This window comes from Sorex araneus, chromosome X (assembly GCF_027595985.1).
Source record: "Sorex araneus isolate mSorAra2 chromosome X, mSorAra2.pri, whole genome shotgun sequence".
NCBI lineage: Eukaryota > Metazoa > Chordata > Mammalia > Eulipotyphla > Soricidae > Sorex > Sorex araneus.
The window spans coordinates 61,130,083-61,202,171 of NC_073313.1; the positions used below are offsets into that span (position 1 = coordinate 61,130,083).

Consider the following 72,089-nt stretch of genomic DNA (forward strand, 5'->3'; position numbering starts at 1 on the left):
CTTCATGTGAATTTAAAATGTGCTATATTAATTATATCTATGAAATATTTTTAAAGAACTGCTGATAGAGTTAACAACATAAATACCTCTCAAAAGTATTTTGCCAAAATTAGCCATATTCCATAAACAAGGATATGTGTCATTCCTCATAATGAAATCCAAAGCCCCTAGAAATTAACATCGTATTGTGAACCAATGATAAATTAATTTTTTAAATAGGCAAAACTGAACTGTGAAAATAGAAGATAAGTTAGTGACTAATTTTGAAGAAGAGATTGTGTGAGTCAAGATATCAAAAAGTTCTATGGGGTCCAAGAAATGGTCTACAGCTTAATCTGGAGAGTAGTGATATGTAAATATGCATGTATGTGGTTATAAAAATATACATAATTGGAGCCTGAGAGATAGTACAGTAAGTTTGTACTTGCCTTGCACACATACACACAAAAAAACAGTTTGATCCCTGGAACTCCTTATGGTGCACAAAACCCACCGGAAGTGATCCCAGAGCATAGAGCCAAAAGTAAGCTCTGAGCTCTACTGGGGTGCAGTCATCAAATAATAAATACATACATATATATAATATCACTGTAACACTGTCATCCCATTGTTCATTGATTTGCTTGAGTGAGCACCAGTAACATCTCCACTCATCCTAACCCTGAGATTTTAGCAGCCTCTCTTTACTCGTCCTTCCCAATGGTGCCGCATTAAAGGCTCTTTCACGGTCAGGGGAATGAGACTCATCATTGTTACTGTTTTTGGCATATCAAATACACCACAGGGAGCTTGCCAGGCTCTACTGTGGAGGCAGGATACTCTCAGTAGCTTGCCAGATTCTCCAAGAGGGAGAATTATACAATAAAAGGTCATGTGGCCACAAATGCGGCCTTGTGCTTCCAGGAGCTTTGTTTTATAGTCTCTGGATCTTGGCCATTGATGGGATTACACAGTGCCAGGGACAGTTTGTGGGTGTGTGGTGGGGGCAGTTTGTGGGTGTTACTGCCTAGCTACTGGTAAAAGGGGTTCTGGGCAGAGGAAGCCCAGTCCCAATCCAAGAAGAATTGGAGATCTCAGCCACGGGTCTTGCACACCTGGGTTCCTCTGCCAGTACCTTCATGTGTGAGGCTCGTCCAAGCATGTGGAGTGGTCTTGAATATGGCTGTGGCTGGGTTCTGGAGGTCTTTGGCTACCGGGGCTCTGCTCAGGGAGGGTAGAAAAACTCAACCCTCCCCCCTCCGAGGGGCCCCAGTAAAGAAAGCCAGGCACAGGGACAGGAGATTCTGCGTCACTCTCTTCCGGGAGGTATATAACATATATAATTAAAATCTATCTTTACGTGTAGTATTTGTGCATATCATATACAAATTTAAGTCCAATGAAAACAGTTAAAGTTAAAAATAATATGCATGCGAAACCGTTAATAGCACTGTAAACCACAAAATCTCAGTTTAAAAATTTAATTAAGGGGCTGGAGAGATAGCACAGCGGGTAGGGCGTTTGCCTTGCACGTGGTTGACCCGGGTTCAAATCCCAGCATCCCATATGGTCCCCTGAGCACAGCCAGGGCTAATTCCTGAGTGCAGAGCCAGGAGTAACCCCTGTGCATCGCCGGGTGTGACCCAAAAAGCAAAAAAAAAAATTAATTAAGGAGCTGGAGCAATAGCACAGCAGATAGGATGTTTGCCTTGCACGCAGCCAAACCAGGTTCAAATCCCAGCATCCTATATGGTCCCCTGAGCTTCACCAGGAGTAATTCCTGAGTGCTGAGCCAGGAGTAACCTCTGTGCATCGCCAGGTGTGACACAAAAAACAAAAAACAAAAACAAAAATTGAATTAAAATTTTAAACTTTAGGGGCTGGAGTGATAGCATAGCGGGTAGGGCGTTTGCCTTGCACGCGGCCGACCCGGGTTCGAATCCCAGCATCCCATATGGTCCCCTGAGCACCGCCAGGAGTAATTCCTGAGTGCAGAGCCAGGAGTAACCCCTGTGCATCGCCAGGTGTGACCCAAAAACCAAAAAAAAAAAAAATTTTAAACTTTAAGACAGCGCCCGGCTGTCTTCACCGCGGACTCTTGGAGGCAATGTGTTTCAGTTTTCCTCCTCACTCTGAGCAGAGCCCCCCGCAGCCTAAGACCTCCAGAGCCCAGCCACAGCCATGCTCAAGGCCCCTCTCCACACGATCAGAGAAGCCTCACACATAAAGGAACCGGCAGAGGAACCCAGGTGTGTGGAACTTGGGGCCAAGATCTCTAATCCTGCTCAGATCGGGACTGGGCCTCTTCCACCCAGATCCCTCTTTTTCCATATGCTAGGCGGTCACACAGAGGGACTTCCCCTGGCACCGTGTAATCCCACCAACGGCCAACATCCAGAGACTGTAAAACCAAGCTCCTGGAAATCTTATAGCCTAGTTCTCCCTCTGGGAGAACCTGGCAAGCTACCAAGAGTTTCCTGCCCACATGGGAGAGCCTGGCAAGCTCCCCGTGGTCTATTCATATGCCAAAATCAGTAACAATGATGGGTCTCATTCCCCTGACCCTGAAAGAGCCTCCAATGTGGCACCATTGGAAAGGACGAGTAAAGAGAGGCTTCTAACATCTCAGGGCTAGGATGAATGGAGAAGTTACTGAGACCGCTTGAGAAAATTGACCATGAATGGGATGATGATGATGATGATGATGATGATGATGATGATGATGATGATGATGATGATGATGATGAAGATGAAATTTTATTAAAACATCATGATTTACAAAGTTGTTCATAGTTGAGCTTTTTATTGAATTACCATGAAATAGAGTATAACTGTTCATGATTGGGTTTCAGTCATACAATGTTCCATCCCTCCACCCAGTGTAATTTTCCAACACCAGTGTCCCTAGTTTCCTTCCCATCCCTCCAAGTCACTCCCCACCCCCACCTGTCTCTATGGCAGGCACCTCTCTTCTCTCTTTCTCTTTCTCTCTCATTTAAACATTAGAGTTTGCAATACAGATGCTGAACGGTTACCATGTATATCCCTTTGCCTACTTTCAACACTCAGTTCTTGTCATAGTTGAGTTTTAGACATACAATATTACAGCACTGATCCCACCACAGGTGTCAACGTCTATCCACCGATCTTCCCAGGTTCCGTCCCATAATTTTTTAAAAATTCTAGACAAATGACAAGAAAATAATGTGGTTTTGGTGCAAAGTTGTACAAATAGAATAATAGAACAGAGTAGACATTCCAAAAAGAAAGGTTCATAGAAAAAATATAGATATTAAATAGAAGATAATTTTGTCGACTAATTTATAACAAATCATCCACTGTAATTCATTGGAGCAATGAAGAACTGAACCTTGTCTGTCACTGTCACTGCCACTGTCACCCCGTTGTTCATCAATTTGCTTGAGCGGGCGCCAGTAACATCTCCATTCATCCCTGTCATGTGCTAGTGTAGCCCGGTGACGTATTGGGAGTTCTTTCAGGATCAGGGGAATGAGGACTGTCATTGTTACTGTTTTTAGCATATTGAGTATGCCACGGGTAGCTTGCCACGCTCTGCCATGTGGGCAGGATACTCTCAGTAGCTTGCCGGGCTCTCCAAGAGGGATGGAGGCTTTTGGGGAGGCCTCAAATCTCTTTTACATGTCTTCCTAGTCTACCGAATGTATGCTTTTGGTTGACTAGCATGTTGTAAGGAGCTTCAAACTGACAAACACACACCTACCTCCATCTTTGGGCAGCACCCGAGATATCTGCAGCCTCAGGTTGATCTCCTTGATGAGATTGATGGAGTGTGCCCAGAGGTTGTTGAGCAGCTGATAGAGCAGGACCCTATCACAGAGGGTCTGTGCCAGGTCGAACACCTGCGCTGCTTTCAGGTCACCTGGTGGTTGGCTGACAGCACCCCACAATGGATGAGCCACTACGCACACTGCTGCCCTGGCTCTATGTCTGATGACACTGCGACTCGGCCTAGCCAGGGCAGGCGGCGATGCTGCAGCCGTGGTTTCTCTGTTCTGACCTCCGTCGACGGTCAAAAATCAGGGATGCTATCTTGTTTGCCAAGGCCTCAAAAATCAGATGGGCCGGTCATGTAATGCGATTCAGAGACAACCACTGGACTAGAGCTATTACCAACTGGATTCCATGGGACGTCAGACCTCGTGGCCGCCCATCAACTAGATGGTCAGATTTCTTCGTCAAATCCCTGAATGAACGATTTGAGGCTCTTCCTGTTCCTGGAGCAAGCAGATATCATTGGGCTGCACTAGCACGTGACAGGGACAAATGGAGACGTTACTGGCGCCCGCTCGAACAAATTGAAGATCAACGGGACTACAAGTGATACAAGTGATGAAATTTCACCATGAGATTTAATGTTATCTTAATTTTTAATGGGCCCCAGGCAATGAATTGGTTGAGTTCCTGAAGTTACCTTGAATATTTGAGCATTTGATCATTTGATCATTTGTGTGAAGTCAAATCAAAACAACAACAAAATAAAATGAATACGTTATAATACAATATGTATTGTAATAATACAGTAATAATCAATATAGAATACAGTAATAATCAATATAGTATGTTTTCATTTTTTTCTTTTTTTTTTGCTTTTTGGGTCACACCCAGTGATGTACGGGGTTACTCCTGGCTCTGTGCTCAGGAATACTCCTGGCGGTGCTCAGGGGACCATATAGGATGCTGGAAATCGAACCTGGGTTGGCTGCATGCAAGGCAAATGCCCTACCCGCTGTACTATCGCTCCAGCCCCAGTATGTTTCCATTTCTATGTGGGTCCAGAATGGTTATTAGAGTGAGGAGTGTGGCAACCTTCGGTTGGGTTACTAACAAGCACGAGGCAGAAGAGCATTCCCTAGATCTTGAGAAGAGGGCAAACACATATCTAAAATATTTGGCACGGGCTCATCTCCAAGTACGTATGTCAGTATGTCCTATTACATAGTACATCATATTTCCATGAAAAGAGAAGATAAAGTAGAAACTAGGAGGATTTCAAAGTCGCATAATTTTATTCCTTGGTTATGAATACTTACACTTTCCCAGAGGCTGTTTCTTTTTGGAGATGTTGGCAAAGGTGGCATAATGTTTTCACTGACCTAAAAACAGCATCCTTGGTTTTTTCTGGGGATAATTACAAAGCACCTTGAATCTCTAGGCATTTATTCTGCATCTGGCCATGATCATTGCTCAGAGCTAGTAAATTTTGTTGATGAGATCTGGTGCTTCAGGACTGGGAGTGTCAAGGGGGCCATAGGGAAAGGGGAGTGTAGAAAGGGTCTTGGTTGTGTATAAGCTGAAAAGGCAGTGGGCTTTGTGGCTGCTTATTGTCCAATGCGAGTTTAGGGGTCAGAGATCAGGGCAGGATTGGTGAAGCCAAATTGTGGGTGTGTGGAAACAGCCATTATTTCGAGACTATGAGACTCTGCATATTAGCACTGTGGCTTCAGGCACTTGAGAGCAATGTGTGGGGGAAAATCGCAAAAGTAAACACCAATTGTTCTCATCTTTCTCATCTCTTCTCAGATCCTTGCCCCTTCGGTGTCCCGGGAGAATTGTGATTTGGGACATAGGGGTTCAGGCACGGGACCGTTGGAGTGAACACTTGCACTGGACCCAAGAGGACCATCTTGGGTGGGTTACAGAGAAAGGAAACAAACAGCACGACACGACACAAGGATGACTGCAGAGCATTTTGCCAGCCCCTGAGAAAGCATCCTTTCTGGTTGTCCGGGAATGCTTGGCAGGTTTTTACAAGGACTGGGCCTGAAGTCTGTATGTCATTCTGCTGGGCCTCAACCTCTGTGATTTGTACATAAGATGTTCCAATGAACATCCAAAAGAGCAACCGGTGCTGGTGCGAATGCAGGCAGAAAGGGACTCTCATTCATTGTTGGTGGGAATGCCATCTGGTCCAGCCATTTTGAAAAACAACATGGGAATTCCTCAGAAAACTAGAAATGGAGCTCCCATTTGACCCAGCAATACCATTTCTGGGAATATACACTAGGGACCCAAAAACACACAGCAGAAATGCCATCTGCACTTCTATGTTCATTGCAGCACTATTCACACTAGCCAGAATCTGGAAACAACCTGTGTGCCTGAGAACAGAGGCTGGATAAAAAATCTATAGTACGTCTACACTATGCAGTTGTTAGAAAAATGAAGTCATGAAATTTGCTTATACATAGATGGACATGAAAAGTATCATGCTGAGTAAAATGAGTCAGAAGGAGAGGGACCGATATAGAATAACTGCATTCATATGTGGGATATAAAAAATAGTATGAGATTAATATCCAAGGCCAGATAAAACAGGGGCAGGAAGTCTTGTCAATGGTTGGAAGCTAGCCATAAGTGTCTGGGGGCAAAGGGAAGTTAGGATAGAGAATGGACTAGTATGACAATCAAGTCAATATAGTATGATAATTATAGTTGGAAAGGATAATTTCAGACAGCAACAGAGTATTGAAAGTAAATAAAGGGACATACCTGATAATGTTTCATTATCTGTATTGTAAACCATAAGGCCCAAAGAGAGAGAGAAAGTGCCTGCCAGAGGCAGGAGGTGGGGAAGGGTCATTGGTGGTGAGAAATGTACACAGGTGAAGAGACGGGGATTGGGAGCATTGTATGACTGAGAACCAATAATGAAGAATTTTATAATTGTGTATATCACTGTGATTCAAAAAATGTTTTTAAAGTTCCAATGACCTCAGTTTAAGCTCCTGCTCTGGCTTTACCTGAACGCACTCCCCCAAAAGACACCTTTTGGTTTGGCTGTGTATGTGTGATGTGTTTCCTGTATGGATTTCCTAAAAAAATTGGTACCCTGCCATGTAGCTTGAGCCCACTTTTATACGCCAGGGGCTGCTTTATCAGAGGCATCTTCCTGGGGTTTGGAGACTGTCTTCTGAGGCCAGGGGTCTTGCACATCGGCCCCCTGACCATGCTTCTCACCTCCCACAACTCCCTCTTGGCTCTGGTCAGAGTCATTTTCCGCCAGGCCAAGGCAAGCAGAAGAACTCATTTTATTCAGGAACCCTTCCCACCCCAGCCCCAACTCCATCACAGAGAGGGAAGTGGCCCCTAAGTCTTCTGACCCCCCCACACCAACATTTTTTTGCCCTCCCACAACCCCCACACCAGCACTTCTGGCGGAGGAAGAAAATTTATCACACATCAAAGCCAGAAAAGCATTTTTTACTATTACAGCAAATACAGAATAAAATTAAGGCAGTATAATACATTTCCAGTCATCTTTCCAAACTTTTGTACAGTAAACTTTGTTGCAAGTGTCAATTTGAATCAAAAACTGAGGTTTTTCTTAAACAATGTTTTTGTAACTTCTTGAGAAACATAATTTATTTCCAGGGCTGTCAAGTTCTGCTGACACAAGATGTCTGTGACTTAACTGAGCCTTAACCAATGGTGTGTGGCTGGATGGTGCATCTCTCCCCACCCCCCAACCTGCCTTCTGAGCTGAGAGGCACAGAGAAGCAGGAAAGACGTTTAGAGCAACCCTAACTCTGGCAGTACAAGGCCTTTTTTTTCTGGTGGCCAGTCATCATCTGGAATCCGCTTTTAAATAATAAAATTGATTTGGTGCAAAGATATGGCCATATTTTTTTTCATTTCTGAGATAAAGAGAGGGTATGTACTGTATTATTAGTGGTATCACTAGAATTGATCCTGGGAACCAAAAGTGTGGATTTTAGAAGAAGGAATTCTCTTGGTGATTGAATTTGCTTCTCTGTAACTAAATTAAAGTCTGGCAAATTCTTTCCAATGTAGGTTGCTGCTAATAAAGTGAATCCATGTCACCACGTGCAATCAGGGTTGACTCTAAGAAAGCAGCACCTGCGTCTGAAATTTCAAAAAATAAAAACAATACCGTGTGTCCATATCTCCCCTTTTGCCGATCTGAGAGGCATACAACTTTATTTTAATTCAAGCTGACCAATTTGCTTTCTTCACATATGGGTCCTATTTTGTCGCTGAAATTGAGAAGAGAATGTGTTTCCAAGTACAAATGTTCAATCACAACTGCCTTTCAGACTGCCCTTAAAAAGTACAACAGAGAAACACACAGTTACAGAAGCACTGCAGGAACAAGCACTTGACAGGAGCCTTCACTATAGCGAGGTCCTCCCCACCCCTAGGGAGAAGAAAGGAGAACTGGGAGGAGAGGAGTGGGGGGGGAATTGAAAGTCCAACAACAGGTTTAGGATCACTGTCAACCACAGGCGAATAAAGAGGCTCAAGATAACAACTGTCAAACAGAAGGGGAGTTGGTTGTCTGCACACTCTGTGGAACTATGTGATGTAGTGATGTAAAGGAGGTGGAGGCCTGGAGTCTGCATAGAGTTAACACCAGGTCTAAGGGTCAGTTATTTACCTGTGTGGGGATGCGGAAAGGTGCCTTATTTCAGATTACAAAGCAGAAGGCAGGTCACTGCCACCCCTCAGAGCGTTTTCACACAGCTACTTCCTCCTCAGTAACTTTTTCCATATCAAGAACTACCGTCCCCTCAGGGTCACTGGCAGACGAGATGACCACAGTGGGGATAGTAAAGGCCACAGGACGCCTGGGGGATTTGGGCCTCGGGCTGCAGGCCGGCTCAGGGAGCTTAGGGACATCATACCCCAGGCGTCCGGTGCGGGCAGGGGCACATCTGAGGGTAGAAGGGCTCCGATAGCCGAAGGTGGGGGGCTCCTGCTCCCTGGCAGCAGGTTTGATGTGAATCCTGGCGGTGGACTTCCTGCGGGCAGCGGCAGAGGTGAAGGCGACCCTGGACTGACTGCCGGCAGGAACCTGGCGGCCAGTGACAATCTTGGGGTGGCTGGAGGCAGACTTAAAACGGACAGAGTCACCCCTGAAGTGGACGGAGGTGGCCTTGGTATAAACCGGGGTGGGTTTAGGGTGAACAGAGACAGACTTGGGATGGCCAGAGACAGACTTACGGAGGACAGAGGCAGGCTGGGATGGCGGCGAGTCTGGCTCAGAGTGGACAGGGCTACCCTCAGCTAGGCCAGATGCAATGTCACCAGGTAGGGGCACATTCCGGACTCTCAGTGGTATTTCCTCCACAGCAGGAGAGACACGGCTACGCTCTTGTTCACGGGCAAGGGCACGGGCACGGGCGCGGGCACGGTCGCGGGCACGGACACGGGCACGGGTCAGGGCACGGGCCTCCCACCTCTCACGGAGATAAGTGATGAGGCCCGAGAAGGACAGGATGGGGTGGCGAATGAAGTAGAAGAAGGCCCAGTACTCTTGTCGGAAGCTCTCATTGAGGATCCCGAAGACCACAGCATTGAGGCAGCTGTTGAAGTAGGCTAGGAAGTATAGTGCGAGATAAAGCCAGTGGGGGATCTTGTTTGCCGAATCCTTTGGAAGCAGAGCCGCCAAGATGGTGAGGAAATTGACGGGGCCCCAGCACGCTACAAAAAGAATGAAAATCACAAACATGGTTACAAAATTGCGAGTCTCAGCAAACTGGTCATCAGGATTCTGTCCAGGGTTTTGATGGGCCGTCATCACTCTGTTCCAGATCTTCGCGTAGCAGCACCCCACGATGGACAGAGGGAGGATGAAGTGCATGAAGACGATGGTCAGCGAGAAGGCAGTGTTGTGCAAATAGTTGAAGAGGCAGGTGTAGGTGCGGGGGTCATAGTAGATGGTGCCGATGTACATGTTGGGCAGGATGGCGAGGACGGCCACGACCCAGGTGATGATCAGGAAGATGACGGTGTTGCGCTTGCTGAAGATCCTCTCATACTGGAGACTCTGGCAGATGTAGCAGTAGCGGTTGATGGCGATCCCCAGGATGTTAAAGACAGAGCCCACCACACTCAGCCCGGTGATGAACCCCATCAGCTGGCACTGGAACTGGCTCAGATTCCAGTCCCCGACGGTCATGGCATGCAGCATCAACGGGTAAGGGTAAATGGCCACCAGCATATCAGCCACTGAGAGGCTAACGACGAAGATGTTTGCTGCAAAACAGAGTGGGGGGAAAGTGGGGGAGAGAGAGAGAGAGAGAGAGAGAGAGAGAGAGAGAGAGGAAAAAGAAAGGGTTATGCAGTTACTGAGAGGTGAACATGGAAGGGGGTGGACTGGTGAGCTGGAGTCTGGTCAGCCCTTTCTGTGGAGTCAGGTTACAGAACTACCTTTTGTGTTTGGACTTTTAGTGACAAGTACTTCCCAGGTGAGGCCGGTGCAGGAGCTGCTTTGCAGCCAGCACCTTTCATTTGTCACCTTATTCCCCCCCCCCCCGCCCCTTCTTCAAACTACCTGTTCTCTGCTTTGGAAAAGAAGTGGAACTGCTTGGACAAATTCCTGCCCCCACTTTGTCTTTCCTTACTCTCTCAAAGAAACAGAAGCAAAAAAAAAAAAAAGACAGAGCTTGATCCTAAGGAGCAGGGATAGGGGGTGGGAGCTGGGAGAAATAACAGGAAACCTAAGACCAGACCCCTCTCTCCAAAAAATAATAATGACCACGCTCCTTTGCCCACACTAGCCTGGCCAGGATAGAAAAGCCAGCGAAAGCTTGTGGCTCGCTGCTGTCAGCCTCTCTCCCGGGAATCGGGGCAGTATTTCAGCCCTTGCAAGGTCAGGAATTATAGTCATCCACCATTTCCTAGGCAACCGAGGAGTGGAAAGCGATGAGATCTAGGTGTGGGGGGAAGGTCTTGTAAAATTTAGTCTGAGACCCAAGAGACAGAGAGCTGAGGGGGGAACATCGCAGCCAGGGTGCGCCCAAGTGCCGTGTCACCGAACTTTCCAGGGGCTGGTGGGCTGCGCTGGGCAGTGAAGGGGGCCTGTCATCTCTCCCTCCAGGCAGATAGCTGTAGGAATCTACCCAGAAGATCTTTCTCAAGGAAGAAAACAGAAGGGAAGAGGTCACACACAGGAGCGGGGCTGTGTTCTGAGAACGCTAAGTGGCTAATTAGCAGTGCTTTGTCAAAATATTCTACTTAGCACTGCTCTGTCAAAATATTCTACTTCGCTGTGGACTGGGAGAAAGCCAGAGCATCTGTAAAAAGCTAGGGACAGCTCCCTCTGCCTCCTCCTACCGCCTGCGCTGCTCCCACCCTAGGGGTCATCCTCCTAGTCATGAATGTGGAGAAGGAAAGGGCAGTAAAAGTGAAGTCAGAGCTTTAGCAAAACACATACGACCACCACGAAAAACACCTTTATTCGGATTCAGGAGGAAAGAGTAGTGAAGAGACGTGGGCAGAGAAGAAGGGAAGGAAGAGCAAGCGGTGGGGTTTGCAGGTGGCGACGGGGCTGCGAGGCGTGGCACCTTTGCCACCAGTGCAGAGGAGAAGATGGTGGTTAACGTGTGCCTGACCCCCGGGAGCACCTCCCCAAGCCCGGGGAGAAACCAGACACACCACCGGTGTTGAGAAGGAAACTTTTCATAAATACATGCTCGTCCGTGAGTTTTCAAACTTTCGTGGCGTCTGCGAGGCCCCGCTGGAGCCTAGCGGAGCCCAGGAAACTGCACTGCAGCTCGTCCGGAGACCTGAGGCTCCCGCTCCCGCTCCGCGCACCTCTCCATCCCCGCCCGGAGCCGCCTTCCCGCGCGCCATCTCCACCTCCCGGGACCCAGTTCGGAATAAGGGACCGGAAGCCCCCCTATCCTCCCCCAGCTGCGCGCTCTCCTGGCCAGACTGGAAAGACAGATCCCCCCAAAGCCCCGCGAAAGTCACGGAGACACCCATATTCGCCTGCGCTGCGACCCCTCCCCTAGCATCCCCTCGTCTCCCCTCCAGAGCGCTCCCTGGCCAGCCTGCAAATGAGGGTCCGTGGCTCTGCCCCAGGTCCGCCGCTTCCCCTCCCGTAGCCTGCGCTGCGACCCCCTCCCCAAACACCCTCTTCTTTTCCCGCCAGAGCGCTCTGGCTAGCCTGCAAATGGGGGTGCGCGGCTGTGCTCAGTGTGCCGCTTCCCGAAGCCCCCCGCAAGTCACGAACACCCCTACATTCTCCTGCGCTGCGATCCCCTCTGCTAAGACCCCCCTCTCTCCCCGCCAGAGCGCTCTCTAGCCATCCTGCAAATGGGGGTGTGCGGCTGCCCACAAAACCCCGCGCAAGTCGCGGAGACCCCTATCCTCTGTGCTGCGACCCGCTCCCCTACATCGCTGCCAGGGCGCTCTCTGGCCAGCCCGCAAAGCGGGGTCCGCGGCTGTGCTTGGCCCGCCGCTTCCCAAAGCCCCGCGCAAGTCTCGGAGACCCCTTCGGTCACCTGCGCTGCCGACCCCCTCCCCTAGCACCCCCTTCTCTTCCCTCCAGAGCGCTGTCTGGCCAGCCTGCGAAAGGGGGTGCGCGGCTGTGAGCCGTCTGCCGTCCCCCAAAGCTCCGCGCAAGCTGCGGAGACCTCTCCAGTCGCCTGCGCTGTAACCCCGTTCCCCGTCACCCCCTTCTCTCGCTGCCAGCCCGCAAAGAGGCCCCCCGAAACCCCGCGCGGGTCGCCGACCCCGCTCCCCGGCTTCCGCGGCTGCGGCCGGGGCGTTTCTCCCGCCGGCCCGCCCGGCCCTTGCGGTGTCCCCGCGCCCCTCCGCGCAGCCCCCCTGCGAGAAGCCCGGCCGGTCTCCCCGCTGTCGCGGCCCCGCGCACCCCGAGTCCCGGCTTACGGACTTTGGGTTTCGCGGTCGCCGCCGCCGCCGCCGCCGCCGCCGCCTTCGCCGCCGCCGCTCGCCTGCAGGTGCCCTGCGCCCCGCGACGGCCGAGCTCAGACCACCCCGCTCGCACTCGGCACGGGGGTCTGCGCTCCGCCGGGAGCCGCGGGGGGCTCCGGGAGACGCCGGGGGCACTGGGCGCGGAGAACCGAGGCCAGGGGCCGGGGCGCGGCTGCAGCGCAGCGCCTGCCGGAGCAAACTTAACTTTCCCGGTCCAGGTCCCCGGCCGCCGTGGCCAGGAGCCGCCACCTCACCAGCGTCGGGATGCGCGTGCTGTCCGCGGTGCTGGCCGCCGTCTCCGCTCCCGCGCCGGCTCCCTCGGCGTCCGGTCCGCGTCCAGGCGCTCCGCCGCGCCCCGCAGGCACCTGGGCTCGGCGCTGGGAGCCGGGAGCCGATGCCCTGCACTCCCGCAGCCTCGAGGGGTTCTACATAGACGGGCAGCCACCAGACCTCCCCTCCCGGGAGCGTGCGGGGATTTGAGGGTGAGGACAGTGAAGCAGAGGGTACTTCCCGGCTTGGGGCGCCCACCCCGGGGCCGGCGAGAGGCTCTCCGCCAGGGAAGGGAAGGGAAGGGCGGCTTACCAGAATTTTGGAGCTTCTTGTTCCTGGACACGGCCCAGATGACCATGGAATTGCCCGTCAGGTCGGCAACAACGGTCACCACCATCACGCAGTACATTAAGACGATGACGGCCGGAGGGTAGTTCGGCATAGGCAGTTGGCAGCCAATACACCCAAACGGGGTAGGCACAGCCATGGTAGGCGCCATCGTGCGCCCGGAGTCCATTAGGATCCCCCAGCTGGCCAAGACAGCGAACACCTGCTCTGCCACCGGGAGCTGCAGAAAAGCGTGGCTTCCCCTACGAGAGCCAGAGAGCAAATGACAGATTCCCGCCCCTTTCCGGTGAGCTTTTAAAGCCGAGGAAAGGGGCTTGCCACGCCCTAAACCCGGCCCCCCGACCAATCAAAGGTCTCCTAACACTCACCCCCACCTCGATGGGCAACCCATCCTGGACAAATCAACAGCCAGAAAAGTGTCATATGGCTTCCACTACCACGTATGTGCCTCCCCGAGCCCCCACCTTCAGGTACTCCAAGTTCTGACGCCTACTCTGAGTCCACATCCCCCCTCCCTTCACCGGCTCTGGCGCATCAGCTTCCAGCCGGCAACTCTGCTCGCTCCTTCTAGGCAAGCGCCTTGGCAAAGCACTGTAGAACTCAGAGAAGCAGAGGAAAGGCGTGCAGTGCTTCTTGGGGGTTCAGTGTCCACCCACACCAGTCTGAAACCACTAGAAGCATCATTTGATGGGCAGCTCGGCCCCTGACACTTTATTCCTTTTTTCCTGGGGGTGTCCTTAAAAAGTTCATCCCTTCTCCCCCCAAGGTGTCTGTTCCAAGCTTTGTGCTCCCCAAGGAGAGCAGGAAACATCTGCAGCAGTGCCCAGCCCGAATTGAAGCCCCAGTCTAGTGAACGGTCCCCAGCTCGGTGCCTGCCAGGAGCCACTTGGGTCCCTTCACGTTAGTGGCAAGAGGTAACATATCCCAGTCCAGGATTGCGCTCTCCGTGAAAAACATGCCCCAACAGGCGGGATCTGAGACGTGGAAGCGAGTCGGCACCACGGGAGCCCTGGAGGTAGCTTGTGGCATCCTTCTAGCAACTTTGGGAAGTCAAGAAGAGTGGGAGCACCCCTCCTCCGCAAAATGCCTGAGCACCTGCCTGGCATTTTCTACAGGAGAACTAACGAGAGAAAGAAATAATAATAATCCCAACTCTGAGATTGCCGCTCCGTGCGAGAGCTTTTCTGCACAAGCGCTTCAGGAGTGTCGCGAACCACCCGGCAGGCTCCGGCACAACTGTGGGAGCCGGCAGAGCATCCAAGAGGGCAACCTGTCACAGGAAGGGTTCTTGGCTTAGGCCCCTTTCCTTGGCCACCCCCACCCCGCCCGGCTTCTCAGAGCAGCGCTTCCCTGGGCTCTATCTGCTCCTCTGTCTTGGCGTTTCCCTCCCAGGCGCCCAGGCTCACCCGCCCGGGGAAACGGGAAAGTGGCCCGCTAACCACAAGGCGGGAAGGGTCTCACACTGGATTCCTCCACGTTCTCGCTCAGAGGAGTGAATTTCTGTCTTCTCAAAGTTAGGGGTCTTGTGGAGAAGCCTCCCAGAGAAATTCAGTGAACACCTTGAAACTTCTCCCTCCCAGACCACCTTCAGGAGGTGGGGCTGCGCTGTCCAGGAGAGCCAACGCCTGGATACTGCCCCCACCCTCCTGCCCCTCGCGGGGAGAGGGGCGGCCGCTGAAGGTGGGGGCTGGGGATGCCTCGAGGGACTTCAATATCCTAGGGCCTTTCATGGGAAGACACAGACGCTCCTGACAAGTAAGTATTGCACGCACTTACTCTAACTGAAAAGACCAAACAGAAATGTGTCCCAGTGTGTGCCGATAGCCGCCCCCAGCCCCCTTACCCCCTCAACAGCACCCTTCCAGCCCTTACTGCACAGAAGGAAATCCAGGCGCATAATAATAGCCCTCCAGAAACCTTTTCACGTTCATTATGTCCCTGATAGCGGCAGGCTGCAGCCGGGTGCGCGTTCTCCTGGCCGCGCTCAGTTTAGATTGATCCCTGAACGCAGCCCTAGAGCCCCCTCTGCTATCTGCCCCCGGCAGTGGAGACCGCCCCACAAGGCAGCAGTTTAGAGCCCCTCTGCCCCCCCACGGAGCAGATCCCGCACATCAGGGTGGACACTTCGTCTTGGGGTTTCTCCCTAATTCCCTGACGGTTGGGGGACCACTCATTGCGCCAAGGAATGGTTTGGAAGTCAATTAGGAACAAATTTGAAGAAGAAAAGGAAATAAGAATTTTTGCAAACACTGGGTCTCTCTCCCCTGCCCGTCCCCTAATAATCCTGTCTCGTGAGAATGCTCATGCTCCACCTGTCCTCTGAGATGAGGTGGCCCGCTGAGTTGGGCTGAAGAGTGAGCAGGAGAGAAGACTTGCTGAACCCCCAGAGTGTGACCTGGTGACCTGGTGAGCCTTGGATTTTTCGATACTAGACAAGTGAGAGGGGCAGCTATGCTCACCTGTGGTGAGGTTTTGCATCTGGTTAAATTCATTTTCCTACTTTTGAGATCTTAAAGATATTCATCAAGGTCCCATCTAAAACAACTGATGGATATGAAATGAAGTTATTTGGACACCCAGGTGAGTGAAAACCAGTGTGAGTTTTCAAGAGTAGGGCAAACCTTTCACTCAGTAAATTTTAGCTCCTTTGGAATTCTTGGGGGGGGTCTGTACTAGTAGACTTGGCTTCCATCAAATTCCAGGGCTAGAACCTGAAGACCAGCCCCCAGGCAGAGGCGATATCCTGGCCCTTCTGTGCTGAGGGCAAATAAGACAGTACTCTTCCCCTCCTCTTGATATAGAAACCATTGGTCTCAAGCTCGCCATTTCTTTTCAAAAGAAGTTAATACTAGGGTTCTTCGGAATGGCAGGTGGCAACTAGCAATTCAGCCTTTTTCTGAAAGGTGAGAGTTTTTGCTCTGAGACAGGTGGTTTTTTTCTGTACACACAAGGTGAGTGCCCGCATCTTCAGAATTCTGATTATGACAACAATAGTGAAAGGTCAGTTTGCTTTTATCATACCTCACAGATTATCTGTGCCACCTGAAAAAATATTATAATAATCCCAAGTCTGGAATTGGTGCCTTGCTGTTTTAAATAAACATTTAATAGTTTTCCAAATGTCACCTGGGAGATGTTTGCTCACAATTCCCTTTAGTTTTTGTTTTGCTTTTGCTTTTCAGTCACCTTGAACTACAACGTTATTCATGGTTGGGTTTCAAGAGTCCAATATGTTAACACCAATGCCTTCACCGCTGAATGCTTCCCTCCACCAATACCCACAGTTTTCCTCCTGCTACCAGCCTGCCTCTATGACAGGTGCTTTATAAGTTTGAGGTGCTGTGTCTTTCAGTACTGCTATTGCTAGGGATGCATGCTAAACACTCTACCACCTTTCAGCACCTCATCCTCTCCCTGAGCAATGCTCCCTCCACCACTGGCCTAGTGTTCTCCTCCCCACCCTACCGCCCCTCCCCCCTTCTCCCCCATCCCCCCAAGTGACAAGCTTCCTACTGAAGACAAGTTCTCACTTTCTTTGTTTCTATTGCCTTTGGCATTTCTTATTCCCCAGCTATGTTTCCTTATACTCCCCACCCCAAATCCCCCTCCCCCGAGCATATAAGGGAGATCATTCTGCCTCTGACTGCTCCCTAGCTCCACTCAACAGGATACTCTCTAGATCTGTCTGCATAGCAGCAAATTGCATGATTTCATCTTTTCTCATGACTAACTAATATTCCATTGTGTATATGAACTAAAATTTATTTATCTAGCCACCTGTTCTTGGACATTTGGGCTCTTTCTCCATATTTTGGCTATTGTGCATAGTGATACAATGAACATAGGAGTGCAAATGCCTTTTCTACATTGTGGTTTTGGGGCCCTTGGGGAATATCTCAAGAAGTGGAATTGCTGAACCATGGAGTTCAATTTCTAGTTATTTTTGAGGAGTGTCCATACTGTTTTCCATAAAAGCTGGACCAGTCACCAATACTGGCTTTCTTGTTCATTTTGATGTGTATCAATATCTCCGGTATGAGATACTATCTCATTGTTGCTATGATTTGCATTCCCCTGATGATTAATGATACATACCATTTTTATGTTTTCTGGCAACTTGTTTGTCTTCTTGGGGGGGGGGTTCTGTTAATCTCTTCTTCCCATTTTTGATGGGGTTGGGGTTTTCTTGCTTGTAAAGTTCTACTATTACTTTATATTGGATATTTGATCTATATGAGATGAGTGGTGGGCAAATATTTGCTGGCAGTCTGTCAGGTATCTTTGTATTTTGGTCATTATTTCTTTTGAGATACAGAAGCTTCTTGACTTAAAGTAGCCCCATTTATAGATCTTTGCTTGCTCAGCCAATGGATTTGACTCCTTAAAGCTGACTCTAACTTCATGGAGAGTTCTGTCAACATTTTCCTCAATGTAACTTATTGATTCAGGTTTGATATCAAGGTCTTTAACCCATTTTGATTTGACTTATCTGTCTGGTGTTAAAATGGTTCTGTGTTTGTTTATGTTTTGCATGTGGCTGACCAGGTTCCCCAGAACCACTTGTTGAAGAGGCTTTCCTTGCCTCTTTTTGTTCTTTTATCAAAGAGTAACTTTCCATAAAGCTGAGGTTCTATCTCTGGATTTTCAGTTTTATTCCAGTGATCTGAGAGTCTATCATTTTTGAAGTACAATGCTGTTTTTTAAATTCATATATTGTTGATTTTTTATTATGATTCTGTGGTTTACAATGCTATTGATAATGGTTACTCTTGCACATAATTTCAGCATTACATCGATCACTAGTGTACCTGTTCCCTCTCCCGAGGAACCCAACACCACTCCCTACTAGTACCAAAGTGCACAACTACAGATGAATGAATCAAGAATGTGGAGTCATCTTCCATTGGAATAATATGCAACTGTATAAAAGGAAAACCAATGCCGTTTGCCAGGAAATTGATAAGACTAGTGAGTACCATTTTGAGAGCAAACACAAGTTAGTGCATAGATTCATAATGATTTCTATCATTTGTAAGATTCAAAGATGTATATTGGAGTAGCAACAAGTGTTCAATGACAAAAGAATTGAAAAGTTGTTCCACAGAAATGAGTTAGCAGGAAAGGTGTTTGAATGGGTGGGAACTTTGGGATCCTGGTGGAAGCAAATGCATAGTTTGGTGGTGGGTATGGTATTGCAACTATGCAAACGTCAACCCAGCATTCACAGTGTGGTAAATCACAACACCTCAATAAATACTTGTTTTATATACTTTTAAATTTTTCTACCTCCTATTTTAAAATATTTTATTAAGGAGTGACTATTTACAAAGTTACTGCTAGCTGTGTTTTAGTCATACAACAATGCAATACAAATACTTCCACCAATGTAAATTCCCCTTTACCTGTGTTACCAGATTCCCTACTCATCCTAAATCCCATTCCTCCTTCTATGTTCACTTAACAGGAAAATTACAAAATTTTGGTGGTTGCCACTTAGATCTCATGTTTTCAATTCTGTTGAATCTGTTCTACAAATATGGATACACCCTTCACTCCTATCACTGGTATAACTGAAGCCCTGATGCCTGGTAACACATTATTTCTCATTCTCTCTCCCCCTTGATATCTTTCCATCTATGTCTCTGTGAAGATATTTCTAAACACTAGCAAGAATGCCCTGTGTAAAAAATTATCAAAACATGAGTGCTACCAGCGATATGATGAAGAAGGACATTCCCCCTTGCGGTACTGGTAGAACTGTTACTTGCTTCAGCCTCTTTTTGAAGAAATTGTTGGCAGAATTATGAAAGGCTGAAAAATTGAGCATCAGAGACCGAAGTCATAGGGCAGTGCCTAGGGTTTGTCTTGCACGAGGTCGACACAGGTTTGATCCTCAGCATCCCTTATGAAACCCCCAAACTTCCAGGAGTAATTCCTGACTTCAGAGCCAAGAGTAAACACTGAGTATAGGCTGGTTTGATACAAAAAATTGAAAGCTTCCACAACAGCACTGTTAATTAGGGACATGCACATCAACACAATAATGAGATATCATCTTAGGCCAATGAGAATTCATTGGATATATCAAGAAATCTCAAAAAGAAAAAAACAGTGATTGTGGGCTGTGTTGACAAATGAACTCTACTGCATTCTTGTTGGCTATGCCTTTCGCTACAAAACCTGTGGTGAGAAAAATGAGGTTCTAAAAGAGATTAGTAATGAAACGTCATTCAGTCTAGTGATAAAATTTCTTGATGGTTACTTCCAAAAACAAAGCATCAGTATGAACCTATATTTGAACATATATGTTTATTGCAACACCTACCACAATAAAAAAGATATGGAAAAAAGAAAAGTGCCCAAATATCGATAAATGGATCCAAAAATTGTGGTCATTTCCATGATGGAATACTATGCAACTGTACAAAAGGAAAACTAATGAAGTATTCCAGGACATGGATAAAACTAGGGAGTATCCTTTTGAGAGGAAACACAAGTTAAGGGTTAGATTCATAATGATCTCTCTCATGTGTGGGACTCAAAGATGTACGTTGGGGTGGCAACAGTGGTCAAGGACAGAAGAAATGGAAAGTTGCTCCCCAGAAATGATCTAGCAGGGAAGGTGGTTGAATGGATGGAAATTTTGGGATCTTCGTGGAAAAAAGATGATACTATGGTGGTAGTTGTAATTTTACAATTATGGAAATACCGACTGAGCATTCATAGTGTTTTAAATCACAATGCTTCAGTAAATACTTGTTTCATGTTTTTCTAAAATTTTTCTGTCTTTGGTTTTTAATTTTGTTATAAAGAACCCATTATTTAAAAGTTACTGATTATTGTGTCTTAGGCATACAATGCAATACTAATCCCTCCACCAGTGTCAACTTCCCTCAACCCGTGTTTTGGGATTCCGTCCTCATCCCAAACCCAATCCACCTCCTTCTGCCAATTTAACAGGCAAATTACAAAGTTTAAGTGGTTGTTACTTACATCTCATGTTTTCAGCTCTGTTGAAACTGTGCTTTGCAAGTATGGCTACACCCTTCACTCCTATCACTGGTATCACTGAAACCCTGATGACTGTTAACCCATTCCTTCTAATTTTCTTTACCCTGTCCCTTGATATCTTTCTTTCTATATCTGTGTGAGATATTACTGCACACTGGCAAGAATGTCCTGTATAAAAAGTCACCAAATTATGAGAGTTGTTGTAGATGCTAAGAAAAAGCACATCCCAATTAGTGATGGTAGAAGTGTTACTTGTTTCAGCCTCTTTAAAAAAAATGTTGGCATACTTCTAAAAGGCTGGTAAATAGAGCATCAGGGACTGGAGTCATAGGACAGTACCTAGTAAAATAGCCTTGCACGCAGCTGACCTGGGTTCTATCCCCAACATCCCATCTGGTCCCCCAGGAACTGCCAGGGATAATTCCTGACTTCAGACCCTGGAGTAAACCCTGATTACCCCCCAGTGTGATAAAAAAAAATCCAAAAATAAGGAATACAACGAGCTTCCATATCAGCACCAGTGATTATGGACATGCAAATCAAAACAAGAATGAGATATCATCTTACACCAATGAGAAATCATTGGATATATAAAAAATCTCAAAAGTAAAGAGTGCTGGTGTGGTTTGGTGAGAAATGAGCCCTGTTTCAATATGGGTGATACCTTTCATTGCAAAACCTGAGGTAAAAAAATGAAAGTATAAGACAGAGAGGAATGAACCTCAATTCAATCCTGTGATATAACTTCTTGAAGGTTACTTCTGAAAACTAAGCATCAGTAAGAGCAGATATATGCACACATATGTGTCAGCAGTGTTTATCACAATAAAATATATAGAAAAACCAAAAGTGACCAACTATAAATGAATGGATCAAGAAAGGTTGTCATTTTCCATTGGAAAATTATGCAACTGTATAAAAGGGAAGTCTGTGAGGTCTGCCAGGACATGGATAAAACTAAGGAATATGATTTTGAGAGCAAACACAAATTACTGGATAGATTCATAATGATCTCACTCAATTGTGCAGGGAAAGTGCTTGGATGGGTAGAAACTTTGGGATCCTGGTAGAGGCAAGAGGATACTAAGGTTGTGGGTGTGGTATTGCAATTACAGAAACATGAATCCAGCATTCACATTGTGGTAAATGTGAATGTGAATGCCTCGATAAACACTTGTTGTATGTATTTTTTTATTTTTCCTACCTTCCATTTTTAATTTTTTATTAAGAACTCACTATTTACAAAATTACTGGTACCTGATTTTAAAAATACCGTGGACTACCAATCCCTCCACCAATGTCAACAACGCTATACCAGTGTCCTGAAATTTCTCCTCCTCCAACACCAACTTCACCCAATCTTGTCCCAATCTTGTCCAATAATCAGGAAAATTACAAAGATTTAGAGGTTGCCATTTACATCTTATGTTTTCATGTCTGTTGAATCTGAGTTTTATGAATATGGCTACAACCTTCACTCCTATCACTGGTCTAACGGAATCCCTGATGCTTTTTAGCACAATAGATCTTATTCTCTTTGCCTCCCCTCAATATCTTACGTTCTGTGTCCGTGAGGATATTACTGTACTCTAGCAAGAATGCCCTTTGTAAAAATTACTGAAACATGAGTACTACTGGAGATAAGATGGAAAAGGAAGTCACATTCAGTATTGGTAGGACTGTTACTTGCTTCAGACTCTTTTTTGAAGGAATTGTTGGTTTAATTTTAAATGGTTAAAAAATAGAGCGTTAGAGATCAAAGTCATAAGACAGTGCCTAGGGGTTGCCTTGCACACAACCGATGCAAGTTTGATTCCCGGCATACAATATGGTCCCCAAGGCATTGCCAGGGGTAATTACTGATTTAAGAGCCAGGAGTATACCCTTATTATCCCCTAGTGTGACCAAAAATTTCAGAAATAAAGAATAGAGAGAGCTTCAGCATCAGCACTGGTTATTAGGGACATGCAAATCAAAACAAGAATAAGATATCACCTTATACCAATGAGAATACATTGGATATATCAAAAACATCTAGAAAAAAGTGTCGGTGGTATTTTGATAAGAAATGAGCCCTCTTTCAATTTTGGTGGGAATAACTTTTGGTGCAAAACTGTGGTGAAAAAAAAATGAAAGTATAAAAGAGTGGAATGAAACTCCATTCAATCCAGTGATATAACTTCTTGAAAGGAAGCATCAGAATGAATGGATATATACACACATGTATGTTTACAAAGCATTTGTCACAGTAAAATGGATAACAAAAAAACAAAGTGCCCAACTATAGATCAAGAATGCTGCCATTTTCCAATGGAATACTATACAACTGTATAAATGTAAAACTAATGACGTTTGCAAGAGTTTGCTTTGCACGCAGCCTCTTGGATTTGATCCCCGGCATCCCATATAATCGCCCAACATTGCAGAGTGTTTCCTGACTGCAAAGCTAGGAGTAAATCCTGAGTATCACCTGGTGTGACCCCCCCTCCCAAATCAAAACAAAACAGAACTTCCACAACAGTACTGGTGATTAGGGACATGCAAATCAAAACAAGAATGAGATATCATCTTACATCAATAAGAATTCATAGGATATATTAAGAAATCACAAAAAAACTGCTGATGGGATTGTGGTGAGACATGAACCCTCTTTCAATTTTATTGGGTTGCCTTTCAGTGCAAAACTGTGACAAAAATAAAAGAAGGTCTAAAAATATTTGGAACAAACCTCCATTTATCCACTGATATAACTTCTTTTTTTTTTCTTTTTGGGTCACACCTGGCAATGCACATGTGTTACTCCTGGATCTGCACTCAGGAATTACTCCTGGCAGTGCTTAGGGGACCATATGGGATGCTGGGAATCGAACCTGGGTCAGCCACGTGCAAGGCAAATGCCCTACCTGCTGTGCTATCGCTCCAGCCCTGATGTAACTTCTTAATGCTTACTTCCAAAATCAAAGCATCTAATGAATGAACATGTGGACACATATGTTTATTACAGCAATTTGTTCAAGCGGTCACTGTCACTGTCATCCCGTTGTTCATCGATTTGTCCAAGCGGGCACCAGTATTTATCTAAAAAAATAATATGGAAAAAAACCAAAGCACACAACTACAGATAAATGAATCAAGAAGGTGTGGTCATTTTCCAATTGAATACTATGCAACTGTGTAAAAGGAAAAATAAATGCTATTTGCCAGCACATGGATAAAACTAGGGATATCATTTTAAAACAAACACAAGTTACTCGATAGATTATATGATCTTTCTTGTTTGAGATTTAAAGGAGCATTTTGCAGTAGCAACAAGTGTTCAATGACAGAAAATTTTAAAAAGTTGCTCCCCAAAAATGAGTTAGTAGGGAATGTGCTTGAATAGGTGGGAAATTTGGGATCCTAGTGGAGGCAAGTTGATACTATAGTATTGGGTGTATAATGCAGTTATGGAGACATCAACTCAGCATTCACAGTGTTGTAAATCCAATGCGTTAATAAATACTTGTTTTATATATATTTTTTATTTTTTTACTTTTTAAAAAGTACTCACTACTAACAAAATTACTGCTAGCTTCGTTTTAGGCATACAAGAATGGAATACCAATCCCTCCACCAATGTCAACTCCCCTCCACAAATGTTCCTGGAGTCTCTGCTCATCCAACTCCTACTCAACCCACTCTGTCCAATAAACAGGCAAATTACAGAGGTTGAGATGTTAGCACTACATCTCAGGTTTTTAGGTCCATTGATCCTGTGTTTTATGAATACAGCTACTCCCTTCACTCCTAAAACTGGTATAAATGAAGCCCTGATGACTTTTCACTCATTGGTTCTTATTCTCTTTCCTCCCCCATTTATATCATTCATTGCATGTCTGTGTGAAGATATTACTGCATACCAGCAAGAATACCCTGTGTAAATAATTATCAAAACATGAGTGCTACCGGAGATAAGATGGAAAAGAAACCCACATTCAGTACTGATAGAACTGTTACTTGCTTCAGCCTTTTTTTTTAAAGAAATTGTTGGCAGACTTCTAAAAGGCTAAATATTAGTCTGTCAGAGACTGAAGTCATAGGACAGTGGCTAGGATGTGTCTCGATCTCAGTCGACCCAGGTTCAATCCCCAGTATCCCATATTGTCCGCCAGCGCTGCCAGGAGTAATTCCTGAATGTAGAGCCAGGAGTCAACCCTGAATATAGCCTTATGTGACCAAAAAATTCCATAAAAAAGAGCTTCTGCATCAGCACCAGTGATTCGGGACATGCAAATCAAAACAAGAACGAGAATTCATTGGGTATATCAAGAAATATATTTAAAAAAAAACATTGCTGTTGGAACTTTGGTGGGAAATTAACTCTCCTGCATTCTTGTTGGGAATGCTTTTCGGTATAAAAACTGTGGTGAAGAAAAATGAAAATCTAAAAGAGATTAGGAATGAAGATCTATTCAGTCCAGCAATACAAATTCTTATTAGATTCCTCCGTCCCTCTCGGAGAGCCCGAAAAGCTACCGAGAGTATGCCACCTGCACAGCAGAGCCTGGCAAGGTCCCCATGGCATATTTGATATGCCAAAAACAGTAACAACAAGTCTTACAATGGAGACGTTACTGGTGCCCATTCGAGCAAATCGATGAGCAATGGGATGACAGTGACAGTGATACAGTGATACTTCCAGAAAATAAAGCATCAGTATGAACTGATATACTCACATATTAGTTTGTTGTAGCACTTATCACAAATAAAAGATATGGAAAAAACAAGTGCCTAACTACGGATGAATGGATCAAGAAACTGTGGTCATTTTCACAATGGAATACTATGCAACTGTATAAAATGAAAACTAATGAAGATTGTCAGAACATGGATAAAACTACGGAGTCTAATTTTGACAGTACACTCAGGTTACTGGATATATACATAATGATCTCTCTCATGTTTTATTTTTTCATTTTTTTCTTTTGGGGTCACACCTGACAATGCACAGGGGTTACTCCTGGCTCTGCACTCAGCAATAACTCCTGGCGGTACTCAGGGGACCATATTAGATGCTGGTATTCGAACTCGGGTTGGCCGGGTGCAAGGCAAACGCCTTACCCGCTTGCTATCGCTCCATCCCCTCATGTTTTAGATTCAAATATGTATATTGGGGTAGCAACAGTGTTCAAGTATTGAAAAACATGAAAAGATCCTCCACAGAAATGAGTTAGCAGGAAAGGCACTTGAATGGATGCGAATTTTGGGATCCTGGTGGAGAGTGGATACTATCATGGTGGGTGTGGTATTACAATTATGGAGACAGCAACCCAGCATTCATAGTGAAGCAATCACATTGCCTCAATTAGTATTTGTTACTAAGGGTTTGTTTTAAATTTTTCTATCTTCTATTTTTAAATTTTTTAGTACTCTTTTTTTACAAAGTTACCTATAATTGCATTTTAGGCATGCAACAATGCAATACTAATCCCTCCACCAGTGTCAATTCCCCTCCACCTGTGTTCCCGGATTCCATCCTAATCCTAACTCCCATTCCACTCCCTCCAGTCCACATAACACTCAAATTACAAAGTTTCAATGGTCACTACTTACATCTCTTGCTTTCAGCTCTGTTAAATCTCTGCTATGCCTATTAGGTTGTACACTTCTATCCTATCACTGGTAAAACTGAGGCACTGATGCCTGTTGATGCATTGCTTCTTATTCTCCCCCCCTTGATATCTTTCCTTCTATGTCTGTGTGAGGATATAACTGCACACTAGCAAGCATGCCTTGTATAAAAAATTACCAAAATATGAGTGCTCCATAGAAGTTATGAAAAAGGACCCCCCATTCAGTACTCGGAGGACTGATACAAGCTTCATAATCTTTATGCAGAAGTTGTTTCCAGATTTTTGAAGTCTTAAAAATACAGCATCCAGGACTGTAGTCATAGGACAGTCACTAGGATTTTCTTTGCACGCCATTGAGACAAGTTCAATTTCAGCATATCATATAGTCTCCTGAGCACTACCATGAGTTATTTCTAAATGCAGAGCTAACAGTAAACCCCTTGATATCCCCTGTTATAAAGTATTTTGTAACCAAAAATACCCAAAAAAGAGTAGGGCTTCCACAACAGCACTGGTGATTAGTGACATGTAAATCAAAAATTGAATGAGATATCACCTTACAGCAGTGTGAATTCATTGGGTATGTAAAGAATATCGAAAAAACAGTGCCGGTGGGATTGTAGTGAGAAATGAACCCTCCTTTAATCTTGGTGGGAATGCTTTTCAAAGCAAAAAATATAATGAAATAAATGAATATCTGAAAAAAGAGAAGGCCACAGAGATTGAAATACATCAAAAAGAACAAGGACAACCAGTGCTGGCACGAATGTGGGGAGAAAAGGACTCTCTTACATTGTTGGTGGAAATGCCAACTGGTCCAACTTTTTTGGAAAACAATATAGGCATTTCGTTAAAAAACTAGAAATTGAGCTTCCATATGAAACAGCAAAATCACTTTGGGAATATATCCCATGGGTTCAAAAAAGCACAGTAAAAATGACAAATGACATCAGCTGACTAGTTAAAGAAACTTTGGTATATCTACACAATGGAATATTATGCAGCTGTTAGGAGAGATGAAGTCATGAAATTTGCTTATAAATGGATAGACATGTAGAGTATCATGCTAAGTGAAATGAGTCAGAGAGAGAGGGACAGACATAGAAGAACTGCACTCATTTGTGGAGTATAGAATAACATCACATGAGGCTGACACCCAAGGACAGTAGATACAAGGGCCAGGAGATTGCACCATAGCTGGAAGACTGATTCATGAGTGGAGGAGACAACACAGATGACATAGAGAAGGGATCACTAAGAAAATGATGGCTGGAGGAATGAGTTGGGATGGGAGATGCGTGCTGAAAGTAGATATTGGACCAAACATGATGACCTCTGAGTGTCTGTGTTGCAAGCCATAATGCCCAAAAGTAGAGAGAGTATGAGAATATTGTCTTCCACGGAGGCAGGGGGAGGGTGGGAAAGGGGGGTATATCCAGGATATTGGTGGTGGGGAATGTGCACTGGTGGAGGGATGGGTGTTTGATCATTGTGAGATTGAAACCCAAACATGAAAGCTTGTAACTATCTCATGGTGATTCAATAAAAATTTTTAAAAAATTAAAAAGAAATGACATCTGCACCTGTACATTCATTGCAGCACTGTTCGCAATGGCCAGAATCTTCAAACAACCTGAGTACTCGAGAACAGACGACTGGTTAAAAAAACTCTGGTACATCTACACAATGGAATACTATGCAGCTGTTAGGAGAGATGAAGTCATGAAATTTGCTTATAAGTGAATGGCCATGGAGAGTATCATGCTAATGAAATGAGTCATAAAGAGAGGGACATAGTGCAGACATAGAATGACTGCACTCGTTTGTGGAATATAAAATAACATAATATTAGAATGACACCCAAGGATAGAGACAAGCGTCACGAAGATTGCTCCACAGTTGGAATCCTATGTCATGAGCTGGGGAAGAAGGCAGCTGGGATAGAGAAGGGATCACTAAGTCTATGATAGTTGGATGGATTGCTCTGGATGGGAGATGTTTGCTGAAAGTAGATAAAAGACCAAGCATACAAACCATAATACCCATAAGTAGAGAGAAAGAGGTAAATTGTCTGCCATAGAGGCAGGGGTAGGGGTGGTCAGGGTTAGGGATACTGGAGACGGGAACATTGGTGGTGGAAAATGTGCACTGGTGGAGGGAACTAGTGTTTGATCATTGTATGACTGAAACTCAAACATGAAAGTTTTATAATTGTAGCTCACAGTGATTCAATTTAAAAAAAGAGGAATGAGGGATTGGAGCAATAGCACAGTGGGTAGGGCGTTTGCCTTGCATGCGGCTGACCCAGGTTCGATTCCCAGTATCCCATATGGTCGCCTGAGCACAGCCAGGGGCTATTCCTGAGTGCAGAGGCAGGAGTAAACCCTGTGTATCTCCGGGTGTGACCCAAAAAGCCAAAAAAAGAGGAATTAAACTATTCAATCCAGTGATACAACTTCTTGATGGTTACTTCCAAAAATAAAGCATAAATTTATACAAATATATGCACAATTATGTTCATTGAAACATGTATTGCAATAAGAAACATATGGAAAAAAACAATTCCAAAAACAGATTAATGCATTAAGAAGTTGTGGTCATTTTCACAATGGAATACTATGCAACTCTATAAAAGAATAAAGTTATGAGGTTTACAAAGACATAGATAGAACTAGAGTATTATATTGAGAGTAGACACAAGTTAGTGGAAAGATTCATAATGATCTCTTATTTTGAGATTCAAAGAAGTACATTGGAGTAGCAAAAAGTGGTCAAGTTTAAAAAAAATGGAAAGTTGCTCCCCAGATGCAAGTTAACAGGGATGATGCATGAATGGGTGGGAACTTTGGGATCCTGGTAGAAACAAGTGGATAGTATGGTAGTGGGTGTGGTATTGCAATTATGGAAACTCCAACCCGGAATTCATAGTGTTATAAATCACACTGCTTGATAAATACATTTTATTTTTAAAATTTTTTCTATCTTCTGTTTTAAAATTTTTATTAAGTATGCATTGTTTACAAGGTGATAGCTGCATTATAAGCATACAGAAGTTCAACATTAATCCCCCCAACAGTGTCAACTCTCCTCCACCTAGATCCTTTTACATTCCAACACCAACACATCCACTTCCAGTCCACTTGACAGGCACATTACAAATATTCAGTGGTTGTATTTATATCTCCTTTATTTTCCTCTGTTGAGCCAGTGCTTGCGTATATGGCTATACCCTTCACTCCTATGACTGGTATAACTGAAGCCCTGGTGCCTGTTAATGCATTATTTTTTATTCTCTTTACCCCCCTTTATATCTTACCTTTTATGTCTTCACGAAGTTATTCCTGCACACTAGCAAGATTGCCCTGTATGAAAAAAATATGGAAACATTAGTGCTGCTGGAGATGTTATGAAAAAGGACCTCCCATTAAGTATTGGTAGGACAGTTACTTGCTTCGGGCTATTTTTTCAGAAATTGTTTGGAATCTTCTGAAAGACTTAAAGTGGAGCGTCAGGGACCAGAGTCATAGGACAGTGGCTAGGACTTGCCTTGCATGCAGCTGACCCGGTTTCAACCCCAGTATTTCATATGATCCCTTCAACACAGTCAGAATCTGCTCTTAATTTTAGAACCAGGAGAAAACCCTGAGTATCACCTGGTGTGACAAAAAATACCAAAATAAAGAGAGAACTTCCACATCAGCACTGGTGATTAAGGGCATGGAAAGCAAAAAAGAATAAGATATCATCTTACACTAGTGAAAATTAATTGTGTATATACCAAGAAAAACTCAGAAAAAAACAATGCTGGTTGGATTGTGGTGAGAAATCTGGTTGAGAATGCCTTTTGATGAAAGACTGTGGTGAAAATATGCAGGTCTAAAAAAGATTAGGAATGTACCACCATTCAATCCAGTGATATAGTTTCTTGATGGTTACTTCCCAAAACAAGGCATCAGTATGAACGGATTACACATATGTTCACTGCAGTACTTATCACAATAAGAAAGGTATATAAAAAACCAAAGTGCTCAACTACAGATGAATGGATCAGAAATTGTGTTCATTTTAATAGTGGAAAACTATACAATTGTATAAACAGAAAACTAATGACGTTTGCCAGGACATGGGTAAAACTAGGGAGCATCATTTTGAGAGGAAACACAAGTTAAAGGTTATATTCTTAATAATCTCTCATTTGAGATTCAAAGATGTATATTGGGGTAGCAACAAGCGGTCAAGGACAGAAGTAGGGGCTGGAGCGATAGCACAACGGGTAGGGTGTTTGTCTTGCACGCGGCCGACCCGTGTTCAATTCCCAGCATCCCATATGGTCCCCTGGGCACTGCCAGAGGTAATTCCTGAGTGTATAGCCAGGAGTAACCCCTGTGCATCGCCGGGTGAGACCCAAAAAAGCAAAAAATAAAAGGACAGAAGTAATGGAAAGTTGCTCCCCAGAAGTGAGTTTGCATGAATGAATGGGAACCTTGGGATCCTAGTGGAGGCAAGTATAAACTATGTTGGTGGGTGTGACATTGCAATTATGGAAACATCAACCCAACATTCAGTGTTGTAAATCACAATGCCTCATAAATACTTGTTTTATATATTTTTTTAATTTTTCTGCCTTCTATTTTAAACTTTTTCATTAAGGACTCTATTTATAAAGTTACCGATAGTTGCGTGTTAGACATACAAGAATGCAGTACTAATCTCTTCACCAGTGTCAACTCCCCTCCACCTGTGTTCCCAGACTTCCTCCTCAAAAAAAACCCTACTAACCCTCCCCCTAGCTGTCCACTTAACAGGCAAATTACAGATTTTCAGTGATTGACACTCAAATCTCATCTTTCCTGTTGAAACTGCTTTCCCTATATGACTACACCCTTCACTCCTATCACAGGAATAACTGAAGCCCTGATGCCTGTTAACCCATTCCTTCTTATTCTCTGCCCCCTTGATATCTTTCCTTCTATATATGTCCAAAGATATTACTGCATACTGCCAAGAATGTCTTGTATAAAAAATTACCAAAACATGAGTGCCACCAGAGATTTATGAAAAAGGACCCCCATTCAGTACTGGTACGACTGTTACTTGCTTCAGCCTATTTTTTAAGAAATTGTTGGCAGATTTCTAAAAGACTTACAAATAGAGCATCAGAGACCGGAGTCATAGGACAGCAGCTAGGGTTTACCTTACATTCAACCGAGCCAGGTTCAATCCCCAAGCATCTGATATGGTACCTCCAACACTGCCAGGAGTAATTCCTGACTGCAGAGCCAGGAGTAATCCTCAATTATTGCCTGGTGTTACCCAAAAATACCAATAAAAAGGAATAGAGTTTCTATATCAGCTCTAGTAATTAGGGGCATGCAGATTAAAACTAAAATGATAAATTATCTTACACCAATTAGAATTTATTGGGTATATCAGGAAATCTCGAAAAAAAACAGTGCTGGTGGAACTGTTGTGAGAAAAGAGTCCTTCTTCAATCTTGGTATGAATACCTTTCAGTGCAAAAGCTATGATGAAAACAAATTAAGATCTAAAATGAGTGGAATGCAAGTAAACCTATTCCTGGACCGTGTGGCTGCAAATGTGACTGCGTGACATCTCATACCTCACACCACTTATTTTCCAAGAGTACTGCACCACATTTGATGGGATTTAAAGTAAAAGGCAACCAATATTAGAGACAATAATATTTTTACATATATATGTATAAAAGTACACAAGTCTCAAACTTTAACAACAGATTAGTAATCTCTTATAGAAGGGCTTAATGGCCCCTGGATGAAACACAACAACCTTCGCACACTCTCCTCTAAGAAAAGTTTTTTGGGAGTAGTTTCAGTGGTTTATTCATAACAAACAGTACAAAATAAATTATTTCAGTCTTTTTGGGGCAAGGGTTGGGGTTTGGCATGGAAACATCCAAAATATGGTGGTGGGAAAGTGTACTGATGGTGGGATTGGTGTTTGAATATTAAATGTAATCAAATATTGTGAACTTCTTTATAAAAATAAAATTTTTAAATGAAAAAAAAAATAAAATAAAATGAGTGGAATGAAACTCCATTCATTCCACTCATTCCACTATTTGATGGTTTCTTCGAAAAACAAAGCATCTGTTTGAACGGATATGTGCACACATATGTTTATATCAGCACTTATTACAATGAAAGAGATATGGAAAAAATCAAAATGCCCAACTACAGGTGAATAGATCTAGAAATTTTGGTCATTTTTTACAATGGGATTCTATGAAACTGTATAAAAAAGAAAAATAATGAATTTTGCCAAGACATGAAGAATTTGGGGGGTCCATAATGAGAGAAGACACAAGTAAAGAGATAGATTCATTATGATTTCTCTTATGTGTGAGATGCAAAGATGTATATTAGGTAACAACAAGTAGTCAAGGGAAGAAGAATTCAACATTGCTCCACAGAACTGGGTTAGCAGGGAAGGGCCTTGGATGGATGGAACCTTTGAGATCTTGGTTGAGGGAAGTAGATAGTTTGGTGGCAGGTGTGGTATTGAAATTATGGAAAAATCAACCCAGGTTTCATATTGTTTTAAATCACGATTCCTCAATAAATACTTGTTTTATGCTTTTTAAAATTTGCTTGCCTTCTAATTTTTATACCTTATTAAGGAATCATGATTTACAAAATTATTGATAATTTCTCTTTAAGCATACAACAATGCAATTCCAATCCATCAACCAGAGTCAAGTCCCCTCCACGGGTTTTCTTGATTGCCTCCCTATTCCAAACCCCACTCCAGTCCCTCCTGTTGACTTGACAGGCACATTACAAAGTTTCAGTGATTGCCACTTACATTTCATGTTTTCAGCTCTGTTGAATATGTGCTTTGAGTATATGGTAAAAACTCTTCATTTCTACCACTCATATTACTGAAGCACTGTTCCCTGTTAACCTATCATTTCTTATTCTCCTTTACTCCCATTGATACAGTTCCTTCTATTTCTCTGCGAAGATAGTACGTCCAACTAGAAAGAATGCCCTCTATACTCATATGCTAGAGGAAAAGGCAGCACAGATAGAAAAGAGACCACCAAGAAAAAGATGCTTGGAAGGCTGGTCGGGATGGGAGATGCAAGCCAAAAGTTGACTGTGGACCAAACATGATGGCCACTCAATACCTATTTTGCAAACCACAACACCAAAAGGAGAGAGAGAGAGAGAGAGAGAGAGAGAGAGAGAGAGCGCAAAAGGCAATGCGCTGCCACAAAGGCGGGGTCGGGTGGTGGGATAGGGTGGGGGAGGTGGGAGGGACACTGGCATCTTTGGTGGTGAAGAATGGGCACTGGTGGAGGGACGGGTACCCCATCATTGCATGACTGAAACGTAAGAATTAAAATTTGTGTCTGTAACTACCTCACGGTGATTCGTTTAAAAATATTTATTTTTTTAAAATGTCCTGTATATAAAAATACAGAAGCATGAGTGCTGCCAAAAATTTTATGAAAAATTACTTCCTATTCAGTACTGGTAGGACTGCTACTTGCTTCAGCCTCTTTTTGAAAAACTTGTTTGCAGACTTCTGAAAAACTTAAAAATAGAGCTTTCTGTACCAAAGTTTCTTCAACCAGTCATCTGTTCTCGGGCACTCGGGTTTTTTTCAGATTCTGGCTATTATAAACAGTGCTGTGATGAACATATAAGTGCAGATGTCATTTCGACTATACATTTTTTACTTCTCCGGGGTATATTCCCAGAAGTGGTATTGCTGGGTCAAATGGGAGCTCAATTTCTAATTTTTTGAGAAGTGTCCATATTGTTTTCCAAAGTAGCTGAACCAGTCGGCATTCCCACCAGCAGTGTAGAAGGTTACCTTTCTCCCTACATCTTCGCCAACAGTGGTTGCTTTTGTTCTTTTGGATGTGTGCCAGTCTCTGTGATGTGAGATGGTATCCCATAGTCTTTTTGATCCTCAACTCCCTGATGTTTAGTGATAAAGAGCACTTTTTGTGTGCCTTTGGCCATTCGTATCTCTTTTTTAAATTTTTTTTTGCTTTTGGGGTCACACCCGGTGATGCACAGGGGTTACTCCTGGCTCTGCACTCAGGAATTACTCCTGGCTGTGCTCAGGGGACCATATGGGATGCTAGGAATCAAACCCGGGTCGGCCGCATGCAAGGCAAATGCCCTACCCGCTGTGCTATTGCTCCAGTCCCTCGTATATCTTCTTTGGGAAAGTTTCTGTTCAATTATTTGCCCCATTTTCTGATGGGGTTAGATGTTTTCTTCTTGTCGAGTTCAACCAGTGCCTTATATACCGTTGGTATATACTTACAACTGGTATATACTTATATACCAGTGCTTTATAACCTTATAAGGGTTATACCTTATATAACCCTTTATCAGATGGGTATTGAGTGAATATACTTTCTCATTCTGTACATTGTCTTTGTATTCTGGTCACTGTATCTTTTTCGGTGCAGAGGCTTCTGTAAAATGGAGTACTATGCAGCTGTTAGAAAAGATGAAGTCATGAACTTTGCATATAAGTTTGCATATTTGCATGATACTTTGCGACATGGAAAGTATCATGCTAAGTGAAACGAGTCAGAAAGAGAGAGACAGACATAGAAAAATTGCACTATTCTGTAGAATATAAAATAACAGAATAGGAGACTAACACCCAAGAATAGTAGAAATAGGTACCAGGAGGTTGGTTCCATGGCTTGAAAACCAGCCTCACATGAAGGGGGAAACGGCAACTCAGAGAGAGAAGGGAACACCAAGTAAAATGTGGTTGGAGGACCCACTCAGGAAGGGAGATGCGTGCTGAAAGTAGACTATAGGTTAAACACAATGGCCACCCAATACCCCTACTGCAAACCACAACACCCAAAAGGAGAGAGAGAACAAAAGGGAATGCACTGCCACAGAGGCGGGATGGGGTGGGGGTGGGATTGGGGGGTGAGAGGGATATTGGGTTCATTGGTGGTGGAGAATGGGCACTGGGATATTGGGTTCATTGGTGGTAGAGAATGGGCACTGGTGGAGGGATGGGTTCTCGAACATTGTATGACAGAAACACAAGCACGAAAATATGTAAATCTGTAACTGTACCCTCACAGTGATTAACTAATTTAAAAATAAGAAAAAATAAAAGAAATAAAATCCTTCATAATGGTAGCTAGAATGCTGGTGAAAAAGCCAGTATTCCTGAACTTTGCATATGTGTCTACCTATAAATACTATTTTAAGTATTTACTATGTAAAACACTGTATATAGCACAGTAGAAAGACTGAAAAACATGCTAAAGTATAAGATTAAATATTTACTTTCTATTAAATTAAAATAGACTACAACTTAAAAGGCAAAAAAAATTGGAACTTCCAGGATTGGAGTCCTAGAAGCTCAGCTAAAGTTTGCCTTGCACATAAATGATCCGGGTTCTATCCCCAGCATCCCATAGGAACCCAAGAGCATGGTCAGGAGTAATTCCTGAGTACAAAGCCAAGAGTACACCCTGAATATAGTCTAGTGTGTCCAAAAATTATAAAGTAGATTAGATTTCTGCCTCTTCACAGGTGACTAGCAACAAACAAAACAAAACAAGAATGAGATATCATTTTACAGCAATGAAAATTAATCAGGCATATCAAGAAATATTGAAACAAAAAAACAGTGCTGGTGGGACTATGATTCGTAATGAAGTCTTCTTTAAACTTGCTGGAAATACTTTAGGTGCAAAATCTGTGGGAAAAAATGAAGATCTACAAAGGAGTAGGAATGGAACTTCATTCAATCCAGTGATATCACTTCTTGATAACTATTTCCTAAAACAAAGCATCGGTTTGAAAGAATATATGTACACCTATGTTCATTGTATCACTCATTAAAATAAAAAATATGTAAACAACACAAATTCCCAAGTATAGATGAATGGATCAAGAAGTCATGGTCATTTTCACAATGGAATACTACACAACTGTATAAAATGATAAAATCCTAAATTTGCCAGTTCATTGATAGAACTAGGAAGTATCATAATGGGAAAAGACACAAGTAACAGGATTGATTCATAATTATCTCTCACATGTGTACAATTCAAAGATGTACATTGGGTTAGCAACAAGTGATCAAGGACAGAAGAAATGGAAAGTTGTCCCACAGAAATGAGTTAGCAGGAAAGTGGCTTGAGTAGATGGAACCTTGAGGTTCCAGGTGGAGGCAAGTGGATAATATGGTGGTGGGTGTAGTAATGAAATTATGGAAACATGAACACAGCTTTCTTGATGCTCTAAAATACAATGCCTCGATATATATTTATTTCATGATTTTTAACTTTTTCCTATCTTCTAATTTTTACAATATTTATTAAGGAGTCATAATTTACAAAGTTAGGGACAGTTACCTGTGAGGTATACAATAATGCAACACCAATCACTCCACCAGCATCAACTCACCTCCGTCAGTCTTCCCTAATTCCCTCCCCATGCCAACCCCTGCTCCACTCCCTCTGTCGACTTGATATACACATTACATAGTTTCAGTGGTTGCCACTTACATCTCTGTTGAAACTGTTCTTTGTGTAGCACTGTAGCACTGTCGTTCCGTTGTTCATCGATTTGCTCAAGCGGGCACCAGTAACGTCTCCATTGTGAGACTTGTTACTGTTTCTGGCATATCAAATATGCCACGGGTAGCTTGCCAGGCTCTGCTGTGTGGGCGGGATACTCTCGGTAGCTTGCCAGACTTTCCGGAAGGGACGGAGGAATCGAACCAAGACCGGCTGCATGCAAGGCAAACGCACTACCCGCTGTGCTATTGCTCCAGTCCTATTTTTCGTGTATATGGCTAAACCTTTCCCTCATATCACTGGTATAACTGAACCCCTGATGCCTGCTAGCCCATTATTTCTTATTCCCTTCCCCCCTTTATTTCTTTCCTTCTAATTTTTTTGAAGATACCACTGCACAGTATCTAGCATGCCCTGTATAAAAAAAAATATAATGAAAGATGAGTGCTGCCGGAGATATTATGAAAACAACCTTCCATTCAGTTCTGATAGGACTCTTCTTCTCCACATGTTTCTTTCCTTCACTGTCTGTGCAGATATATCACTACACACTATAAAGTATGGCTTTTATTTTTTAAAAATACCAATACAATGAGTGTTGCTGGAGATGTTATGAAAAAGGAACTCTTATTCAGTATTGGTGGGACTGTTACTTGTTTCAGCCTCTTTCGAAATAGTTTGGAGACTTTTTAAATACTTAAGAAAAAGCTTCTGGGACTAGACTGGTAGTCCAACAACAAGGACATTTTTCTTACACTCAGCTGACCCTGGTTCAATTTGTCTTGCACTCAGCTGACCCAGATAACTGTCATCCCATATAGTCCCCTGAGCACTGCTAGGAGGGTTTTCTGAGTGCAGAGCCAGGACGAACTCCTGAGTTTCACCAGGTGTGATTAAAAAGTAACAAAAGAATAGAATACAGTTTCCACATCTCACTGGTGATTAGGGAATTATAAATCAAAACAACAATGAAATATTATCTTACACCAATGAGAATTAATGGGTATGTCAAGAAATCTCAAGATAACCTGTGCTGGTAGAATTGTGGTGAGAAATGAACCCTCCTTTACTCTTGGTGGGAATGCCATTCATTGCAACCACTGTGGGGATAAATGAAGATCTTAAAAATGTAGGAATGGAACTCCACTTAATCCTTTGATACCACTTCTTGACATCTAGTCCCAACCACAAAAACATCATTTTGAAAGGATATATGCACACCTATGTTCATGAAGCACTTATTACAGTAACCAAGCTAAGGAAACAAGCAGAGTGTATATTGACCAGCATGCTGCACTTATCAGTCATTATCATCATCATCATCATCATCATCATCATCATCATCATCATCATCATCATCATCATCATCATCATCCCGTTGATGGCCAATTTTCTCAAGCGGTCTCAGTAATGTCTCCATTCGTCCTAGCCCTGAGATTTTAGAAGCCTCTCTTTATTCGTCCTTCCCAACAGTGCCGCATTGGAGGCTCTTTCAGGGTCAGGGGAATGAGACCCTTCATTGTTACTGGTTTTGGCATATGAATATGCTACGGGAAGCTTGCCAGACTCTCCCATGTGGGCAGAAAAACTCTCGGTAGCTTGCCAGTTTCTCTGAGAGGGAGAACTAAGGTATAAGACGTCATGTGGCTGCGGATTGGTTTTATAGTCTGATGTTGCCCAGTCCCAATCTGAGCAGGCTTGGAGATCTCAGCCCCGGGTCCCGCACACCTGGGTTCCTCTGCCGGTTTCTTCGTGAGTAAGGCTCTTTCGAACGTGTGGAGAGGGGCCTTGAGCATGGCTATGGCTGGGTTCCAGAGGTCTTCAGCTGCAGTGGCTCTGCTCAGGTGGGGAGAAAAACTCAACCCACTCTCTCTGAGGGGCCCTGGTGAAGATAGCTAGGCATGGGGGCAAGATACTCTGCATTGCTCTCTTCCGAAAGCTTGGTTTTATAGTCTCTGGATGTCAGCCGTTTCTGTGTGTGACCAACTAGCTACTGGAAAATGGGGGATCTGGGTGGAAGAGGCCCAGTCCCAATCCGAGCAAGCTTGCAGATCTCAGCCTCAGGTCCCGCACACTTATCAGTATGACCGAATAATTTTCCTCTTGCTGGTATGGGATTATAAAATGCTTTCCCTAGACCTGGACTGGCTATACAGTTCCAGGATCTCAGGTTTGATCCAGGTCCCAGAAGTCAGGCTGAGTTTCATCTGGTTTTCATTACACAATAATTACAAAATATTAGTATACTGATTTACGATCCTTGACCTCAGAATTAGACCAAGTGATGTACTTGGCATAAATTTCCTTCCTTGTCTTCATTCCCATAAGGCGAATGTTTGATGGAACCTGGAAAATATTTTTCAGCTCTTCCTGACCTTCCCTTAGATGATGAAATTCCTTGGCAATATGTCACTGGGAGTATATCGAACAACTCCTTCTTGTCAAGACAGCAGCTCCTCTCCTTCCAAACTGGCTACCACCAACAGACCTTCTTGGGCTATTTCATGTAAATATGAGTTTTTATTTGTTTTAAGACATTTTCTGCTACTACTCTGATACTACAGAAATATCTCATACTATAGTGTACAATTTTTTATATTTTTTCTTGTGGTATGAGTCTTTAATCTGGAATTAATTTTTTATATATTGTGTCAAGATTTTCAGAAACTAAGTTGCATTATGCCATTTTTGTATGGCTGATCTGCAATGACAGTTCTATTAAATATTGAATGTCATTTGTAATTTTGTGCCCAGAACTATCTAGTTTCATTGAATAGATTTTCTATGCTTATGTCAATACCATATTCTTTTAATTGCTAGAATTTTAAGTTGATATGCAGTAGGAAAATTTCCACTTCTATCTTCTCCTAAGTGTGTGGCTATTCCTGGTTCTTTGCATAACCATTTACATTTAGGAATAATCTTATTAAAAACATTCAACAAAATAGGAGTGGAAGGAACCTCCTTCAAGATAATAATGGCCATCTAAAACAAGCCTACAGCCAGTATCATACTTAATAGTGAAAGACTGAAAGAATTCCCTCTGAGATCAGCTACAAGGCAAGGATGTCAATCTGTCTACACCTATTCGATACAGTATTAGAATTCCCGGCTACAGCAATCAGGTAAAACAAATCCAAGGGATCCAAATTGTAAAAGAAGAATTCAAACCATCACTGTTTGCAGATGACATGATAATATACATAGAAGACGCTAAAGAGTCCACAAAAAAGCTCCAATACAGCAAACAAAAACCAATACAGCAAAGTAGCAGGTACAAAGTCAATACAGAAAAATCAGTCTCATTCTTACATTAAAAAAAAAATCAGAGGAGAAAGCAATCAAGGAGTCTGTCCATTTAAAAATAGTACATAAAAACATCAAGTATCTAGGAGTCAGCCTAACAAAAGATGCAGGAGGACTAAAGCATGATAATTATAATTCACTTGAGAAAGAAATAGAGGAAGATTTCAGGAAGTGGGAAAATATTCTATGATCATGGATCGGAAGAACCAATATTATTAAATTACTATCTTACCTAAGCTATTATATAGATTCAATGCAATCCCCATTCATATTCAGACAACATTATTCTGGCATCTAGAAATATCAATTAATACAGTTTTTATGGAATCAGAAAAGACCTCAAATGTCCAGAACCATACTGAAAAATAAAAATTGGGAGGTATTTCATTACCTAATTTGAACTGCATTATAAGGCAATAGTGATCAAAACTGCATGGTACTGGAATAATTGAATACTCTATAATAAAACCCCATATATATGGGCAGTGGAGTCTCTTGCCCCCCGCACTGGGCTGTCTTCACTGGATCCCCTCAGAGGGGGTGGGTTGAGTTTCCTTCCCCACCCAGAGCAGAGCTCTCAAAGCTGAAGACCTCCGGAACCCAGCCATAGCCATGCTCAAGGCCCCTCTCCACATGTTCGGATGAGCCGGAACCAGTAGAGGAACTCAGGTGTGTGGGACCCAGGGCTGAGATCTCCAAGCCTGCTCAGATCAGGACTGGGCCTCTTCTGTCCAGATCCCCCATTTTCCAGTAGCTAGGTGGTCACATCCGGAAACTTTCCTCAATGCCATGTAATCCCATCAATGGCCAACATCCAGAGACTATAAAAACCAAGCTCCCGGAGATCTTATAGCCTAGTTCTCCCTCTCAGAGAAACTGACAAGCTACAAAGAGTTTCCTGCCCACATGGGAGAGTCTGGCAAACTCCCCATGGCATATTCATATGCTATAACCAGTAACAATGATGGGTCTCATTTCCTTGACCCTGAAAGAGCCTCCAATGAGGCACTGTTAGGAAAGACGAGTAAAGAGAGGCTTCTAAAATCTCAGGGCTAGGACTAATTGAGACGTTACTGAGACCGCTTGAGAAAATTGACCATCAACGGGATGATGATGATGATGATATATGGGCAGTTATTTTTTTAATTATTCTTTATTTTTGATTGAATCACAGTTAGATACACAGTGACAAGTTTCCTCATGATTGGGTTTCAGTCATATAATGTTCCAACACCCATCCATTCACCAGTGTCCCCATACTTTATTTTATATCCCACAACTGAGTACAGTCATTCGAATTTCCATATTGTTTTCTCAAAGGCTGGACCAGTCGGCATTCCCACCAATAGTGAATGAGAGCCTCTTTCTCCCTGCATCCATGCCAGCACTGGTTCTTCTTTTGCATATGTACCAGTATCTTTGGTATGAGATGATAATCCATTGTTGTTTTGATTTGCATCTTCCTGATGGTTAGTCACCCTAATATATATATATATATACATATGTATGTATATATATATATGGTCATTTAACTTTTGATAAAGGAGAAATAAATATGAAATGGTGCAAGGAAAGCATCTTCAACAAGTGTTGCTGGAAAACTGGGCAGCTATATGTAAAAAAATAACTCAGACCTCAGAGAAATCAGATAAAAATGGATTAAAGACCTCAGCATCAGACCTTAATCCATAAGGTACATGCAGGATAATGTAGGCAAAACCCTTCATAACACTGAAGATAAAGGCAACTTCAAAGATGAAACACCACTGAATAAGCAAGAAGCAAAGATAAACAAAAGGGACTGCATTGATCCAAGAAGCTTCTGCACCTCAAAAGAAATGGTGACCAAGATACAAAGACAACCCATGGAATGAGAAAGTTATGTACCCAATACTCAGCTACTGAGGGGTTAATATCTGAGATATATAAGGCAAGGTAGGACTTTACAAGAAAAGAACATCTAACCCCATCAAAAATGGGGAGAAGAAATCAACAGAAATTCCTCGAAGAAGAAATTCAAATTGCCAAACGGGATGTGGGCAGTTATTTTTTTTGATAAAGGAGCTGAGGACATGAAATGGAGCAAAGTTAGCTTCTTCAACAATTTTTGCTAGGAAAACTGGACAACAACATGTAAGAAACTAAAGCGGACCCATTTCTTACAACTCACGCAAAAGTCAATTCAAAGTGGATCAAAGATTTTGAGGTCCGACTGGAAACTATGATGTACATAGTTTTTGAGAAAAATATAGGCAGAACACTTCAAGATTTGAACCTCAAAGTTGCCTTCAATGATCTGATAACACTGGCAAAGGCAACAAAATAAAACATAAACAAATGAGACTACATAAAGCTAAAGGGTTTCTGCATGGCAAAAAAACATGGGCTAAAACTAAAAGACAGCTAACTGAATGGGGGAAAATTGCAGTTAACATATCAGATAAAGATTTGATATTCAGGATATATAAAATACAATGATCAACTAAAAGAAATTCAAAACCCTATCAACAAATGAGGAGAGGAAATGAATAGACATTGCTCAGAGGAAGACAGGCCAGTAGGTATATGAAAAAAATGTTCAGCATCACTTATCATCAGAGTTATCCAAATCAAGAAGACGATGAGATACTATCTCACACCAGAGTGAATGTCACATATCAAAAATAGTAGGAACAATCTGTGATGGCAGGGAAGTGGTAAAAAAGAAACTTATCCACTGCTGGTGGGAATGTTGTCTGGTACAACCCCTGTGGAAAACGTTATGAAGAGCTCTCAGTAAACTTCGAGTTAAACTGCCGTATGACTCAGCAATTCCACTACTGGGCATATATTCCCAGGACATAAAATCACTCTCTAAAGGACATAATGCGATGCATACCCTTATTCATTGCTGAACTCAGTACAATAGCTAAGATATGGAATCAACCTTGGTGTTTAACAACAGATGAGTGGATTTTGAAGTTGTGGCATATATGTATGTATATATATAAACAATGGAATACTATGCAGCTGAAAGGAATGATAAAACCATACAATATGCAGGTTGAAATTGAAAGCTATCATGTTGAGTGAAGTAAGCCAGAAGAAGAAATACAAACATAGGATGATCCAATATGAGACTAACACCCAAAGACAGTAGTGACAAAGGCCAGGAGGATTGCTTCATGGTTTGGATGCCTGTGTCATGTGCTGGGGAGAAGGAACCACTAAGATGGGACCACTAAGTCAATGATGGTTGTAGGGATAGCTAGAGATGGGAGATGTGTGCTGAAAGTAGACTAAGGACCAAACATGATGGCATCTCAGTATCTGTATTGCAAACCATGATGACCAAAAGTAGAGAGAGAGTAAGAAGGAAAGTTCCTGGCACAGAGGTAGGGGGTGGGATAGGGTGAGGGTGGTGGGAGGGATACTGGAGACACTGGTGGTGGAAAATATGGATTAGTGGAACGATGGGTGTTTGATCTTTGTGTGACTGAAACACAATCATGAAGGCTTTGTAACTGTATCTCACGGTGATTAGATTTAAAAATTTTTAAAAAAACGCTTCTCAAAAATTAGAAATTGAGCTCCCATTTGACCCAGCAATACCACTACTGGGAATACACCCTGGAGAAGCAAAAAAAGTATAGTCGAAATGACATCTGCACTTATATGTTCATCGCAGTCCTGTTTACAATAGCCAGAATCTAGAAAAAACCTGAGTGCCCAAGAACAGATGACTGGTTAAAGAAACTCTGGTACAGCTATACAATGGAATACTATGCAGCTGTTAGAAAAAATGAAGTCATAAACTTTGCATATAAGTGGATCAACATGGAAAGTATCATGCTAAGTGAAATGAGTCAGAAAGAGAGAGACATAGAAAGATTGCACTCATTTGTGGAATATAAAGTAACAGAGTAGGAGACTAATATCCAAGAATAGTAGAAATAAGTGCCAGGAGGTTGGCTCCGTGGCTTGGAAGCTGGTCTCACATGCTGGGGGAAAAGGCAGCTCAGATAGAGAAGGGAACACCAAGTAAAATGTGGTTGGAGATCCCGCGCGGGAAGGGAGATGCGTGCTGAAAGTAGACTAGAGACTGAACACAATGGCCACTCAATACCCCTATTGCAAACCACAACACCCAATTGGAGAGAGAGATAAAAAGGGAATACCCTGCCACAGAGGCAGGGTGGGGTAGGGGGTAGGAGGGATACTGGGTTTATTGGTGGTAAAGAATGGCACTGGTGGAGGGATGCGTTTGCGAACATTGTATGAGGAAAAAACAAGCTCGAAAATGTGTAAATCTGTATCTGTACCCTCATGGTGACTCACTAATTAAAGAATAAAAAATAAAATAAAAAATAAAAATTAAAAAGTAATTACAAAATAAAATTAAATTTAAAAGCATAGGATTATCTCGCTTACCTATGGAATATTGACTATTGGATGAGGAAAAATGTATTGTAGTAAAAAGGGGATGCTTAGATCATCTTCAACCTCAGTGCTTGGAGAGGATACAGAGAGAGAAGAAAAGAAATCAAAGGAGGAAAAACAAGAAGTAATGGGTTAACAGGCACCAGAGGTACTGTTTTACCAGTGATAGGAGTGAAGAGTGTAGCCATATACTCAAAGAAAAGATTCAACAGAGCTGAAAACATGATATGTAAGTGACAACCACTGAAACTTTGTAATTTGCCTATTAAGTGGACAGGAGGGGGTGGAGTGGGGGTGGTATGAGGAGGGAATCTATGAACACAGGTGGAGGGGAGTTGACACTGGTGGTGGGATTAGTATTGCATTCTTCTATGCCTAAAGCACGACTATCAATAATTTTGTAAATTATGGCTCTTTGATAAAAGTTGTTAAAAAATAAACATTTTAAAAGGAATAATCTTATCAGATTCCACAGGCACACATACAAAACACACCACCCACTTTCACACACCTGCATACACATTCAGTTTTTGTTGCACTGTAGCACTGTAGCACTGTCGTCCCGTTGCTCATAGATTTGCTCGAGTGGGCACCAGTAACAATTCCATTGTGAGACTTGTTACAGTTTTTGGCATATCGTATACACCACGGGTAGCTTGCCAGGCTCTGCCGTGTGGGCAACTCTCGTAGCTTACTGGGCTGGAAATACACTAAATCTTTAAATCAATTTGGGACAACTGACATCTTTAAAATGTGATGTTTCCAAGATTTTAATAAGTTTCTCCCCATTTATTATTTTCTTTTAATAAAAGATATTATAGAACTCCCGATAGTTTAATTTTCATTTCAAGGTACTTCTAAGATTTTGTTGCTATTGTAAATTCCAACAGACTTGTTAAACTCTATTACTCTAATAACTTCTCTGTTGATCCTTTTGAATTTTCTATGTAGATAGTCATATCACCTGTGTATAATGACAGAAGTTATTTGCCTTGCTCCACTGTGATGAGTGAGACTTCCAATAAAATAATACCTAGAATGAGTATGGCAGAACTCCTAGCATGATTCTTATCTCTAAGGGAAATTTTTCAATGTTCCACATTAACTGCAAAGCTTCCTGGAAATTTGGTTATGCAAGTATCATCAACTTACATTCTTCAACACCTTCTTCAACTCTTAATTTTCCTCAACACCTTACTGTGAATTCATATTGAATTTCATCAAATGCATAGTCCGCATCTATTCAAATAAAAGATTTTCTCCTTTATTCGACTTATCGGATAAATAATTTCATTTTCATTTTATGTTTTGTAAAACAATGGAGTTTTTAATTGAACAAGACTTACTTAGATATAAGGGGGAGAGGTAAGAAATATATGTTCAAAAGAGAACAGAAGCAAGCAAGCAAAAAGACATAGAAACAAGCAAGGTGAGATACGCATTCCACTGAGAACACAGGCCTGAACAGCAAGCATGCATCATTTTATACTCTACTGATAAACCAATTGCATATTTTTGATATAGATTTGTCAGTCATTCTCCCGATATATTACCAGTGTCTATTTGCTATACTCATATCATTGGAATACTCTGTGCTCTATTCTTTGGCTTGGGTTAGCACATTCCTGTTCATAAGTGAAATATCTATTTTTCCTTTCTTATGCTCTTCTTGCTACATTTGTTACCAAACTTTTTCTGGCCTCATAAATTGAGAAGTAATCCCTAGCCTTAGACTCTGGAAGACTAGTGTAATAAAACACTTCTGAATAGTTGATACAACTTGACAATGAAATACATATGATCTGAAACTTTCTTTATGAAAGATTTTTTGTTGTTTTGTTTTGGAATAGGAAGTTCCTTTTTTGTTGTTGGCCACATCTGGTGGTGCTCAGAGATCACTCCTGGAGGGTATCAGGGAAGTACATGTAGTTCCAGGGGTCAAACGTAGGTTGGCCTCATGCAAGCAAGTGTCTAACCTGCTTTAGCCCTGTATCAGGCAGTTTCCATGGCGGCAAGGAACTAGGGCTGCACCCATGCAAGGCATGTATTTTCCATTGAGCCACATGCTTAACCCTTTATGGAAGATTTTAAATATTGATAAATCCTTAAGGACTATTGTTCAGAGTTTTGTTTCCTTTAACTATCCCTAACCTTTTATTGTAGTAAAATATTTGACCACATAAATCTTATCATGTGGTAAAATATTTCATTTCACATAAGTGAAATAAAGAACCACCTTAACCACTTTTAAGTCTACAATTCTATGTCATTCAGTACATTCACAGCTATGACTGTCATCCATCTCCTGGCCTTCATCACTTCAAATGGAATATCTGTGGCCTTTAAATGTGTACCCCCCCACCATGGGAGATGCGAGCTGAAAGCATGACGGCCACTCAATAACTATATTGCAAACCACAACACCCCAAGGGAGAGAGAAAGCAAAAGGGAATGCCCTGCCACAGAGATGGCATGAGGGGGGGGATTGGATGGGGGTGGCAGGAGGGATACTGGGATCATTGGTGGTGGAGAATGGGCACCGGTGAAGGGATTGGTACTCGATCATTGTATGACTGAAATGTAAGCACAAAAGTTTGTAAGTCTGTAACTGTACCTCAAAGTGATTCATTTAGAAATAAAAAATAAATAAATGTTTACCTTCCATTTCTCCTTCTTCCCACATCCTGAGCCACCATTTTTCTTTGTATCTAGAGTCTGTCTCCCCACCTATACACACGACAAAGACAGTATTTGTCCTTCTATGACTGTTTATTTCAGTTCCATAATGTCTTTAAGTTTCATCCATGTTGTCGCGGGTTTCAGTATTTCCTTGCTTTCCACTGGATTCATTGCATATGTGTGTAAAATCACTATTTCTACCCTAGACATAACACACATAACAAATTCATGAATTCTTCCTTTACCTTCTTCATAAACAATGTAAATCTAGATTTTTAACGCAATTTAGCCTATGCAAACATAGATATCATAATTTTTATATATTTTATCTTTAACTTTTATCTCAGATCATATCATCATCATAATCATCATTGTCATTCAGTTTGACCCCCAAATTCAACTATTTTTCTTTGTTCCATCTTGCAAATCATTTCTTAAAATTTGTACTTACTTTTAAAATTGAGTCACAGTGAGATACACAGTTACAAAGTACAAAATTGTTCATGACTGGATTTCAATCATATCATGTTCCAACACCCGTCCCTTTTTTTAAAAAAAAAATTTTTATTAGTGAATCATCGTGAGACAAAGTTACAGACTTACAAGTTTTCATGCTTACGTTTCAGTCATACAATGATCAAGTACCCATCCCTCAACCAGTGCCCATTTTCCACCACCAATGGTCCCAGCATCCCTCCCACCATCCTCATTCTGTCCCCTTCACCCCACCCCGCCTCTGTGACAACATCCGTCCCTTTACCAGTGTGCATTTCCCACCACCAATGTCCCCAGTCTCCCTCCAACCTACCTGCCTCTATGGCAGACACTTTTCTTCTCTCTCTTCCTCTCACTCTCTGTCTCTTTTGGCCATTATTGTTTGCAATACAGACACTAAAAGGTCATCATGTATATCCTTTTACCACTTTCAACACTCAGTTCTTTCTCAGAGTGATCATTTCCAACCATTATTGTCACACGAGTCCCTTCTCTCATAACTGCCCTCAGCCATCTTGCAAGCCAGATCTTAATATCCAGGTTTTTGTATTTCAACCTGAATTGTCCTTTTTGAATGTCCTTTCTGTAAGGGTGGAGCGATAGTGAAGGACACTTGCCCTGCACACAGCCAACCCAGGTTCGAACCCTGGCACCCCATATGATCCACTGAGCCCCACCAGGAGTGATTCCTGAGCTCAGAGCCATGAGTAAACCTGAACACCACCCGGTGTGGCCCAAACTAAAACAAAAAAGAAAACGTTTTTGTCATTCACAATGAAATAGTATGGAGCTCTCATAAAGAAAAAAAATCTTGAAATTTGCAGTAACATGGATGGAATTTGAGGAATCATGCTAAGTGAAGCCACTCAGAAGGAATTAGATATAAGCATAGCAATATCTCTTACATCTAGAACTTAAAGATATACATCAAAGTAGCAACAAATGGTGAAAGGCAACAGAATAAAAGAACTGATCCTCAAAATTGAGTTGGTCAGGGAGGGTGGTTGAAAGGCAAAGGTTAAGTTGGAGTTCTTGGGAGAGAGAGGTGGGTGGGTGTGGTTTGGGAATTATGTGAATGACAAATAATTATTAACAGTATTGTAAACCATAAAATCTCAATCAACAAAAACGTTTTTAAATCAAAGGATGTCCTTTCTTGGCTATTATATAATAATTCTGTTTTTTTTGTCTTTCCATAACAGTTCCTAAGATATAATTTTGTTAGATGAGCAAATGTTTAATTTTACATTACACCAAGTCTCAAACTTGCTAAAACAACCCTTGGAATAATTATTTCAAATAGCTTCTTTGTTCTTTGCTTTCTCAAGTTTGATCTGTTACGTCTCTTAATACTACAGACTCCCTACAATACATAAAAGTTTGATATTTTTTATGGGCCACACCTAGAGGTGCTCAGGGCTCACTCCCAACTCTGCACTCAGGAATCACTCCTGGTAGTGCTCAAAAGGAACCATATGGAGTGCAGGGGATTGAATCCAGGTGGGCTTTGTGCAAGGCAAATGCCTTACCTGTTGTACTATCATTCCAGCCACCAAAGTTAGCTTTATTTCAATTCACTTTTTTTAAATTGTGTGGGTTATTGTCTCTTAATGTATGTAGAAAATTCCTCAACTATTTCCAGTTGGCCAGTTTATCCTCACTCTTTTATCCATCTGCTGAATATAGAAATGATCTGTACAGTTCCAAAGAAGAAGCTTCAGCTTTGCTGCCTGTACAACTATGGATCTGGGGGCAAATGACAGTGGAGCAGATGATCTCCAAAACCCTCTTCATTCTAAAGACGTTTCCTTCTTGTAAACCCACTGCCTTAGACTCAAAGACAGAGCCTTGAAAATATCCTCCAAGTAATAGGGAGCCAAGAGGAAGTCAAAATAGTAAGACAGGTTAGCTGGGGAAGCTGGGAAGGATTCCTAAGTCCAGACACATTCTACTTGCAGGACCCAGGAAAGAAGAAGAATGCAGTCAAGCTTTGCATTTGTAAATATTTAAGAATTGCTCATAAAACTAGCAAGATGTTAAACATATGCCCCAAATTTTTTTATAAACCTTTTAGTGTATTTTTTTTGGGGGGAGACACACCCGGCAATGCGATGCTCAGGGGTTAATCCTGGATCTACACTCAGTAATCATTCCTGGCAGTGCTCAGGGGGCCATGTGGGACGCTGGAACTCAAACCCAGGTTGAACATGTACAAGGCAAGTACCCTACACACTGTACTAGCTCCCCGGCCCCTATGCTCTGTCGTCTAAGTTTGACAATTTAACCTTCCCCATGACCATGACGCAGGTTGAAAATTAACTTCTTACATTCAGAATTCTGTGCTCAGGCTTAATGGTTTGAGGAAGAAATAGTCAGTCCCAATCGCTGGCTTGACGCTGTTCCCCTTGTTTTCCTACTCGCACTCACTCCAGTGATGCAAATAGCTCTGTTTGTTTACATGTGGGCACCTGAACATGCCTTAACACACTTTGTTTACCCTTGCTAGAAATACCCACCTCTTGGGGTAGGTGGCACATAAAAGTGGCTCCATCTATCCTCAAGCAAGGTATTAGCTGTCTGAGCAGGGATAGAATATTTCTGGGTAACTGAAATATGGTCTAAGAGCACCCGCATCAGTTCTGCTCTGCTACAACCTGGCCCTTTGAACTCCACTCCCTTGCCCTGGGTCTTTCACTTCTACTGCTCTGGCCCTCCTGTAGCTGTGCCCTTCAAGCTCAAAGCAAAAGCTACCTCTGCGTGGTGCCATGGAAACTTCTACCCGAGTCTGAAATTAAAGAGCTATGATACACTTTACCTTAAAGCCAGACAGTAACTCTAAAACTGCATCGAGGAAGAGCTTCACCTAGCAAGACTACACTTGAAACAGTGAAATGGAGTCATTGAGAGTGCAAGAGAAAACCCTGAAAGCAAAAGAGAGAGACAGAAGAGCTGCTGACCTAATCGGAAATGGGGGAAGAAAGGCATTCACTACAGCTAGTGTGTTGGCACTTCAGATGGTGGAAATATGGGCAGAATGAAGCTCAGAATAGAAGAAAGCCCAGAATGTAAATTCAAAAAGCAGTGTGGGACCAGGCATCCTCTTAAGCCACAAAAAGACAGACACCATATCTTATCCACAAAACAGACACATCTGCATCTTTTAGAATGCATTTCCCAGTTATAGAAGCACTGAAAGACTGAACTTACCTTAGAAGGGAGAGACAATCACCTCTGGAGATCCAGGAACACCTTCCCTTAGCTGCAGTCTGGGTGCTACCAGGTTCCTCTGGTCAGAAGCAAGATAATTCCCCCCTAGTCTTCACTCCCCTTATTAAGATCCTCCTCTGGAGTCCTATTTGACTTGCATAAGGGAAGGAGGGATGGAAATAGACATTGCAGTGCTCAGGGGTACAGTGAACTCAAAGCAGGCAGAGAGCAGAGGTGATCCACAGAGTCAAATGAAGCAAGATTCTGAAGGTGAGTGACAGGGACTGAGAGCGAGATGCTTTTGGAGTGAATTGATTTGGCGTGCCTAGGGCGCTGCAGGCAGCAATTCCAGCGAACAAGGTAAAAGCTTAATTCCCAGACTTATGTATGAGTCATTGGAGAAAAAAGGGGAAAGTGTAATGATCACTCTGTTGAGAAAATAGTCAATACAAGTAAGAAGGAATAGGGCAGTAACCGGAGTGGGAGGAGATGTGGGCAGGTAGCTGTGGGCAAGTTGCTTCCAAGAGGGAAAGGATATTGACAAGCTGCATCATAACTTGCTGAGAATTAAGTGAGTTTGTGCAGCCAAATCATTTGCAAGAGTATTGAGGACAGGAGCAGAGCTAGAAAACTCACTTTGGTCAGGAGATTCAGCCCTACATTGTTTCCCTGAGCATATTTACGCCAACCTGTGTGTGCCTGTGTGGGGGGTGTGTGTGTGTGTGTGTGTGTGTGTGTGTGTGTGTGTGTGTGTGTGTGTGTGCGCGCGGTGTCTGGGTAAATTCAAGCTAGTGAGCTTCATGGTTAAGTCTGTCTTCCCACCTCCCAGCAATACCAAAATTATTCTCATAAATAATTTTAAAATATTGTAAATGGAAATGCTTGAAGTATTGTATAGATTGTGATCTAGTCGGTGGCCTTCTCCCCGTCTTCTGCTAAACACTGCCCAGTATTGCTTTAGAAAAATGTGCTTTCTACTCGTATACAAAAGACAAGGTGATAACTAAGAGTTCCCTGCGCAAAAATCATTTTTACAGCCCCCGAGCTGCTGCTGCTGCTTCCAAGGCCGGTGTGCAAGCACAATGCTCCCAGCTGGTGCTCCAAGGCACAAGAGGCTCCAGCAGCCCCAGGAGTTGTGCAGGGCAAGGTGGTACTACCTTGGCTGTCTTCAGACAAGAAGAGATTCAAACCCTGGCGGGTTTGGTATTAAGATAATGGAGTTGGGTCTATTTCCGGATTCACCCCTCCATCTGAACCCTTGCTTAATTTGCAGGGGGTCAGCAAATGCTCTCGGGGTGACTCAAACCACGTGTCAGGACAAGCACCGAGTTTGCACGTTTACATGGTGAGCAGTCCCCTGCTGTTTGCACAGGCGACTACAATGTCGTGAGTGTGAGAGGCCAGGAGCAGCGTGTGGACAGAACATGAGCTGCGTGTCACCGTTCCTATTCCTCAACAGAGCAGCCGAGGGAACACGGAAAAGAGCTCCGCTGTTCCACCACAGCGCAGACCCTGTCCACTGTGCCCAGCAGGCTGTGTGCAAGCACCACAGCTGGACACGATGGAGCCCGGGGCCAGCAGCTCTACACCCTCCCCCCCCAGAACACTTGTTCATGTGCTTCCCAGGAAGCGGTGTGCTCCCTCTGGGAGCACCACAAGAAGCAGGTGGGAACCCTGGAGACCCTGACCAGACAGCGAAAGAGGGTGGGAAAGAGAAAGGATGAAGGGAAAGTAGCGGGAAGTCGCGGTGGGTCAATCGTGTCTTGGGGGGGAGGGGAGCTAATTGGTTCCCCCTTCCTCCGGAGGAGAAAGAAGAAAATACAGCTTTCCGTAAATACGTGTGCAAAACCATCAAATAATCAAAGCTCCCTCTGGCGCAAGAGTTCTGCTGCTGTTTACAGAAGCAGGCTGGCGCTCTCGCCCACCCTCCCACCCTCCCATCCCTGTCTCCTGCCTGACCCAAAGGGGAACTCTCTGCGTCATTCCCAGCCCCAGCCCCAGACCTGGAGCACAGCCGAGACACCTGCCCTGGCTCTGAGGTGCACAGGCTGGGGCTGGGTTTCAAAGGTCAGAGAAAAGGGAGGACCCTCTGGAAGCTGGGTGATTCCACCCTAATTGTGTGGAATTAAAGAAACTGCGGGCTGAATGTCCGGGAAGCTCAACTCCCCTTCCCAGGGCATTGCAGGGGCTGGAAGAGCGACGCCTGAACACCCCAAAAGCTGTACCGAAGGCACTCTATTTTCCCAAACTGCAGGGCCAGCGAAAGGAAAGAAGCTAAGTGCTGGGACTTCATGGTGCACTGCGGGCACCGAACACTTGGACTTTGGGGCCCGTAACGGGTGAAGAGTTGTTCAGCTCGTTCCTGCCAGCGCAGTGTGATGTTCTCTGAAAGGAAGCAGCTTTCTCCATCTCCTTGTCCTTCGGTCTGGATTTTTAATTATGTATATTGGCCAGTACATGATAATTAAAGGCGTGGTTACGTTTTCAATAGCTGGGGTGGGTCACCAGGCCATAGGCAATGGGTCACTAACAAAGGATAGTACGGGTGTTTCCAGAACTGAAGAGAAATGTGTTTGAAATCACTGAAACGCGCAAGTCCACATATTTACAGGTCACGCAGGGCTGACAGAGTTACACGCACCCCTCCTTCATCCACCCCCACCAGAAAGTTGAAAGAGTCAAAGGAGGAAGCAGGAGGGGGGGCTCTTGTTTACTTGCAGATGCAGCCTCGCAGCAACAGGAGCCCCACAGAAGCAGGATTATGCAGAGAATCAGCCCTGCCTAGGGTGGCGTACCCTCCCCACCCCCACCCCACCCCGTGTCCCTGGGCTCCTGCATTCACTGAATAAGAATAAGGACCCCAGCAACGCCCACCACCCCCCCCAAGCTTTAATTACTGCGTGTGTGGCAGGGGTCCGTCTGGCTGTCAGCAGAAGGCTGGCTAACGAGCCCAGTCACTGGAACAGGTAAAAAGCCCCCCTGAAATTGGTCGCTGCCCTGTGGGGGCGAGCGGGCGACGTTTGAAGATCTTTCTGATTTGGAAATTAGCCGTCATACAAGTCATATCAAATAAAACTGTGGTTTCTACGACATTGTGTGATTCATCCATGCAGGAGCCTGTAGCGCCAGTCGCGGTGAGGGCCGCGCTGGGCGCCCAGCATCTGCCCGGAGGCCCTGGGGGGAGGGGCTCCTGCAGAAAGACTTTCTTCGGGGCATCTGAACCCCCTGTCTCCCACCCCTGATCGCACCCCACTTCACTGGGGACATTTCGGGACCTCTCCCCACAATTGTGAGTGTCAAGATTTCCTGAGGGGATTCATATGTTCCTATTTTCTTCCGGAAATCAACCCTGAGCAGCAGAGGTGCTTAATTGAAAGCCTACGAAGCACCTGGCATCTGTGAGCACGAACTGAGGTGCCACAGTTCATGCCTTTGGGGTTCTCGCCACAGGCAGCTTGTTCCCCAAATGCCTGAGCGCCATCCTTTAAGTGATGTGAGACGGTCCCGGTAGCCTTTCTTACAGGTAGAAGTCACAGGAGACAGACCTGGGGAGGCCCAGAGGCCGAGTCTCTCTATACACCTAAAAACATTCAAACAACTCCCTGGGCAGACCCCATGCCCGAAAGAAGTGGAAAATTACTGAACGTATCAGCTCACTGTTAAACAACAGCACCACCACCAGTCAGGATGCGAGGGGCTCGAGAGGCTGGCAGGGGGAGAGGACTCAGCAGAAGGAAATCGATCCACCAGGCCAGCTACGCTGAGCGTCCCAGGGAAGGGAATGGGAATCCCAGGGATCTGCTGCTAGCTGGAGAACACCTGACCAGAAATCAGAGGCCCCGGGATGGAAGCAAGTGATTGCACGCAGCCCGGTGCTCCTTGGGGCTTTTATTTGTCCCAATCGAAAAGTTTCTGTTATGCAAGATGAAGAACTTCTAGGGATGAAGGAGTTAATAACATCACAGTGCTTTGAAACTGGCTCGAGAGGAGCGCTCAGGGGAAGCGTCCTTCACACTCACAGAAAATAAACCTTAAAAACAAAGCACCCAGAAAGCTTTGGAAACGATGGGTGTGTTTATTCCCTTGACCGTGGTGACACTACCAGCCATACTGCACATATCCAAATTCAGCCAGTTGTATACATCTAACTCATTCTTTATCAGTCCATAGAACGGTTTAATAGCACGCACGGGCTGGAGCAACAGTAGAACAGGCAGGGCACTTCCTTGCACATGGTCAGCCTGGGTTCAATCCCCAGCACCCTATCTGGTCCTCTGAGCTCCTGCAGGAGTGAGCCCTGAGCACGGGGCCAGGAGGAAGCCTGGTGTGCCCTCCCTTCTCCAACTGAGTCACCATGAGATACACAGTTACAAAGCTGTTCATGCTCAGGTTTCAAATGTTTTGAAAAGAATTTTTAATAAAAATTAGAGGATTGTTTTAAACACGGAGTTTCAGATGATTGATTTATGAATCTCCTTGGCCACACAGAATCGTACTCAGGGGCTACTCCTCGCTCTGTGCTCAGAAGTGCTCCCTGGTGGTAGTCCCATGGCAACTGTACACAAAGCAAAACCTTCACCTCCCGTTTTATCTCTCTAGCCCCCCAAAAAGAGGATTTTTCAAGCCTAATAGCTGCCCCTTAGTTTACTTGCTCTGACATTATCCACTCCCTTACTCTTTTTAGTGACTCAATAAATATTTATTGAGTCCCTACGACAGGGCAGGAATTTGGTGCCCAGAAGCCTGTGACTGTGTATGCTCATGCAAAATTAAAAAATTATTTGCAATCTTACCTTTTCACAGCCTTCCCAGACAGCAAAGGAGTTAAGCCGGGCCTGGAATTTCTATCCCAGTTCACCTTCACTGCTCTTCTTCTCTGTGCTCCTCAAAGATCCACCTGATGGGCTGAGAGCATGGTGTTTGTCACCCCCAAATCCTGGGACAGGCGAAGCAGGTCAAGGTACCGAGATGGTCGCAGGTTGGTTCCAGAATGAGCCAGTGGATCACTTCTCAGAGCTCAAGGTTCCTCCCCAAAGAATTTTCGGCTAGCACATGGAATTGTCAGGAAGTCCAGTTCCTTGTTTGTAAATCTGTATAATGGGACTTCTGGGAAGCTTCAGGCTGCAGAATTACCCGGTGATACGACTCTCCTTCCCCAGGAGACACTGGCCAGGAGTGGAGAGACAAGGCAGCTCTGATCTAGCGGGCATCCTGGGGTGTCAGACAGACACTCTGTGGGTGGGGATGGAAGAGGATAGAGTTTCGTCTCTGGAAATTATATGCCCTGCATTGCGGAGATGAGAAAGAGGCCACCTGTGTGCCAGGGGCTGCCCAAGCTCTGTCTGTCCCAAGGAAGGGGGATTTGGCTGGCCTCAGCCACGCAGCCTCGAGAATGGAAACAACTGGTGAAAAAGAGCAGGCGGTGCTTGGTGCAAGCTTGCCCTCTAGTGTCCAGACGTGGACATGGCAGCGCTCTTTGAAGCCAGTCGGCAAGAAACTGCTGATCTCGGTTACGCGGGAGTTTCTGCCTCCTCGTATTCCTTGGTTCGAAACAAACTGCCCCTCTAAAGCATGGATTTTGCAAGCGACAGACACCCCTGTAGTGCTAGGAACCTCCAGAACTACACCTCATGATGCTAGGGTTGCACCCAGCAGTGCTCATTGTTCTGGAGATTGAAACGAGGTCTGATATCTATGCAAGACACACACTCGAACCACTCTATTTTCTCTCTCATGTATAATTTTATATTAATATATTTCTCTATAAATTCCAGAAATATGAATATATTTCCGAACCTTGGAAAAGCATAGCTGCTGGGCATGAAGGAGGAGCTCATCACAGGATATTACTGTGACAGATATTTCTCCTCACAATAAGCACCTGGGAGTTGAACACGTTGATCTTTGTAGACCAGCAGCAGCACACATTTCCGTGATGTCAGAGAGAATAAAGCAACATGGAGCAGGGAAGGAGAAGGAGAGGAGGGACCAAGCAGAGTCCCCAAGAGACAAAGATCCAAGGTCACCACACCAACGAAGCTGGAGCAGCAGGAGAGAAGAGCCAGAGAGAAGACTAGAACTTTCCGTGCATACTTACTGAATACTAGACTGAGCAAAGAACCCGGAAATTTTAAGCAGTTATTCCCACTCCCACAAGACGGGGAAATGTTCATGCTCAGGTCAAGAATGGAAAATAAAATAATACAAGAATTTTAAATAAAAGAGGAGAGTGATCCTCAGTGATCATTTTTGAACAGTCAGTGAAACTCCAGAGATCAAACTAGGAAGATATATGAGATATCTCTGGTGTGAGGGATGCTCTTGCCCCAGTAAGCTTTAAATTCTGAATGAAAAATGATGAAGCTGCTTAGCTATAATTGCTTCACTACTGAAACCATCCAAGACTCTCTGAAGGAAGAAAATTAGATTCAGATCCTCCATAATGCAACATTTACAATAGCCAGAATTTAATTAAAAGTATATCAGATACACCAAGAAACAGAAGGATGTGACCTATAACCATCAGAAAAATCAGTGCATTGAAATATATGTGCAAACAACAGAGATGGTAAAACTAATAGATTATACCATTACAATTGTTTCTTTAATTTCTTGCACGTGTTTAAACATGAGGAAAATGAGTAAGGACATAAACTATATGCACCTCATAGATTTGAGAATGACTTATACCAAAAGGAATAGAAGCATGCTTTGGCAAAGGTGTGTGTGTTGGGGGCTAAGAAGAACTCACGTGAACTGTTGGTGCGAATGCAAATTGATGCAGCCTCTTTGGAAGAAGAGGTGGAATTCCTTTAAAAACTAAAATTGGAGGGATTGGAGAGAGAGTAATAGGGGAAGGTGCTTGCCTCACGTACAATCGATAGAAACTGGTCCTATCCCAGGCACCACATAAGGTCCCTAAGCCCCACAAGGAGTAAGTTCTAAGCACTGCTGGGTTAGGCCTCCAAACCAAAGTGAACAAACAAAAATAAAAATGGAGATTGCATAAGAGTTAGCAATCATTGGAGTTTTCCCAAAGAATATCGAAAACACTAATTTGAGCAGATATTTTCACCCCATGTTCATAGCAGAAAAATTCACAGTAGTCAAGACACGTGATCAATGTAAATTAATTTCATCAACAGATGTCTGCATATATGATATATGCACTCAATAGAATACTACTGTGCTATTAAAAAGATGAAATTGACATGAGAGATCTATACCATGCTAACTTTAAATCACTTAATAAAGAGAGGAAGGCTTTAGGAAATGAAAAAATATATACCATGGTCATGAATTGGAAAATTCAATATTGGAAAATGACTATCTTACCTAAACTGTATATAGATTCAATGTAATCCCATCCAAATTCAGATGATATTCTTCCAGGAGCTAGAAAAGTCAATAACAAAGTTTGTATGGAATAGGGGAAGACCATGAATAGCCAAAGCCATACTGGAAAATAAGAAATTGGTAGGTACTTCATTATCTAATTTGGAATTGTATTCTAAAACTATAGTTCTCAAAACTGTATGCATGGTACTGGAATAAAGATAGGCTTCCTGATCTGTGGGTCAGAATTGACTACCCAATGACAAATCCGATATATTTAAGCATCAGTTCTGTCACTGTCATCCCATTGCTCATCGATTTGTTCGAGCAGGCACCAGTAACGTCTCTCATTGAGAGACTTATTGTTACTGTTTTTGGCATATCCAATATGCATGGGTAGCTTGCCAGGCTCTGCCTCGCGGGCTCGATACTCTCAGTAGCTTGCCGGGCTCTCCGAGAGGGCCGGAGGAATTGAACTCGGGTCAGCCGCGTGAAAGGCGAACGCCCAACCACTGTGCTATCGCTCCAACCCAGTAATCTGATATATATGGCTAGTTAATTTTTAATATTCTTTGCATATATATGGACAGTTAATCTTCATCAGTTAATTTTGATAAGATATTAGATCTGGGGGCTGGAGCAATAGCACAGCGGGTAGGGCGTTTGCCTTGCACGCCGCCGACCCAGGTTCGATTCCCAGCATCCCATATGGTCCCGTGAGCACCGCCAGGGGTAATTCCTGAGTGCAGATCCAGGAGTGACTCCTGTGCATCGCCAGGTGTGACCCAAAAAGAAAAAAAAGAAATTAGATCTGTATTCATATCTTACAACTTAAACAAAAGTGTATCAAAGACCTTGAGATCATAACAGAAACTATAAAATACATTGTGGAAAATTATAGGCAGATCCCTTCAAGACCTGGACCTCAAAGGCATCTTCAATGATCTGATACCAGTAGCAAAGGCAACAAAATCAAAAATAAATGGGACTGTCCCTCTCCTTCTGGCTTTTTTCACTTAGCATGATACTCTCCATGTCCCTCCATCTAAAAGCAAATTTCATGAATTCATTTTTTCCTAACAGCTGCATAGTATTCCATTGTGTAGAAATACCATAGTATTTTTATCTAGTTGATATCTAGTTTTATCTAGTTGATATTTTATCTAGTTGATAGACAGGTTTTAGAACATGATATGACTGAAATCCAATCATGAACAACTTTTAAACTATGTATCTTACTGTGATTCAGTTTAAAAAATTAAACATAAACATTAAAAATAAATAAATAAATGGGACTACATCAAATCAAAGAACTCTGTATGGCAAAAGGAACATGGGCTAAAACTAAAACACAGCTAATTGAATGGGAAAAAATATTTGCAGTCAAAGCATCAGATGAAGGTTTGATATCCAGGATATATAAAATACAATGATCAACAAAAAGAAATTCAAAAACTCTATCAGCAAATGGGGAGAGGAAATGAATAGACACTTCTCAGAGGAAGACTATGGATGGCCAGAAGGCACATGAAAAAATGCTCAGCATCACTTATCATCAGATAAATCCAAATCAAGATGACAAGGAGATGCCATCTCACACCAGTGAGAACAGTGTGTATCAAAAATACTAGGAATGATCTATGTTGGTGGGGAGGTGGTGAAAAGGGAACTGTCACCCAGTGTTGGTGGGTGTGTTGTCTGGCACAACCCCTGTGGAAACAGTACGGAGAGTTCTCAATAAACTTAGACTTGAACTGCCATATGACCCAGCAATGCCACTTTTTTGGCATCTACTCCCAGAACATTAAAACACTCTCTCAAAAGGACATATGCACACTACTAGCCATTGCTACAATCAGTGCAAGAACTAAGATATAGAATCAACGTAGGTGTCCAATGACAGATGAATGGATTATGAAGATGTATATATTCAGTGGAATACTATGCAGCTACAAGGAATGATGAGACAATGCAATGCGCTGCAACCTGGTTGGAACTGGAATATGTGTTGAGTGAAGTAAGCCAGAAGAAAGACAAACACAGAATGATCTCACTTATCTGTGGTGTATAGAATAACTGGATGAGAAATATATTGCACTAAAGGGGAGATGCTAAAACCACTCGACCCCAGAGTTTAGAGAGCAGAAGGACAGAGAAGGAAAGAAATCAAGGGGGAATAAAGATGAGAAAAGGGGGGGAGAGGGGTAGGTCAGGGTTTGGGTTACACAGATGATGTGGGATAGTGGTAGAGCTATCAAAACACATATTCCACATCACAGAACATACGATATCTAAGCTGCAATCACCACAACTTTTTAATATAGGGAGTGGGGGGGGCGGAGCGATAGCACAGCGGGTAGGGCGTTTGCCTTGCATGCGGCCGACCCGGGTTCAATCCCCGGCATCCCATATGGTCCCCCAAGCACTGCCAGGAGTAATTCCTGAGTGCAAAGCCAGGAGTAACCCCTGAGCATCGCTGGGTGTGACCCAAAAAGCAAAAAAAAAAAATAGGGAGTGGGGAGGAGTAAGGAATATGGGAACACTGGTGAAGAAAACACTGGTGGTGGGATTGATGTTGAAATATTATATGCCTAAATATTAACTATCGATGACTTTGGAAATCATGGTTCTTTGATGAAATAAAAATATATTAAAAATAGTACCAATATCATTGTTTTATACTTGCAGTTTTGCTGTACAATCTCCAACACTCAAGTGACAAGATTCCTCTACCCTCACCCATCTTAAATAAACATTTTTATTTAGGGTGGGCAAGAACAAACGATAATTTTAAATAAAAGGTATACAGTGTTTTCTGTGTCATTCTTGCAATTTTAGTGTAATTTTGAAGTCACTCAAAATAAATACTTTAAAAGAAAAACGATATCAAGAATCAATATTAGTAATTATCTGAAACATTGAGAACTCTTTTTGCATTAGTTTTTGAGCTACACCCACTGGTACGCAAATGTCGCTCCTGTCTTGGTGCTCTGAAGTCTCACTCCATTCTTGAGAGACCATGAAGTGTAGGAAATGAACTCGTGTCTGTAGCGTGCAAAGCATGTGCTCCAGCCCTGTGAACTATCTCCCTAACACTTAGTGGAAATGTATATTGCTTGTGCAATTGTAAATTGTTATAATTACTTCTTTCATAAGTCTAAAGTTGTACATGTACATAATTTAAGGAGTGGTAATTCAACTTATAGGTGTGTGCTCTGCAAAAAGTATGTGCTGCGTGTATAAAAATATTCATAATATTATTTCTAATCATCAATTATTGAGAGCAATCCAAACGTCCATCAACCACAAGATGAATACTATAAGTACAATAATCTTATCAACAGAGTATAGTCACTGTCTTCTTTATTTAATGAATTAGGACCAAAGCCAGAGAGTTCATTCAGGAGGTAAGAATGTGGCTTGAATGGTATAGCACATGAATTGAATGTTTGAGGCTCTGAATTCCATCCCTAGCACCACCAAGTACTGCCAAACACTAAGTGTGCCCCCCAGCATTTTATTAAATAGAATTCATCTAGACATAGTCTTTGAGGATGTAAATTTATCTCCAAGTTGCAAAGTTTGTGGCATATCTGTTCCCCCAACTTTTCACTTTTCCACCTTCTATTGGCAATTTGTGAACTTTCTCACCCATAATTCTGTCCGTTCAGTTAGAGGTATTTGGGGAAAGACTGGGGGTGAGATTTGTATTTTCCCCCATCTTATCACTTCCTGTCTCCTGCCTTCTTCTCAGTTTTCATATGACATCCCCTCAGTGGTAGCTACTGTCGTTAATACAGCACAAAAATACAAGATATACTAAAAGTAATGTCTAATATTTTGACCATTTTCTCTAAAGATAGCCTTGTGCATATGGTTTTTATGTATCCAAAGACACAACAGAAAAACATGTAACCAAAACTTTTACAATCAAAATTTAAAAATCACCCTGCTGTTTTACTTTGTTATTGAATCACTGTGAGATAGACCCTTACAGAGCTGTTCATGATTGGATTTCAGTCAGGCAGTATTCCAACACCCATTCCTCCCAGTGTACATTTTCCAGCACCAGTGTCCCGAGGTTCCCTCCCATCACCCCCCAACCCCCACCCCCTATCTGACTCTATGGCAGGCACTTTTCCTCTCTCTCTCTCCCTCTTTCTCTCTGTCTCATACAATGTTCCAACACCAATTCCTCCACCAGTTTAATTTCCCACCACCAGTGGCCTAGTTTCCCTCCCACCCCTTCAAGCCACCCCTTATCCCCACCTGCCTCTATAGCAGGAACCTCTCTTCTCTCTCTCACTCTCTCTCTCTCTCTCGCTTTCCTTTTGGGCATAGTGGTTTGCAATATTGATACTAAAAGGTTATCAGGAATATTTCTTTTAGTACTCAGATCTTGTCCAGTGTGAATGATCACCATCTTAATGGTCACATCTTCTCTGCCGTTATGTGTTCTTAACTGTTCTTCATCTTACCCTCTCCATTTAGCCAACTCTGTCTTCGCTCTGTTACTTAGGAAAACTCACGTCTAATGCTGTATTTTTCACTAACCAGGATTCTTTTTGTGTGGGAAAGAGGGTGGGCCACACCCAGCTGTGCTCAGAGCTAAATCTTGGCTTTGTGCTCAGGGATCACTCGTGGACAAGCTCAGTGCATCAGGAATCGAACCCAGATAGGCTTCATGCAAGTCACGGGCTCTACCCAATATACTATCTCTCTGGTCCCCTAATCAGGATTCCTATGTGAAAGTACAAGGACTGATTTTGTTTAATAAAGCAGAAAATTCTCTTCTCAGAAGGATATTTGTAAATTATTGTTACTGAGGGCATTGGCCACCTCTTCAGGTTATGAAGCCAGAAACACAGAACCAAATCGTATTGCATAGCTGGCCTGGTCTACAACATATCAGTAAGCATGGTGCCCCAAACTGTTGGAACAATGGGTACTGAACACTGCTAAACAATGCTACTAAGTACTCCTGCAATTGTTGCCCCTACCACCTTGCTCTTGCTGCAATCACCCTCACAAGGAGAATATCTACTGTCTTCATTCTTTACTTCACAAATGCCAGTTGAAAGATTCAAATGAGGTCTTGGATTGGTTAAGCTTAAATCATGTGCCACATCCAAGCTACAAGTAACAGAGAAATAAGTGGCATTTTCACCTTCTACAGCAGGAGGTGGGTCCTGCCTTCTACTCCAAAGAATTGCCTAAACATAGGAGATTCCAATACTTGGATGATATTCAAAGATTAGAAATATGAATCTGATGACTATAACTTCAGTCATCACCAGGCAAATCGTTGACCATTAATATTTGTTCGTGGATGACTAAAATGCTTAGAAAATCCAAAGTGACTGGTGCTAATGTATAGAAAGTGGTCAGGTGTATGAAAAGGACTTAAATAGTGTTCTCTATAGTAGATGCAAAATTGGAGTTAAGTTAGAGATCTGGATGGGCAGTGTGTGGAGGTGGAGCACTCTTGATAGGAAAAAGGCAATTGTGGTGAAAAGGCATAGGATGGCATTGTAGGGACAAAACAGAATGCTTATGCATGAGATGTGGTGGGGATTGGAGAGGGTGTTTCATTGGACCAGAATAAAGCCTGCAAGACACGTTCCCTACGTGGTATGTAGGCACTGAAGTCCATGTTGTATCATCCCAAGTTGTGCAGGCTGATTCTTGATGCTTTCACATTGAATAAGAGTCAAGATTGGAAATGAGAGGACTGGTCAAGGGACAGGGGCAATCAGGACACCAGGCTTCAATCCACAGCACCACATGGTCTCTGGATACTGAGATGGGTGGAGCCCCTGAGCACTTCCAGGTGGACCCCCCAAAAAAGTCAGAATTAGAAAGTGCCACATATTTGATGGAGGGTCATGTCATCTTGGAGACAAGCCACAAACACTTGGGCACTATGGCTCTATCTGTGTGGTTTGGAAGGCTAGGGGGGCACACCAGCACACTGCAACCAAATGTGTGCCAAGACTGCAACCAAAATATGCGACCCCCGTGGATCACTGCAACTATGTGTGTGACCATGACCTCTTTATACCTGTATTGCAAACCGCAATGCGTCAAAGGAAAAAGGAGAGAGAGATCAAAAAGGAAAGTGCCTCCCATACAGGGAGGATGAGGGAGGTGTTGGTTGTTGGGGGAAGGTGGGAAGGAAACTGGGGTCATTGGTGATGGGAAATGTCCACTGGTGGAGAGATGGGTGCTGGATCATTGTATGACTGAAACCCAATTATGAACAGCTTTATAGTATTCTATCTCACAGATATTCAATTAAATTTTTTAAAAGTAATGTGGAGTTCATGTCCACTTCAATCAACTTAATCAATGACTGAATAAATAGTAGTACTCTTACATTTAAAAAACTATGTGTGTGAGCCCTGAGATTGCAGCAACAAGGGGTAGAGAAGGGAGTGGGCCACTTACAGTTCAGAGAACTGAGAAGGTTTAGCGGGGCTGTATTCATTTTGGAAGTTCAAGGGCAAGACATGTGTTTTGCGTGCAGGCAAATGTAAGGGGAGAGTCCATTAGTTGCCTTCTGAAAATGTTATAGGTCTCACGTGCTCCTTGTCTCATGATCCCTTCCTCCACCTTTGGATCTGGTGCTTTCTAGTCTGTCCATCTCACACTTGTCTCATCACGCCACATCCCTCGCCTAACTCTGCTTCAGTTGTCACATCTCCTCCGACTTTGACCTTCTGCTTCCCACCTATAAGGAGCTTGCGATGACATTGAGAGTTAAAAACAAAACTGTATCCCAAGGCCCCTGACTTAATTACATCTGCAAGGGCCTTTGTCCATGGAAAACGATGTCCTGTGAGAGACACTGTGATCTAGGCGAACCTGCCTGACGTGAATGGCACCTTCACCTTAGAAGTCCAACTTTGTCACACATTCACTCCGAGGGCACCAAGTTTCCCAGTCTCTCTGGTGTCATCATGATTCAGAAAGTCGCTCTGCCTGTGAGCTGTCACTAGTCTCCTTTGGGTTACAGAGGGTGAGACTGGAGTAGCTCCTGAGGTCTTCATGGCATGTGCCTGTAGAGGAGTGAACGGTGACACCCCAAAGATGCATCTAAGAGAGCCTGTGCGTGCTAACCTCTCTGGGAAAGAAATATTCACAGACAGGATGAGATGATCCTCCTTCCGGGTAAGCCCTAAGTCCAGTCTGTCTTTCCGAAGGCGGAGAAGGTGGCATAATGATGGAGGCGGGGGTGGACTGGAGTTACACTTCTGTATGTCAGGGGATGACAATTAGCACCAACACCACAGACGACGAGCTGGGAGAGAAAAGAGATTCTCCGTCCCAGTCCCCAGGCATAAACATCTCTACCCGCCCCCGCCCCCCCCCCGCGGAGCCTGTCTTGTACACTCCAGGTGAGTGCTTCAGCACCTAGTTTGGTTGCTTGATTGTGGCCACCACAAGAAACCAGGCCATGCGGTTGTGTGCCAGCCCAGAAGCAGGAAGAACGTCTGACTGAACCAATTCCTCATCCTGGAATCAATGGCCCCTTTCTGAGATGCATCGTGAAGGGGCAGAATTATTGCGCACTCTGCTTTTCTTTGTAACGTTTGGGGGCCGCGTGTAGCAGCGTGTGGACGTTGCCCTGGGCGGTGCTACGGGAACCGTGTTGTGGCGGGGGTGGAACGTGGGTTACCACACTCAGGAGCGTTCTCCAGTCCTTTAAGTCACCCTCCTGGCCCCGCACTTGCTTTCTTCCCAGGGCAGCGGGACTGCAGGAGCAGCTCGGCGTCTCCCGTGCAACTTTCTGCTGGGCTCACAGACAGGCTCAGGTGCCCAGGAGTCCTTACAGAGCCCCCGCCCCCCAACTCAAGTGACTGACATGCGCACTCAGCCAGCTCGCAAGCCCCGCTCCCCAATTCCGCCTGCCATGTGGCGTGTTGACCACCAGAGGGGGTCCTTGCACCAGCAGAGGTGGAGGCGACCGGGTCCTAAACTGCTTTTTTTTTTTTTTTTTTTAATTCGTGAACACCGTGAGGTAGTTACAGACTTATAAATTTCCGTGCTTGCATTTCAGTCATACCATGGTGGGGTATCTATCTCTCCACCAGTGCTCATTTTCCACCACCAATGGTCCCAGCATCCCTCCCACCATTCCCACCGCCCCCCACCCCACCCCACCTCTGTGGCAGGGCATTCCCTTTTGCTCTCTCTCTCCTTTTGGATGTTGTGGTCTGCAATAGAGGTATTGAATGGCCATCATGTTCAATCTATAGTCTGCTTTCAGGGTGCGTCTCCCATCCTAAGAGGATCTTCCTAGCACCATTTACTTGCTGATCCCTTCTCTAACTGAACTGCCTTTGCCCCGAGTATGTGAGGCCGGCTTTTACGCTGTGGAATAAATCCTCCCAGTACCTCCCTCTAATAATTTTGAGTGTTAGTCTCTCATTCTGTTACTTTATATTCCACAAATGAGCGCAAACTTTCTATGTCAGTCCATCTCTTTCTGACTCACTTCACTTAACATGATACTTTCTGAGGAGGTCAGAAAGCAACCTTGGGCTTCAGAGAAGGTGGTGTCACCTGCTGCCGGGACCCCTGGAGCATGGACACGGCAAGAACTGGCACTGAGGTGTCTGGGGGTTGTGATGGCCAGAAGGCACCTCCTGGGAAGGGGGGGACCTGGGCCCTAGGCCAAGCTGAGGTAGAAAGTTTAGAAGCACACCGGGAATGGTGATGTGGGGATGTGGGGGCGGGGCTGGCAGAATAAAGAGGGTCTGGGCGGACTATGGCCAGGACTTCAGGGCCTGAAAGGAAGTGAGCTGGGCAATAGGAAACACTGGCCAAGAGGAGGCTGGGGGCAACTATCTGCCCCAGGCCGCTGACTTAAGTGCTGGGAGCAGGTGAAGTTGCCCTCCGTTGTCAATGTGGGCAAGCTGAGGAACTTTGTCCTCCACCCTGACCACACTCAGCCAGAAGGTCACGGGCACCAGTTCTTGGAAGCCACCCTAAGGTGTGAGTTCAAGAAGTTGTGGGCATAGGGCCGGAGCGAGAGTACAGCAGGTAGGGCATTTTCTTTGCACGCTGCCAATCCGGGTTCAATCCCCGACATGCCAGATGGTGGCCCAAACAGCGCCAGGAGTGATTCCTGAGTGCTGAGCCAGAAGTTAACCCTGAACATCGCTGGGTGTAACCCAAAAAGCAAAAAAATTTTTTTTAAAAAAAAAGCATGGGCTCGCTACATGTGCATTCTGTGGTGGAGAAATAAGACAGCAACAGGTGAAAGATTGGTGAAATAGAGAAACAAGGGCCATGGGCTGGTTGGTAGTCAGGAACCATTGACTTCTCTTTCCTCTCCCTTCTCCCTTCTTCTCTTACATAAGTTATATAGAAATTGTTAAGGGTGGTGTACACATAGGTGGGGTTGAACATTATCATAACAATAAACAGGTTTAAGGCCACTCCTCCAGGGGAAGTTCTAGGGGATTAATTCAAAGACAAAGTCTCATCTGGGGGTTCAGCCCTCTAGATTACTAGATCAGCTCAAGGGCGGGATTCCATCTAGAGTGTATTGTTTTCTTCTTTCCTTAGCTTGTAATCCACTTAAAAATCATATTAAATTTACTTCCTATTAATATTTCCGGAATAGCACAGCGGGTAGGGCTTTTACCTTGCACACAGTCCCGACCCAGGTTCGAGTCTTCCACCCTTCTTGGAGAGTTCGGCAAGCTACCAAGAGTATCCCACCCGCACGGCAGAACCTGGCAAACTACCCATAGCGTATTCATTATGCCAAAAATAGTAACAAGAAGTCTCACAATGGAGACATTACTGGTGCCCACTTGAGCAAATCAATGAACAAGGGGATGACAGTGCTACAGACAGTGCAGTGCTACTAATATTTCTAGTCATTTTGTATGAACACAGTAAGATATATATTAAGCTTAAAGGGTGGCTCTTCCTGGGGACATCTCACTATATATCCCAGACTACACTCCTCAGGCCAAGTTAGTCTTTCCTAACCCTAGCAGGGTCCTCATTCAGTTACTTCTTCTTGGGTCATGACAGAGTTTGTTCACGATCACTGTATCACTGTATCACTGTCATCCTATTGTTCATCAATTTACTTGAGCAGGCGCCAGTAACCTCTCCATTCATCCCAGCCCTGAGATTTTAGCAGCCTCTCCTTACTTATTTTTCCCAATGATTGGAGGCTCTTTTCAGGGTCAGGGGAATGAGACCTGTTATTGTTACTGTATTTGGCACATCAAATACGCCACGGGGAGCTTGCCAGGCTCTTCCGTGATTTTTTAAATATCCCACATAATTCAGGTTCTTTAAAGATGACTTCATTCTGTAAAATTCCAAGGTAAAAGTGTAATATTCTTGTGTCACATTCATTAGCATTTCCTGATTATAAGGAATTAACTTTTAAAGAAATAAAGTATACTTTTAAAGAAATAAAGTATACTTTATCCCTGTTTGACACAAAGCAGCACACTGAAAAGTCTGATTATTTCGGCACAAAAATGAAACGTGGGTGCAAGACAAAGAGAGAGGGGTTAAGGCACACTGCACATAGCTCACCAAGTTCAATTTCTGGAACATTACATGGTCCCCTGAGTATTATCTCTGAGCACAAAACCAGGAGCAATCTCTGAGCACAGCAGGGTGTGGCCCAATTCCCCCTGCAGCAACAAAGGAAAAATATGCACACATTTTATATGTAACTAATTTTTTAATATTACAAAAGTGTTTTAGCCACCATGGAAATTCATTGCTCATGATCATGTTCTTAAATTATTATATTTCTTATGACACTTAGCTTGTCCCTTTTCAATGCCATGGTAGCTTACAGCTTGCCCTGGGTCCATCTTTGTCCCTTGCTAGGACCTTCCTTTTGGAGGTGTTAGAAAGTAAGGGCAACTGAGGCTTAAGTCAAGTAAATATGATGGGTGCCCAGGAGTAAATATTATTCAGAGTCAATGAACTCCCATATTACAAAAGCATAGCATCAAGTGTATTCCTGTGTCTATACAAAAAGGACATTGTCAAACCATGCAAAAGACATAGAGGAAAGAGAAAAACAATATAGGATTATTAGTGCCTGATGGAATTGAATGTCTTTTGAGAGCACTGTTGCTGGGAATAACTCAGTAAACCTAAGCTCCCTGCGGGAGGAGTAAGGACAAACCAATGTTATCTAACACCAGAGGCCATGAGGACTCCCAGGATGGGGGCTGGGAAAACTGGGCCTGGCCTTCCCCACGGGGAAACAGCAGCCATGTCACAACCCCAAAGCTCAGCTCGTAACAAGGAGCCAGACAGACTGGCCAGAGAGAATCCATGCGAGTGGCCACAATCAGCACCCAGAATCCCCTCGACTAAGCCATCTTTGAAATGGGCAGCAGCATCTCTGAGAGCCCACAGATGCTCTGGCCATTGCAATGGAGGACCGCAGCCTGGGCAGCACCCACAGGGGAAGGTGAGGGCCATAGTCCTTGGGCATTCTTTCCTCAATAGCAGGGGACTCTGAAGACACCGTGTCCAGCACATTGTCCAGTGGTGGCACTGGCAGACCAGCCCCAGAAGCCACCCCTAGACACGGCCAAGCTGAGACCTGGAGAACCTCAGTGAGCACTGTGCAGTCTCAGGCCCCTCCTCCCTGAGTGAGAGGACGTGTGCTGCCTCAGGTCAGAGGGCCACTTTTTTTTTGCTTTTTGGGTCACACCCGGTGATGCACAGGGGTCACTCCTGGCTCTGCACTCAGGAATTACCCCTGGCAGTGCTCAGAGGACCTTGTGGAATGCTGGAAATCAAACCCGGGTCGGTCGAGTGCAAGGCAAATGCCCTACCCGCTGTGCTATTGCTCCAGTCCCCACAGAGTGCCACTTTGAAAAGCCAGTGGCCTTGTTATAAGCACATGCTCCATCCAGGGCACTAGGTCGCTGCCTCTCCACAAAGTGTCACCTCCCCAGGGGACTCACTCTGCTTCAATTCTGCAAAGTCTTAATCACTGATCTTGACATCACTGAAGACAATCCAATAGTACATACTGTCAGTTACCGGGTCTAGATCCAGAACCACCCTAGAAATGGGTCTACACTGTATCCAAAATAGCTTCTCTCCTAACTAATCCATAAACGTATTTTGTAGCCAGCCTGCTAAGAAATTGAGGGCTTTTGAACCTGGCTCTGGAGCCTGATTGAAAATTCTGCCTCTGCCCTCTGACAGGCTGTACAATGCTGAGCAAAGAACAGAACTTCTCTCTGTTTCCATTTCCTCTTCAATACAACAGGATGGAGGTTGGGGATCGCCACGAGGGGTGTGTCAACACCTCCGCTATGTGTGATGAACAATGGGACAACAGTGATATGTGCTAATATAGTTCTGTGAAGCTGTAGCCCCTCCCTGAACAAGGGTTGTTTCTGTCCGTCCAAACTGCTGTAAACAGTTATTCCCATAGTCTAGCTTTTGCCGATTGTTTTTTCCTTTTTTATGTTTCCTGCAAAAACTACCAACTACCTGTAGTGCACATGTGTTTATCATCATCATGAATAAGCCTTTATTCCTACTAGATTCTTTTTGTGTGTAGGTGTATACTTGTTTGACCAGTTAACTACTTTTGCAGCTTAATCGCTGTGTTACTTCTACTTTGTTTCATGTAAAGGGGAAAAATTGGAAAAGCTAGAATGCCCCCCTACACCCGCCAAAAAATAACAGGGCGGAAACAGCACTTAGCTCTTGGGTTCATTGCAAGAAATGTGTGTTTGTATACACAGAGAATCTCAGAACTCCTCCTTCCCCACCCTACCCCTTTTGTCTCAGGTGGCATGACGGGTCTGCACATCCCATTTACCATCCAAATGGCTCTACAATGGCTCCCTGTCTCCTTCACCACCTACACGGGATTGATTCTTAGTGATGCCTCCCCTATAGCCACCTGCTATCTGGAAGAACCCTGGGATCCTCTTCAAGTGTGAAAGTCAGGCAGAAGAGGCCCCTGTGGGTGCCAGGTACCAAGGGCATTGACAACCTCAGGAAGAATCGGTCACGGTTCTCAACCCTCAAGCACCCTCCCACAACAGCCCCCCTCTATCCCACAACCTTGTTCCATATGGCTGCCTGACGACAGGGAGCCAGAGAATATTCTAGAACAAGTGGTGAGCTCTAACCACCACTCATCACTCCACTTGTTATACTCCACAACCCGGAACAAGGAAGAGGATGAGCTAGGGAAGCAACTGTGGAATCTGCCCCCACAATTCAAATATTCTGTGACTCCTCAGCGCCTCCATCAGCAGAGAACAGAGAGCACCCTTATCTGAATGCATGCATGCACTGGTTCAGTTCACAACGTGCAGAAACTCGGTGCTGTTCTATCAATATATCGCTGTGTACCAGAGACTGGATCATCTCTGCCTCTGGGAGTTCATCTCTGCTTAGGAGAGCCAGACAGGGCAGTAAGGAAAACTGCATGCAACGGAGTAAGCATGCAATGGGGCATAAAGTGCCATGGAGAGAAATAAAGCAGGGAAAGTGAATGTGTTGAGTCGGGGATGATTTTATTTAGATCCTTGAAGAAGTTCCCACCACAGTGACCTTTGAACATCCACGCGGGTTTCTTTGGAAAAGATATTTCAAAGCAAAGTCAATAGCTAATGCACAAAGGTAGGAGACTACCTAGAATGTTCGAGGAAGAGCCAAGAAATCAGGGTTTAACTGGGATGCACACAGGTCAAAATGGTAGAAATTGCAAGCTGAAAGCAAGGGGGAGGTCAGATCATGTCAGGCATCACAGCAGCTCCGAACGCAGCCTTGGAGAATGCTATAGAGGTACTGGGAGCTTCTGAGAAATGCCCCAATATCATTCTGCCTTCTCTACCAGGACAGGCTGAATGAAGGGCTTTCATTAAGGTCTTACCCCTTCTGACTGCCTGAACACAATGGACATGGCTCTTCTCCCCATGGGAATGTGAGCAAGAATAAGATGTCAAGAGGTCAAAGTGACTAAGAAGTTGGTGTCTCTTTTTGCCAATTTCTTCTGGTACTCTTTGACTCAAAACTAAGGTCAAGTGTGATCCCAGAGACACTTGGCAATGCTCAGAGACATTTTTGTTCGTCATGAATGAGGGGAACAGTGCTATTACCAGTATACAAGA

At 43.9% G+C, this 72,089-nt stretch overlaps 1 protein-coding gene across 1 annotated transcript; it reads right to left on the reverse strand.

Annotated features, from left to right (window-relative positions):
* Positions 1–8,494: 8,494 nt before the first annotated feature.
* Positions 8,495–55,461, reverse strand: GPR50 (G protein-coupled receptor 50). Its single transcript, XM_004606623.2, has 4 exons — positions 55,404–55,461; positions 29,260–29,305; positions 13,285–13,562; positions 8,495–10,017 (listed from the first exon to the last, which is right to left on the reverse strand). Exons 3-4 carry the CDS (start codon positions 13,487–13,489, stop codon positions 8,495–8,497), a joined length of 1,728 nt encoding a protein of 575 aa, XP_004606680.2. The 5' UTR covers positions 13,490–13,562; positions 29,260–29,305; positions 55,404–55,461.
* Between the last annotated feature and the right edge of the window lie 16,628 nt (positions 55,462–72,089).

Bases quoted from the DNA above. Each gene is read 5' to 3' on its own strand.
- GPR50 (XM_004606623.2), bottom strand. From the start codon at position 13,489: ATGGACTCCGGGCGCACGATGGCGCCTACCATGGCTGTGCCTACCCCG. The intron at 10,018-13,284 runs GTAAGCCGCCCT...TCTGTTTTGCAG, and splicing joins CAAGAAGCTCCAAAATTCTG to CAAACATCTTCGTCGTTAGC.